The sequence below is a fragment of the Convolutriloba macropyga genome, chromosome 3 (genome assembly GCF_964194025.1).
Source record: "Convolutriloba macropyga chromosome 3, txConMacr16.3, whole genome shotgun sequence".
NCBI classification, from domain to species: domain Eukaryota; kingdom Metazoa; phylum Xenacoelomorpha; order Acoela; family Convolutidae; genus Convolutriloba; species Convolutriloba macropyga.
This window is the reverse complement of record NC_134470.1, coordinates 50,385,536-50,454,818: the sequence shown is the minus strand read 5'-3', so window position 1 is coordinate 50,454,818 and position 69,283 is coordinate 50,385,536. Positions and strand designations below refer to the sequence as shown.

At 37.6% G+C, this 69,283-nt stretch overlaps 2 protein-coding genes across 2 annotated transcripts; both read left to right on the top strand.

Annotated features, from left to right (window-relative positions):
• The first annotated feature begins 9,335 nt into the window (after positions 1-9,335).
• LOC142336652 (ribosome quality control complex subunit TCF25-like) lies at positions 9,336-44,900 on the top strand. Its single transcript, XM_075385562.1, has 5 exons — positions 9,336-9,367; positions 21,079-21,272; positions 21,598-21,766; positions 36,894-37,238; positions 43,442-44,900. Exons 1-5 carry the CDS (start codon positions 9,336-9,338, stop codon positions 44,793-44,795), a joined length of 2,094 nt encoding a protein of 697 aa, XP_075241677.1. The 3' UTR covers positions 44,796-44,900.
• A 49-nt stretch (positions 44,901-44,949) lies between these two features.
• LOC142336260 (uncharacterized) lies at positions 44,950-58,332 on the top strand. Its single transcript, XM_075384952.1, has 2 exons — positions 44,950-45,857; positions 56,934-58,332. The coding sequence occupies exons 1-2, from the start codon at positions 44,981-44,983 to the stop codon at positions 58,037-58,039; spliced, it is 1,983 nt and encodes a 660-aa protein (XP_075241067.1). The 5' UTR covers positions 44,950-44,980; the 3' UTR covers positions 58,040-58,332.
• The last annotated feature ends 10,951 nt before the right edge of the window (positions 58,333-69,283 follow it).

Genomic DNA, 69,283 nt, shown 5'->3' with positions numbered 1-69,283 from the left:
AATATAATGAATATTTGTTCACACTTCGCGTTTTCATTCACTTTTGAAGTTTGCCTTTTGTTCTTGAGTCTCAATAGTAACAGTTTCAATGAAGTTATAACGAGGCATAAATGAACCTGTATAATAATTTCTCCTAACAGTTATGGTAGTGATCACTTTGAAATTGTGGTTTGAAGAATTAGTGGTTTTGACTTTTTGCTGTTCGGTAGTTTTTTCACAGCCTGTGTAACGAAAGGTCTCATCGATATCTACTTGTAGATATGAAATTGAAGCGATTTGATTTTCTAAGCTTTTGACGAATTTGTAAGCTTCGTCTATGCTTAGTTTTTCGCTTCTGTGGTTTCTCAGAATTGGACTGATCAATTACTCTCATTACTGAAAAGTCAAAATGGTTTCCAAAGGAGGCATAAGTGAAACGTCTCAATTCGCCCATTGATATCTAATGGCTTTTGAAGTTTGTTCAGAAAATTTTGATATCTTTTTGAGACATTTCCCGCTCACTATTGTTTTTCTATCGGAAACATGTGATGTTTAGTTTTGGAAATTTTTCTTTACATTGTTATGTTTAAAACAACACTAATGTTTTAAAGTGATGACAGTAATTGCTATTTTCTGTTGGCTGGTCTCTTAGTGTCAAAAGAGTCTGATCGGCCTTCTGGTAATTTATCATTTAACTTAGATAGTGTTTCCATTTTGTGGTTAATTTTGCTGACCGAAGGGCCATTAGTTTAGGAAGTTTTGTTGATTGCCTGAGTCTTTCTTTGTTACTTTTGTTCACTGGAATTGTTACTTTTGTTCACTGGAATTGTTACTTTTGTTCACTGGAATTGTTACTTTTGTTCACTTGAATTGTTACTTTTGTCGCATAGTCTAATTATGATTCCCGTTCGCACAGAATAACACAGATTGGGATGTGGATTTAGATTTTTCGGTTTCTAGCTCATTTTTTTAAGTGAGGTCGTGTGACTTCTGTTTTTTTTTTCGCTTTGTCCCGTGACTTTCGCGTGGAGTCTAATAAAAAAGCTGCTTATGTGCTGTTGTCTGTAAATTTTGCCCATTTTTCTTTTTTTTAACATATCTTAATCTCAGTGATTACAGGTTTTTGTCGAAGTTATAACGAGGCATAAATTTAATGTTTTGTCCTAATAGTTTATGGTATTGATTACTTTGAAACCATTTATGTTTGTGTAATTTATTTGGAGGTTTGACTTCGTTGTTTTTATCACAGTCTGAGTAATGATTGATTTAGTGGCATAAATGAACCTTATTAAAGGTTCCAATTCATAGCTAAAAGGTTTCTATACTATGAATTTTTTGTTTTTGACGATTTTTTTTCGAATTTCGACCAATTTGCCAGTTTCGTCTATATTTGATTTTTTCTTACATAGTTTATTGTTTTATTTGGTTTTTTATTATGGATCTTACCATCTAGTCTGCTTGTTGTCCACATGGTTTTCAAGGAGGCGTAAGTGAAACTTTTGAGTGCTTTCATTCGACAGCTATAGGTTTTGAGGAAAAATTTTGACAGATTGTTTTCAAGTTTTGAAACGTTTTTGGAAAAGTTTCTACCCCCGTTTTTGCACTTGGTAAATTAATCTCCTTCACAGGACGTAGCTGCTTCCTTCTGAAACATCTATCTGTTTAATAGAATAGTGAATTTTTGGTGATTTGTTGTTTTTTTTTCGTCTCATGAGTCGTAATAATAACAAGTCGGAGCAGCCTTCTGGCGAAATATTATTTCAATTAGCTAGTGATTCCATTTTACTGACCGAAAGGCCATCTGTTTTTTTGAATAATTTCGCTGGTTTTCTGAATCTCGCCGTATTTTCATTTCGTTGGTTATGGTTTTTTCACTTTAACTGTTAGTATATTCTGAAATGATGTTTGCTGGTTTCTAACATTAATTGGTATAATTGATTCTATTTGGTGCTTTTTCCCATATTGATGGCATTGGTCTTTTGAAAATTCTTGATTTTTGGTCAAACGTTCTTTCAGTTCTTTTTTTTGGCCCGGTGTTCCGAAACCACTTACGTTTGGTATTTTGGATAAGGTTCTATTTTGCTTGGCTCCAAAATTTTGCATTTCTCCTTTTCCAGGATTTTTTCATCGGGTTTATATGATTTTTTAACCAGTTGTTTAGAGCAATCATTTGATTACTTCTATGGGAGTTAATTTATTCAGATCTGCACTCTAAATTAAGAATATAAATGCTATAGGCAATTCTGAGGCTACACAATTCCGGTATTGTTCAAGCTGTTACTTCTAAGACATAACTGTGAGGTATTAAGTTTGAAAACGGACATAGAGGTTGAGTTTTGGATCTTTTTGTTGTTTCTCGATCTTAATTGGGAATTGCCGTCGATTTGATTTCATGTCTGTTTTCGTTTGAAAACGGGTGTACCTTCAAATTTAGTGTGCATTCTAGTGTTCATTGTAGTGAAATAACGAAATGTGGTCTCACTTGTATTTAACCTTTGTTATATTCGCGTCTGTCTTTTTGAAGAATCTATCAAAATTTAGAGAACAAAATGTTAACTACTTTAAATTTTGAAGGTAGTCTTCTATCTTTGCTTCAGTTGGTGGACGATTAGGCCAAGAATGTTAATGAGCGGGAGGGAGGAGGAGGGAGGGAGGAGGGAGGGAGAGAGAGAGAGAGAGAGAGAGAGAGAGAGAGAGAGAGAGAGAGAGAGAGAGAGAGAGAGAGAGAGAGAGAGAGGAGAGGAGGGAGGGAGGGAGGAGAGAGAGAGAGAGAGAGAGAGAAGAGAGAGAGAGAGAAGAGAGAGAGAGGAGGGAGGGAGAGAGAGAGAGAGAGAGAGGAGAGAGAGAGAGAGAGAGTGAGTTAATTCCTCTGAGTATAAATAAACATCAAAATATAATACATGACAAAATTTCCTACTTTTAGAGTGCAAGATCAGAAAGCGTCAAGTTATCATTTCATTATACATAAAACCATTGTACACTCAGAGAGGACAGTTTACGGATCCGACTGGATCACTGAGCACTGCCCTTAATTCTTTTTTTACAATTGGATGTGACTATTCAAAAAGAAAAAAAATGAAAAAAAAATTTAACTATTGAAAAATAATTAGATGAAATTCTCAATTTATTTGATGGAGTTTTCAGTTTTTGACAAATTTTTTTACCCCGTTAGGAAACCCCGGCGACAGTAAATTGAATCATTTTGTGTTGTCTTTTTAATAACTTAAATAAAAAAAAATTTCTGCGAAAGGTGTACACAAAGTCGCAATTAGGAGAAGATTGTTTTTGTTAATTCAGAATTCGATGAAATGTAATTGTCTCTCATCTTGTGCACCAGACTGACAAACGAAAAACTAGAAAGCTCATTATAGTTTGATGGTAACACATTGTTTTCAATAAAAAGATTAAGTAATTTGGCGCCTCTGTATCTCAATGAATTCCTTTCGAACTTTCGTTTACACTTTGGTACTTTCAAAAACCATTTCAATGATCTTCTAGTGGAATTGTTTGATCGGGATTCGAAAGAAAATAACTCATTAAGATATGTATCTGTGTGCATTTTATTTACTGATTTTATTACAAATTTAAGAAGTTCGTAAATATGCAATTCGTGAGCAGTTAAGACCTTGTATTTCTCAAAAAACTGTGTTACATTTTCTGCGTATTTCTGGAACAAAATGAGTCTGAGAATTTTTTTGCAAGAGAACTAAAGGTTGAAGGGAAGTAAAGCTTACACATACATATATCAGCACACCATATTGAATGATTGGTTTGATATTTGATGAATAAAACTGGAGTAAAACACGTTTTGGTACATAATGCCTTAATTTTGACACTATTCCGCACTGCATTGCTAACTTTTTCTTAACATCCTCAATGTGCTCTTTGAATTTTTTTATCCAAACGCAATCCGAGATACTTGCAGCTTTCTGACTCAGGTATATTAACAGAATTTAATTTAAATTGACATTAGAGGCACTGTTTCCTATTTTAATATTCATTTGACAACTTTTTTCAGGATTAAGAGACAGCTTGTTGGCGTTGAGCCATTTCTCTACATTGACCAAATCCTTTTGCAGTGATTCAAAATCACTATTGACTGCTGTCAAGTTGGTATCATCTGCGAAGAGAAAAGTTCTGAAGACTTGGCACAAGTCTGGAAGGTCATTTATGTATATTAAAAAAAAGTAGTGGGCCAAGAATCGAGCCTTGTGGAACACCACAGTTTAACTTCAGTCAGCTGGAGTTGCAATTTTTGACTGAAACACATTGCTGTCTTTCCGATAAATAATCACTAACCATCTAAGGCAAACTCTTTTATACCATATAGTTCAAGCTTTTGTAATAGAATTTGGTGGTCTATCCTGTCAAAAGCCTTTCTTAAGTCAATAAAAAATGTGGTTACCTGACAATTGCGGCTCTCACGAACTGTTTCTGTTAATTTTGCAATGGCATCAATAGTGCTATGTTTTTTTCGAAAACCAAATTGATTAGGATGGAACAAACCGAAAGTTTCAAAGTAAGTATAAATTCGATTATACATAACGCGTTCAAAAACTTTACTCCACACAATGAGAAGCGAAATTGGTCGGTAGTTATTTATCTCATCTTTCGCCCCTGCCTTGTGCAGAGGTACAATTTTTTCTTGTTTTAGAATACTTGGAAATTTACCGTCTTTAAAATATTTATTTACGAGATGAACAAGATGCTTGCAAATTAAGAAACCTGTTTTCTTAATCAAAATCGTACTAATATCATCAACTCCCGAAGATGATTTTTCTTTGAGATCCTCAATTTTTTGCAAGATTTCGTTGCAGTTTGTTTCATAAAGCCACCTACTCTACAAAATATTAACCTCAGGATTAACCAAAATCTCATTTGGGATGTCTGCTTGTAGTTTTTGTCCTATACCTACCAAAAAAGTGTTGAGGTCGTTTGCAATATCTAGATTATCATCAATTCTTCTCCCATCTTTTATTATGTAAGGAACGTTAGAATTTTTAATATTAACTCCCTTAAGCTCATTTAACAATTTATAAACTTGTTTTGAGTCTCCGATGCATTTTGAGAACTTTTGCTCATAGTAAAAATTCTTTTTGGCTTTGATTGTTTTCTCCACTTTAGTTCGTAGTGCTTTAAATTTCTTTAATTTTTGGTTGTTCTGACGGTCCATTTTCCATGACTTGTGTGATTGGTTTCTTTTGCGAATCAAATTTTTCATATTTTTATCAAGCCAATTAGGTTTTTTGATTGTATTCCTGCTTGACCTCCGATATGGTGCAACCATTGCTAATACTTCTTTAAAAGTATTATCAAATCTGTTAAAAGCACTGTTTATATTTTCCGTTTCCTGGTATCTTATTGTAGCTAGTGATTTAGAAAGGTTATCAAGAAAAAAAGACGTTCTACTTAACAATTTTAAAAAACTGGTGTCACGAAAACCAATTTCTGATGAACAACTTTTGCTAATCTTCTCAAATTCCAACACAATCGGAAAGTGATCGCAATAATTGTGATCCTCCATTACAAAAGTTTTCTGAATCCTCAATTTTTTTTCGAAAAAGTGATCCAAACAAGTCGAGGTATTTCGGCTGATGCGAGTTGGCTGACGACAACATAGTTGAAAACCATTTGATTGGATAGTCGATAGATATAATGACGTCATCAGATTTTTATCTAGCACGTTGATGTTGAAGTCCCCACAAACAATTATTCTGTCATAAATTTCATTGATGTTTTCCAATGTTTTATCGAGCTCAAAAATGAAATTCTGCTTGTTAATTCTGGGGGGATTATAAACCACTAACAGAGCAATCTTTAACTCTTCGAATTTCAAATGAACCAAAAGACTTTCATTCAATTTGCAATTCAGCTCTTCTATCAAGTTCACCTCATCACTTATTTGGATCATAATACCTCCACCCCTACCACTTCTTGGATTCGACAAGCAATTATTGTAATTTGTTACCTTGAATAAATTCGGATCATCATTAACTGTTAGCCAAGATTCTGTTAAACATATGACGGAAGGCGGTGACTCAAAACAAGATATCAGTGCCTCGAATTCTTCATGATGTTTTAATGGATCTAGTATTTAAGTGTAAAATTTTGAAGTGATTTCATGCAGATCTAATTTTGGTCGCTTTATTTAATCTAAGGGGTGAACTCTTATGTTCCAGACTCTTCACAGCACTCTTCGCTCCGAAACTGCTGTTCCTCAATATCGGCGAGAATTGTCTCTTTGGCATTCGGTGAACCACTTATGAGACCCATAACATAATCAAGCATTTCGTCTTTATCAGCTCTCCTGCTTTTTAGTTCCTCCATTAGATTGGTATAGTCGCTGTTCTCAAAATTGTCACGCATACGCTTTAGGGAAGGCAGTTTGGTCGATAAAGGTGTACCAGGCGCAAAAATAGGCTGTTTTGTTAGTTTTGGAACAGGCGTGTTATAAATAATTTCATTGACTTCCATCGAACCCGCTGTTGTCGTGTATATTTGGCTTTGCTTTAGTGGTAGATTCTTTGGATAATTGAACTTCTGTTCAATTTTACTAGCAACTGGTTGCAATTCAATAATATCTTGAATAGAATTCAGAAGATATCGCTTCATCCCATCTGACTCGATCTGAAAAAGTGGTGCTGAATTCTTAGTAGTAACCTTTAACTGTTTTGCTTGAGCCTCCTCTTTCAATGACTTGTCGTACTTGCTCAATCGCTCGAGAATAAAAACCGGTTTTCCATTATTTGGAATCCTATAATTCCGTAGCAAACCCTTCCTGGTCCAGATTCTTTCCTTTTTATTCAAAATAGACGAACTTCGCGATAACTGGTGGTGGATTGAATGGCGATCCTCTGCCCAACGGATGGCACGCTTTTCAATCGCGCGGTTCAATGTTGACATTCAACACATTTTGAATAAGATCAATATCATCTGAGAGGGAGGTTCCATTTGAACTAAACGGTAGATTGCGAAAAATTAGACAATCTTTTGATTGATATCTTTCGAGTTGATTAACTTTGATCTTCATCTCTGCCACCTCAGATTACAATTCGGCAATTCGTGTATTTTTTGCAATATTTTCTTCAATTAGGGTTTTCAAAATTTCCTTGGACGGTTCATCAAGACTCTCATTCTTATGCAATTTTTTCATCAGATCTCCCATGCCTCGCTGGCTCATCTCTATTTAATAAGTTTATCACAACAATTAGGCTAATTATTTACCAATTCATAGACCACCAAATTCTATTACAAAACCTTGAACTATATGGTATAAGAGGAGTTTGCCTGAGATGGATTAGTGATTATTTATCGGAAAGACAGCAATGTCGGCACATTATTTACCAATTCATATTAGCGGGCTGCCTTGTTTTCTGTTTAAGAGTGGTAATTATATGTGATGGAACGGCTCGAACTAAATGCGTTCATAAGTAATTATCCGTGCGTTTTTCCACCAATTTTGATGTTTTGTGATATGCGTTACTTTCCGCGCTATACAAAATTGGTTCCTCGAATCTGTTTCCTCGAGTTATTTCTGGTTTTGGACTTACTCCCCTTTTTACAATTCAATGCGTTTGAATTGCATTGGGGCCCTGTTTTTTGTCCTGTTTACACATTTTCATGATTTTTGAAGTCAAATTAGAGAGGTGATTTTGGTCAGATGAAAACAGGAAGTGGTTCTGCGGCGTGAATTTTTTTTCACTCCTTTTCATAGTAGAGTTCGAAAACGGTGCTTGAACAACAATTCGATATCTCGATTGTGGCTTTTGTTCGCATGCGCAGTTCTTGGTTTTTGCTTTATTTTTTGCATTTTTAAAAACAAATTTTGTTTTTAACATCCATTTTTGTTCATTTTAGAACTAGTCTTTTGCTTAGTCAATGAATTCTGTCAGGACTTGTCCTGTTAAGTTTTCTTAATTCGCTTTACCGTTTGATCAAGTTTTTAAAATATCACTGTTTAAGCGTTTGACTCCTCAATTACCTCACCACCCACTGTTTCAACTGAGTGAAATTCGTTCACTTATTGAAATACGCAATGTATGAAATACGGTCAAATTCAAAAGAGCAAAATCAAAACCCAGCCGCTGTGTAGTGGAATAGAAATATAATGGTGGTAGTAAAACCAACCATACTTGTCACGCGTTTCGCAATTTCCTGCCAAATCCTATATATTAAACGCGTGAGCTCTAAAATGGGAAAAAATATTTGCATATTTAAGGGGACTCTCGAAGTGCATGTTTAAGAGCTGCATTGAGCTAAAATAAGAGCCGTAAGTAAGAGCCATCAATGACCTAAAAGGCTCAAAGTTGTTGGATGGGAACCGAACCTGGGACAGAAGACTGTTAGTCAGGTGCAGTTACCACGAGGCTAAGAGGGCTTGAAAGTATGCTCGCCCAGAGGAAGTATTTACTGTCCTGGGTACTACGTGTTTTTTTTAATCAAGTTTGAAGTTCTTATTGTAAACGTGTGTATTTCTGCAAAGTTTTAGCTTTACAGATTCTGCGCTAATCTAGAACAATCTTAGCTTTCAACTAAGTTTTTCTAGCTTTACTTGTTGATTTTTGTGTGATCTCAAATGCTCTCACTCTAAAATGTTTATTGATACGATAAAAGCGGTTGTAAGAAACGGTGGTATGTAGTCGTTCTAGCGCAGTTGGTAGGATGGAGGACTGCTATTCTGAGGTTCGAGGGTTCGAACCCGTGTCGGGTACCTTCCCTTTTGTAGACATAAAATTTTCTAATCAACACCATGCCGCCTGTTGTTTGAGAGCACTTCTTGCGACGCTGAGTTGTTTTATGTTCCTGTGTGTGTTTGGGGGATGAGAAATGCTTATCCTGTATATTAAAAGCGCGAGCTTGATTTTCGTGTTATCTCAAATGCTCTCAATCTGAAATAAGTTTATTGATACGATAAAAGCGGCTGTGAGAAATGGTGGTATGTAGTTGTTATAGCGCAGTTGGTAAGATGGAGGACTGCTATTCTGAGGGTCGAGGGTTCGAACCCGTGTCGGGTACCTTCCCTTTTGTAGACATAAAAATTTCTAATCAACACCATGCCGCCTGTTGTTCGAGAGCACTTCTTGCGACGCTGATTTGTTTTATGTTCCTGTGTGTGTTTGGGAATGAAAAATGCTTATCCTGTATATTAAAAGCGTGAGCTTGATTTTTGTGTTATCTCAAATGCTCTCAATCTGAAATAAGTTAATTGATACGATAAAAGCGGCTGTGAGAAATGGTGGTATGTATTCACTATAGCGCAGTTGGTAAGATGGAGGACTGCTATTCTGAGGGTTGAGGGTTCGAAAGCGTGTCGGGTACCTTCCCTTTTGTAGACATGAAAATTTCTAATTAACACCATGCCGCCTGGCGTTAGAGCAATTTTTGCGACGTGAGTTGGTTTATGTTCCCGTGTGTGTGTGTTTGGGGGATGAAAAATGGCAATTGTTTTTGTAGCAATTCTTGGGATTCGCTTGGTGTTGTCTTTGTTTTTATTTCAAATCTTTGAATGATGGTTTTTCGTAAAAACCACTGGGATTTTCCCGTTAATATTGTTGCCCCCAAACGAATTTTAGAGCAATCATTTTTCTTACTCTTTCTTTTTTTCTCTCTGTTTCTCTCTCCCTCGCTCTTTCTCTTTCTCTCTCTCTGTGTGTGTGTGTGTGTGTGTGTGTGTGTGTGTGTGTTTCGTCCTCTCCTTCTTTTCTTTCCTCCGTTCCTTTTTCTCTCTCTCTCTCTGATCTTTCCTTCCGTTTCTCTCTTTCTCGTTCCCTTTGTTTACTTCTCTATTCTTCTTTTCTCAAATTTAATGATCAAGAAAAGGAGTTGAGCAAATAGTCACCCAAAGAAACGGGAGGCCAAAACAGAATACACCAACAGCTTCAAACAGACTGAATTGGAAAAATCAAACAGCTTTCTTTGTCCTCCATAGGATAACCACAGGCTGGGTTTTATTTTATAGCTGTTGATTTGCGTTTCATTTACCATTATCGATGAAATTGCTATGAAACTAAGTTTTGAGCAGTTTTAGTCGTATTGTCTAACCTTCCTCTATTATATTAAACATCAGTCTCAATTGAGCACAATCGTTAACATTACTCCAATCGTAACATGTTGTTACCGAGTAAATTGAATTGAATAAATTATATCATTAGATAGAGAATTTTTGTGCGTATTATATCAAAACTTTCGCTTAGATTTTCCGTTCTAAATGCAACACACGTATTATTTCTGAGAAATACCAAAGCCGATTTCCCACTAAGAATAACTTCCAAAATGGCTCAAAACTGTTCGCTTAGCCTAACAAATTCGGTTTTTTGAACGGATTAGTTTGAATTGGTGACCTAGACTAAGACCTGCCAACAAAGTTAACTAGATTTGCCGAGGCATACTGATGTGCTTTTGCCGTTGAATGTTGTCTTTGTATAGTACGTTGCTTACCGTAGCTTTTAAGTAAAAGTTGCTCGATCTCTACTTGATTATTCAATTAAAAAACACATCGTTTTATTCAGCTTTATGTTGGTGCCGCTCCAGTACAGAGCCTCTAATGTCAATGAATCCGAAGATGGACAGCTTTGATAAGAAGGGACATTATTGTTGTTTCCATTCTATTGCATGCTCACGTATTTGAGTTAATACATTCGACAGCTACTTGCTTTGTTGTAATTGCAAACAGCGCATCGTAGTGTCAAATTTATTGCTTATTCAACCTCCTAAAATTGCTCTGGCATACTTCAAGTATCTCATTGAAAATTGAAGTCGATCAAAGGCCAAATCTATGTGCTAAAATTAATTCGTAATTAATTAATTAATAAATTTTGCTAACAATGCGTCCTTGGTGTCCTTGTGGTTGGATGTCAAAGAATGAAGCTGCGAGCAACTGGATCTCAATTACCCCAGTTCCCAGTTACTTGCAAGGATTGTCACGAATTGGGGCCGAAAGTTGTTGCATAGACCAAAAAAAGGATCTCAAATTCCTCAAGCCAAAATGCCGTTCAAAACTTTGAGGGAGAAAGTGATACAACAATTTGGGACAAATTATCTGGATCAACAGAGATGGTGCAACACTTCTAAAAGTTCATTACACAGTGGATGAGCGAGGTAGTCTCAACTACTAGAGGGGATTCACAGTCTAGAACAAAAAAATTGTAAGACTCATCCAAATTCTCCTCAACTTTTTTCTTCTTGATGCTATATTAATAATATAGAAACCGGCAAATCTAGTAACCCCTTATATTTTTAGTTTCATTTCCATTAATCTAATTTTTTTTGAATAACGGTCACCGATAACCCACCCCATACACTTTTTGGTTTGAAAAACATCAAGTTTGAAAAATTCGATAATTGTATTATTGCGTTATATCTTGCCGAATTTGGTTTAAGAAAGCTATCAACGTCTTAATTTACGCGAAGCAAAAAAAAAGTTTGAAAAAATTGACCAAATTTGGAAAATTGAAAAAAAATCTGATCATTCTAGCATATTTATATAGTAGTTAGATAGATTAAAACGTTGTAAAAAACAAGTTTGGTCAAGTTTTTCAAACTTCACAAAAAAAGAATATCAGGTAACTGATTTTCTTTCCTCAAATAAGCGCTTATTCTTGGAAAGTCGTGAAAATTGCGCATTAAAAATCAAGTTTCGTAGTTTGAGCAAAGCTCAAACCAATTATGTTGTAAAAGCATTACATGGTTTTCATATTAGCTGCAAGTTCACTTCATCACGCCATAAAAACTGCGCCTCAAGTAACACAAAATCGTTACAAACGTAACGTTTACGCATTACCGGGTCTAAGTTTCAACCCTAACGCTTTGAAAGTCCGAAAAACAGCGCAGTTCCAGTTGAGTCATTTCTTTCATGATAAGAAGCGCCTAGTTATATGGCATGATGTAGTGAACAATTCGCTTTCACGTCATCGAAGCAACAACAATAAGCCTTTAACACCTTCACAGCTTATTGCAGTGCTTGAAAACTATCAGGAGCGCATAGAAGCTATAGTGTATTGCCCCAGAGTGGGAACTCCTGATATTTCTGATCAGCTCAAGCGTAGTACTCTAGTTACCATACACTTAGTGAAAGACATTGTGTCTAGACGTAAACAGAAAGATCCTAGTTTACTTAAAGAGTACAGAGCATTACACCAAAGGCCTGCGCTTGAGCTGAAAACACTCACTATAGTCTTAGCTCATAAGAACAACCTCCGGTCCTTGATAACACGTTCCCGACCGAAGAAACTTTCAAAACGCCGTCGTAAAACACTTCGCACCCGTCATGCGTTTGAGGAGGCGGAACTCACACAAGCCTTTGATAACCTGAATGTCACTTAGTCTTGCGTTGTTGTGGGAGTCTACCCGCTGACTGGCGGCGTGACTTAGTTAACTCACGAGTTACGGGTTAGTTTGTGGTTGGTTCTCTCCGATAGCGCTTTACTAAACGTTTCGCTCTCCCCATTCTTTGAGTTATTCGCTACCGTCCGTTTTCGGCAAGGTTATCTGGTTTCATTTTTCCGTTTCCTGTCTTTTGTTTCCGTGTCACCTTGTTTCTTTCTATCCCCCGTTTAATTTGTTGTATGATGTAGTATGTTGAATTTTTGCTGTAGTAAAATTTCTTTCTGCTAGTATGCTGGTTTGTTGTTTAATCTCGTTCCTTGCTAGGGTGTGACTTAAGTTCATTCTAGAGTTACGGCTGGTTTGTTTCGTGACTTTCACCACACTTGTTTGCTAGCAATTTGTTGTAGCTTTATTAATTTTCGTGATATGCCTTTTTGTTGTCTGGGTAGGTTGGTCTGCTAGGGTGTGACTTAAGTTTGTTCTGGAGTTACGGCTAGTAAATTTCATGACCTTTTCGACTTTTGGTTATACTACATCGTTGCCGTAAATTGTTTCATGTTTTGATGCCGTTGATAAAGCCCCATAATGTTTTGTGCTAGTTTACCTGTCAGTAGCCCCTCTCCTTCTTTCTAGGGTGTGACTTAAGTTTATTCTGGAGTTATGGCTAGCTTGTTTTGTTGAGTTTGTTGCTGTGGTCTGCTAGCATCGATCTTCCCGCCTCCTCGCTTGTGGCTTCCGCCCCGCCCGTGCCGTTTTCCCGTTTCGTCGCGCGCCATCCGCCCGACGTTTCCGCCCCGCCCGTGCCGTTTTCCCGTTTCGTCGCGCGCCATCCGCCCGACGTTTCCGCCCCGCCCGTGCCGTTTTCCCCTTTCGTCGCGCGCCATCCGCCCGACGTTTCCGCCCCACCCGTGCCGTTTTCCCGTTTCGTCGCGCGCCATTCGCCCGACGCTCCCGTTTGTCCGTCCGGTTTCCCGTAGCGTCGTGCGTTATTCGTTCGGCGTCTCTTCCCGTCCGTCCCGTCTCCTGTCCTGTCCCGTTTCGCGCTTCCTGCGCACCGTTCTTTCTTTCTTTCGCCGGGTACTATTGTACTCGACGAACATCTTTGCTCTTTGGCGGTTTGCTAGGCAAACCGTCACACTAGGGTTCGGTATAACCCATTTGTGTTGTGCTGTTGCATGTGTGTGTACTCTATATTAGTACTAAATTAAACTTGTGGTTCCTGTTTTTCTTAAGATCATGACAACTTTGCAGGACAAATTCAACAAACTTTATAGTGCGAGGGCAAAATTAGAGGCTGAACTTAACAACATCTATGGTGAAATTAACAACGCTGTTGATAAGCAAGACAGGAAAGTTAAGATCGAACGTCTGATTGTGAAGTGCAAAGATGCTTTTACTAGAGTAGTTGATAAGAATGAAGAGCTCTTTGATCTGGCACAAAAGACTGAAGATCCAGACGCTGCCTGTAAGAATCTTGAGAAATGGTTAGAGACTATAACAAAGAAAACTGACGTGTTCATTGCTGCTGCTCGAGGGTATATCAATTCGGTCCAAGACAAAGAGACAGCAGAGATGTATACCTCTCACCACTCAAGATCAGGTTCGCATATGACTTCCTCAAAGAGATCAAGTCAGCGTCAACGAGACTTAGAATTATCAAGACTAAAAAGGGAGGAACTTGAGAAATAACATGAGGCAAAGCTTCGCATTGCTAGACAACGTCTTGAAATTGAAAATTAAACGAAATTGCGGGAATTAGAAATTGAGCAGCTTGAGGAAGATCATCGCAAGGAAGTAGCTGCTGCAGCCCTTGAGGAAATTGAGTTGATGACAAAATCATCAGCGGACGGGTCTGGTACAGGCAAAATGAGTGGGCTCTTTACGGAAAGAAGTTCAGTCAAGAGCAAGAAACTTGTTCAAGATTGGGTTAATTCGTCACCAGGCGGGAACATGGCAGATGTTGCAAACGAACCGAGTTTACACTTTTCTGGTTCCATCGCCCAATCCAACCAAGCAATTGTCCAACGACCTTCTTCAGCTCAACTTCCAAACTCACACTTCAATCTCAATACACATGGTCAATTTGAGGCCAACATCAACCTCCCTGTCCATGAACCAAGTAGTAGAACCAATGTAAACAATGATGCACATGTTGCAAACAACATCATGCAAGAGCAGCGACAGCCTCAATATACGCCTCCATCACCACCAATAAACTTTGGTATGCCAACTCAACTAAACGCCCCAAACACAGCCCGACAACTGTCTCAAGCAACAATGCACTTCGATGGTTTACAGTTAGATCATCAATTCCCTCGCAGGTCGAGCATGCCGGGACAGTTGAATTTAGTCAGCCCTTCGCGTTCACTACCTTTAAACACACTTGTTAATGCTCCGCTAACACTTAATCCGCAACAAGCACACATAAATGTACCAGCCCCTCCGTCCCCCGTTCTAAACCCCGCACCACCACATTTTCCGTTAATCCCACCAGCATTCCGCTTTCCTCCTTCCCCGCCACAAGCACTCCCACTACAAGCCACTAACTCCGTGGCGAATAATGTCAATCTGTTACCCCATTCTCCGCCTGCACCATTCATTTCCTCCGCAAACAATTTCGTACCTCAATTAAATCATCCACCACCTCCACAAAAGAGTTTTCAGCCCCAAAACTTTGTGCCCATAACTCACGCACCTCCTGTTCCTCCAGATCCAAATGTCTGGCGTTTTCCGGCAGCAGTCCCGCCTAATGCATTACCACTTGTACGTACATCTGCAAATTTATACACCGTACAACCGGCCCCGTTAATCAACCCTCATATATCTACATCGCACCGCTCCCCTCATGCACAAGCAGCAGCAGGCGCTCAAAATTACGTAACATCAGACTTCACGCAAGCAAATCCATTTAGTTCTTCCACAGGTACCGCCCCCACCTTTGTCACTCCGATCATTCCGCCAACGTATGGAGCTACCGTTCCGAACCCGTTGTGTTGGGGTGGCCCGCCGCATCCCACACCTTCGGCTCCTTCTTTGGACTCTGCGGATTTGATAAAGCAGTTGGCGGACGCAATTACTTGTAAGAAGAACGATCCACTGCCCGAGTGGAAGTTGTCACAATACAATGGTGATCCCCTGCAGTGGCACGAATGGTTCGGACAATTTAAAAGCGCCATAGACGCACAGTCCTTGACTGATGATGTCAAGTTAACATACTTAAAAACTCTTGTAACTGGAAAAGCTAAAACCGCCATCGCTGAGTTCGTATACTGTGGTGTAATGTATAAGGATGCACTTAAAACACTCGAACGTAAATTTGGCCAACCACAGGCAGTAGTCAGTGCACACTTAGAAAAACTCAGCTCTTTTCCACCACTAAAGATGCACAATAGTGATAACATCATAAACTATTCTGCAACAATTTCAAGTCTTGTTGGGGTCTTTAAATAACTTTCATATGACGCAGACCTTAAGAGCGCCTCACTTCTCAACACGGCTGTGCAAAAATTGCCGCCCAATCTGAAAGAATCCTGGTCACTCTTCACAGTGAAGAAACATTGGGTTAAGCCAACACTCCTTGACTTCAACGATTGGTTGAAGGAGAAGGCCGAGGCACATGATTTAATGAAACAAACTTCATCGAAGGCAAGAACTGAGGATAACACCAACTCAGTAGTAAAGACCAAAGTTGCCTCAAGAACTTTTGCTGCTAATACACAAACTAAGGGCACTCAGAGACCAGCCTCAACATCGGCAACGCCTGCAACCCCTCGCTGCATTGTGTGTAAAGGTATCCACCGCATCTGGGAGTGTAGGGTATTTAAAGAAAAGTCTCCCACTCAGCGAGCAAAGGTAGTGGCTGAAACAAAACTGTGTTTCTCATGTTTGAGAGAAAAGCATATGTTCAGGCAATGCCCAAACCCCAGGAAATGCAGGAAGGACGGTTGCAACAGCTCCCATAACACACTTCTTCATGGAGCTGAGAGGGTGTATCCACCAAAATCCCCTTCAAACAACAACAACATTAATTCTAATGCTGGCGCAAGTCAAAGTAAACTTCCTAGTGTCCAATCATCGAGTAAGACCACTACTTTGTCATCTGTGAGTATTGTGAAAGGCCTCCTTCAGGTGACTGAATTACAGTTGAAGAGCTCCTCCGATAAAGATACCACGGCTTTAGTTTTGTGTGATACCGCTTGCAGTAACTCTTGGGTGTCCAATGATCTTTCAAATAGACTTGGTTTGCACGGTACAGCATTGAAACTAACAGTCAAGGGTATAAATACCGAGGAGGTTGTAGACACTAAGTTAGTCGAACTAATTGTAACACCACGCGACAACCAAGCATTTGAACCATTTAAAGTCAGCCCTTACGTAAAGGAAAATTTGAATGTAGGCGCCGACGTCATTAACATTAAAGCACTTCAGGAAACTTACCCGCACCTAGCAGTTCTAGACCCAGTTACATATTGCTATGGAAACATCGAGATGATACTTGGACAGGATGTGTATCATGCCATCCGCCCGTTAGAGTACTTCGCTGCCGACGAGAAGTCCTCGCCCTTCGCTGTTCGCTTATCCATAGGTTGGGTTCTAAGCGGCCCTCTACCGTCTTCTTCAGGTTTAGTCTCGACTTGTTTCAAAGCTAATGTGGAGCAGGACTTTGAACTCGCTAGTCAGGTAAAATCTTGGTACGACATGGAGTCGTACGGCGCACTTAAGCAAGTAGACCCACGATCCGCCTCGGATGCACGTGCGCATGAAATTCTTGAAAACACCACCGTGCATAATGGAAAAAGGTACGATGTCGGAATGCTATGGGCTGAAGATAACATCGAACTGCCCAACAATTATTTCTCAGCGCTTGTTCAATTAAAGTCTTTGGAAAAGCGGCACACGAAAGATCAGACTTTAAGGGAAAAGTACTCGAATACCATCAAAGAGGACTTAGACAAAGGCTACGTAGTAAGGGTCAAAGATGCTCATAAGGTGGAAAGTCGCTCGGAACGAGAGTGGTACCTACCACACCATCCGGTTGTTAACCCGAACAAGCCGGGCAAGGTTCGTAGGGTACTAAACGGAGCAGCAAAATTCCATGGCGCATCTCTTAAGTCATTACTCACCGGACCTGACCTACTGCAAAACCTAATCTATGTACTCCTACGGTTCAGACAACATCCATCTGCCGTATCCGCCGACATCGAGGGAATGTTCCTCCAAGTTGGAGTGTTGCCATGTGATCAACCGTCATTGCGCTTTTTGTGGCGGGAGGACCCCACATCAAATGTTGTGGTACACCAGTATACGCGCCACATCTTTGGGGCAAAAGATTCGCCCACCTGCGCCAACTACGCACTTCAGCGCACGGCACGCGATAATGCTAAGGAGTACCCAGAAGCTGCGACAGCCGTCCTTGAGAATTTCTACATGGACGATTACTTGGACTCAGTGGACTCAGTGAATCATCTAGGTGGGTTCAAGCTTACTAAGTTTGTAAGCAATGTACCAGATCTGGCTGACCGAATTGATGGGTCTGCTCAATCCACTGAACCAAAGGTCATCGTTTCGTCCAAGGAGGAATCAATGCACGTGCTTGGGCTTAAGTGGGATCACAACAAAGATACGCTGGTTGTGAGTAGGGGTACTAACAGCACCATCACGAAAAGTTTAACACAGCGCTTGGTCTTAAGTCTTGTGTCAAAGGTCTACGACCCAATTGGTCTTGTCGCACCGTTCACTGTTGGTGCTCGGGTAACCTTGAAAGACATTTGGCGTGTCAATGGACAAAGTTGGGATGACGAGTTACCTAAAGACACAGTTGACAGATTCCTTGCCTGGTGTGTTGAACTGCCGCGGTTAGCTGAGATCACTATACCGAGAAGTTACTTTTCAGGACCATTCCAACACTTTGAACTCCACATGTTTGGTGATAGCTCGCAAGACGTATTCAGTGCAGTAGGTTTTCTTAGGGCTCAAGTAATTTGCAACTCCGGGGAGATTAAAACAGAGCTGGCGTTTGTCTTGGGCAAGGCCCGTGTTGCACCTATGAAGATAATGACAGTTCCTAAGTTGGAATTACAAGCCGCTCTCCTCGCTGCCCGTTTAAAAAGGGAAATCTGTCGAGCATTAACGGTTACTGTGGATAAAGTCTTTATGTGGACAGATAGTACTATCGTCTTGCAGTGGATAAACTCAACAAACAAACACCCCATCTTCATTGCAAATCGTGTTAGTGAAATCCTGGAGAACACCAGCGTTGACCAATGGAACCACGTCGCCACTTGTGATAATCCGGCAGATGCTGGCACGCGTGGCATGTCCGCTGAAGTTTTGCAATCAAGTAGCTGGGTGAGGGGTCCTGACTTCTTGAGAACTAAGCAATTCCCTTTTGTGCCAAATATTGACGTCGTTGATAACATCAAGCTCGGCGCTGTAACCAAGGAACAAGATGGTGACTCCATCTCATCTTTAGCCGCATCCGTAACCAAGCCCCCTAAGGAACAAAGCATCAATCTAATCCCGTTTGATAAGTTCAGTTCTTATCAAAAATTACTTCGTGTCACCGCATATGTGCTCCGTCTTTTACCATCTCATGAAAGTTACCGTTCCGTAGACGGCAGCATAGCCGACCCTGTTGAGCTTGACGAAGCCGAGCGTCATCTCCAGTACTTGGTTCAGGGAGAGTCCTTTAATACTGAAAGAAAGGATCTTCTTGACAACAAATCCGTTAAGAAGAGCAGCCGCATTGCTCAGTTTACTCCGTTTATTGGGCCTCATGGTCTCATCCGTTCTTCTGGTCGACTCCGACGGCTAGTGGAAATTGACTTTGACACTAAGCATCCTATCGTGCTGGATGCGCGTCATACTTTTGTTAAACTGTTTCTGCGGCATACTCATTTGAAGAACCATCATCAGGGCATTGATTACTTAAGGTCAAAGGTACAGGAACGTTACGCCATACTAAAACTACGTTCCACACTGCGTTCAATCAAATCAAACTGCGTCTTGTGTAGAAAGTTCCGTGCGGCAATCATTCAACCTATCATGGCAGACCTTCCAAAGGAGAGACTCGCATACCAGTCTCCTCCCTTTACCAACACCGGGGTTGATTACTTCGGCCCATTCTACGTCACAGTTCGTCGGACTACCGAGAAGAGGTGGGGATTTCTCTTCACTTGTCTCACTACTCGTGCTGTCCATGTTGAAGTTGTCCCGTCCATGGACACTAGTTCCTGTGTAATGGGAGTGGAGCGGTTCGTCTCCCGTCGGGGTACTCCTGCTATGATTTGGTCGGATAATGGTACGAACTTCATTGGAGCGGAGAAAGAACTCCGTGAATGTGTGGAAAAATGGAATACGCTTAACATTGCCACCGAACTTGCACATAAGGGCATTAAGTGGAGGTTCAATCCACCCAGTGCGCCACACCAAGGTGGCATCTGGGAGAGGCTAGTTCGAAGTTTTAAAAGAGTACTGTACACTATCCTCGGTACGCGTCGCCTCACAGATGAGGTGTTGAACACTACTTTTTGTCTGGTCGAATACGCACTAAACTCACGTCCCTTAACGCCCGTAAGCGCCGACCCGTCCGACCTAGGCGCAATAACACCTAACCATTTTCTACTCGGTAACCAAGCAAACAGAATTCCGTATATCGTTGGCGTCGACGAGTTCGATCATCGTAAGCGGTACGCCCGTGCACAGTCCTACGCCAATGCAATTTGGGCACGTTGGGTTAAGGAGTATGTACCTGCACTGAACCGTAGATCTAAGTGGCAGACGCCTGCCGAGCGTCACCTCAATGTTGGTGATTTAGTTTGGATCGTTGAAGAAAGCAACCCTAGGGGTTACTATCCAACTGCTCGGATTGAAGAACTCCGTTACGGTTCCGACAGCGTCGCCCGTTCAGCCGTCTTACGCACGTCGTCCGGATCGCTCGTCCGCCCACTCGTTAAGCTTGTACCAATCCTCCCAACATCTTCTTCCGGGCCGGAGGATGTTACCGAGTAAATTGAATTGAATAAATTATATCATTAGATAGAGAATTTTTGTGCGTATTATATCAAAACTTTCGCTTAGATTTTCCGTTCCAAATGCAACACACGTATTATTTCTGAGAAATACCAAAGCCGATTTCCCACTAAGAATAACTTCCAAAATGGCTCAAAACTGTTCGCTTAGCCTAACAAATTCGGTTTTTTGAACAGATTAGTTTGAATTGGTGACCTAGACTAAGACCTGCCAACAAAGTTAACTAGATTTGCCGAGGCATACTGATGTGCTTTTGCCGTTGAATGTTGTCTTTGTATAGTACGTTGCTTACCGTAGCTTTTACGTAAAAGTTACTCGATCTCTACTTGATGATTCAATTAAAAAACACATCGAAAGACTGTTTTATTCAGCTTTACATGTTTTAGGGGACCTTAATCATGCAACCTAGAACAAAATAAATGCGTTTTGAGACGTGCTTTGCCATCATATATTAAGCTCCTATATTAAGCGAGTCACAAAAGCCATTGTCCAGAAGTTTGTAGTAGAGAGAGAGAGCAAAGGACAAGTGCAATACGCATAGTTAGCGTAAGTGGTGAGACCTATGGCTGTTAATCGAGGGGTATGGGTTCGAGCCCGAGTCGGTGCGAAACTGAAACCGCAACTTCTTTTTAACCTCTTATTCGTGTACATGATTTTCTTGTTATGGTTTTGCCGGCCTGCTAGTTGAGTGATAGAACTATACATTATTGCACTGGCCGCCTTCTAATGGATCGAGTCTTTTAGGCCAGAAAACACAGCTGTCGTGAGGAAAAAGCGGAAGAAGAAAAAGAAAGGGCAAGTTCAGTCAGCAAAGCAGAATGACCGCGAGAGGATTGGTCAGAAAGTTGTGAATGGTGCGAACGTTGAACTGGACACTGACGAGGAGTTGGAGAAACTGATTAAAGAAAATGAGAAACGACAGGCTGAACTTAGTGATGGTAAGATTGAATAACATAAAAAGTGATAAAGAATTAAAATGGAATCTTTATAATTTTTGGACCACGAGTGCCGTTTAACAATCCCCAACTGCAAATATGTTTTATAGGGCGGAATATTTTGTTAAAATAACTGCTGTGCGTGCTTGTTTGAAGGCGTAAATTTTTGATGACCTCTGAGGTGATTTGAGAACGGGCAAAAAGACTCGAAGAATGGACCCTAACATTGGTGGTGGTACTGGATTATTTTCCTCTCTTTGGTTACGCTATGTTCACGTTTTTAAGGGAAAAGGTAAACTTTCAAATCTCAGAATGATATTGTGCTCAGAGCTAGCGGAGGAGATTAAGACTGGACTGAGAGCAGATGCGCGTCACTTAGCAGCCACTTCTCAAGCACAAGCTTGCCTCTCAGTAGACGCCAGGTTCCTGTTGGCTGAAAATGAAATGATCAGAATGTTCGGACAGGAAGTGCTGCGAGGCATGAACAAGCAAAAAAGGTACGCTGTAGTCTAAGCTCAGTTTTGTAATAAAAACTTGAGCATTCATAATTGCTCTCGAATGAAGTTAGTAGCGCAGCTACATTAGTCCTTTTTGATAACTTGTTAACTTTTTGTTCTCGAAAACGAAATAAACAGGTAGAGCGAGGAGGACATTAAGTCTGTGTTCTCTCACAGCATTGCGCCCGTCGTTTTAGAGCAGTTCGAATTTTAGTGGGATAGGTTTTCATTTGCAGTTGTATGATTTGACAAGTACTACGCAGCATTCACTAGCTCAATTGAATTATTTTGTCAGAAATTCAGAAGACATTCTTATTAATAGCCGCCTCAGCTTCTCAGCCGGCTGTTATAGCGCTCCTATTTTTTTACAATGCAAAGAATTTGAATTCTATTGGGGCGCTGTCTTTTTTTAAGATCTGTTCACACATTTTCATGATTTTTGAAGTCAAATTGGAGTAGTGATTTTGGTCACGCTGAAACAGGAAATGGAGCGAAAAGGCGATTGGTTTTGCGGCGTAAAATTATTTCGCTCTATATCGGTTTTTGAACAAAAATTCGCGTTCTCGCTAGTGGTTTTTTGTTCACATGCGGCAATTTCACTCTGATTTTTACTGTTTTTTCGATTTTTTGGATCGGATTTTTTTCTAAGTGGTTTTCCCAATCCATTAATAGTTCATTCTAGGCCTAGTTTTTTGTTTGAACCAAATTTCCATTTCTCGCGTATGGTTTTTTGTTCACATGCGGCATTTTTACATTGATTTTCTGTTTTTTTATCTGATTTTTTAGAAATGGTTTTTCCCAATTCACTCATAGTCCATTCTAGGTTTAATTTTTCGTTTAGTCGATGAAAATCCTTTGAATTGTACGTCAAGACCTGTCCAGCTATGTTTTTACAATGCAAAGAATTTGAATTGTATTGGGGCGCTGTCTTTTTTTTTAAGATCTGTTCACACATTTTAATGCTTTTTGAATTCAAATTGGAGTAGTGATTTTTGGTCACGTCGAAACAGGAAATGGAGCGAAAATGGGAGTGGTTTTGCGGCGTGAATTTTTTTCGCTCTATTTTTTAAGTAGAGTGAGAAAACGGTGTTCGAACAAAAGTTCGCGTTCTCGCTAGTGGGTTTTTTTGTTCACATTCGGCGATTTCACTTTGGTCTTACTGTTTTTTTTTCAATTTTTTGGATCGGATTTTTTTAAATAGTTTTCCCAATCCATTCATAGTTCCTTCTAGCCCTAGTTTTCTGTTAGAAGCAAATTTACATTGCTCGCTAGTGGTTTTCTGTTCTCGCTAGCGGCATTTTGACATTGATTTTCTGTTTTTTTTTTGGTTTTCCAATCTGATTTTTTAGAAATGGTTTTCCCAATTCACTCATAGTCCGTTAAGTCTATTTTTTTGTTTAGTCAATTAAAATTCTTTGAGTTGTACGTCAGGACTTTTCCTGTTATGTTTTTTACTTCGAATAAAAGTTTTTCGCTTTACCTTAGTTCACAGCTTGTTCAATATTTTGCGTGAAATCTTTTTGACTTCTCTAGGCTAGTTTCACTCTTCTCTCATTCTGCTAAAAGTATTTTTGGACAGCAGTTGCTCAGCAAAGCAATTCATAATGAACAGAGTCAGTGTCGAAAAACGGAGTCAGAAATAGAAACGAAACGGGATAAACCCATGAAGCTCGATTTTAGATGCCCGTTACTCGAACTTTGTTCTTAGTTAACATCTTTAATGCTTATTGGTTTTGATACTAGCCCCTGTGTGGTCTCACTACGAAACAGGAGCATGTTCAGCTCTAAAATGACATCAAAATAGTTTGTACTTTAAAATTGTTTGTACAAAAATCATTTTTTCACTAGTATTTTTTCTCTTCTTCCAATCCCAATCTCGGTTATGGGAATCAACGGCGGTTGTTTTTCGGCAATCTGCCGGGTATGTTCTGTATTGAAGTTGACTGTTTCCCTAGATACTGCAAGATGTTTGTAATGACATGAAAACGACGGGAGCGTCCAAGAAACAGTACTGCTACAGTCTTATACTGTCGCAAACACAGGCGAATGGTTAATTATCCCCCCTTTAGTGGATCTGGGATTGCTCATAGAAGCAAAGGTGCTTGATGCTGTATAAAAAGACTGTGTACTCCAGTTTGAGGGCCATTTTCAAAACTGGTATCTACAGAGATAACTTAGTATACATTGCCACGCTGTTCTAAAAAATTTTCTTCCCTCATCATGTGAAGTCCATCACTTGACGGGTCTAAGTAGTAGCAACAAATTTTGGCCCGATGACATCTATTTACCAGCCTGGACTCATTGCAAACCAGTACCGCTTGACGTTACAGGATGGTGTCGTCCGTGTTTTCATGAACCATTACAAATGCGGTGGATACACTTGGTTACGTTTTAGCGAACGCCGATTCGGGTAAACTTCTTACTCTTGATGTTGGTTGACAAGAGCAGCTGCAAACTTTCTTCTTTTCTTTTGAAGTCCTTTGTGACTGTTCTGAAACCTCATGTACGGTAATAAAGAGGATAGCTCCTCTTTTACTGTGAAAATGCAATACAGCATCGCAAGCAGTTTTTGTCTCCATTTAATGCGCGGCATTGTCAATATTGTAATTGCTAGATTCGTTTGGCCATACGAAAACTCTCTTTCAAACTGCTGCTAAAGAGTGCCAACTTTAATGTGTTTGCTGATATTCTGAGGAAATCTACTCACACAGTTGTACAGGACACAGAGAATTTTTTTGCCAACCGAAGAGGGTATTTCCTTATGCCAGATATTTTGTTCTGACAAAGTTTCAAGATTCGTTTTTGTGGGTCTCTGTAATGTGACTTTATGGCTATTTATTTTAACATTCTAAAATTGTTTAAGTAATGTTTCTCGTCGAGCTAATTGACTTCTAAATTACATATCTTTTGTTCTATTAATTATTCTTGATGATTATTCTTTCTGATAAGTGTTGATAATGAGTTTGCTTGGGGGCTAACGAATTGAATATAATTGCAGTCTGTATATTCATCAAAATGTTCCGAATTGCTACAGTTCTTAGCAACTGGGCGTACTTTGTTGTTGTATAAAATGTGCAAGGGCATTTTAATTTAGCACCAAATTATTTTTTAATTAATTTAAAACTCCATCGTCCGTTGATTTAATTACCAGTTTCTCTTTGTGTCTCTCTTTGTGTAGAAGAGGTCCTGTCACTGGAGCGCACTTTATTTTCCTCCTCAAAATCTGTAATCTGTAGCATTTACAATTGACAATCGAATTGAAAACTTGATGGCTTGTCTTGTCATAAAAAGTTAGATGAAAATAGAGGAAGTTGAGGTAACTAAAAGAGTAATGACGAAAACGCTATTCAAATTTATGGCTAATCCCCGAAAATCGAATGAATCATTAACTGATAGTCTCCATTACAATCTTTTTCAAGGTTTAACTGGAATTTCAGTGGGGTTAAATCAAGATGCATCTTTTTTATTTCGCTATCTACGAATTCAAAATCGTGTTTTTCGTCAAAGAATGTTATTGCAATTTACTTGATCCTTGTAACGTTTGGTAAATCCAACGGTAAAAATGTTAAGGTTATTCTCATCTAAAATTTGTAAAACTCCTGATCTTCATCTGATGATTATAAGTGAAAAAAGCAATTTGAATAAATTTGGTATCAAGACAATTGGTTATAAATTAAAATAAAATAGAGAAGTTCTGGCAGTAAAAACAAGTTTGTAAGCTGTCCACTCGACTGTCAGCATGTAATGTGATTTTGTAGTTATTTATTGTAGTATTCTACAATTGTTGAAGTATTGTTTCACGCCGCATTAATTGACTACTAGATTACATGTTTTTTATACTATAAATTAGTCTTCAAGGATTTGTTGAACAGGGCCTGAGTGGCTAGGGAATTTACTTCGAAGCAGGGTCTATAGCTTAGAGAAGATCCTAATTCAAAGATTTCAATTTAAAACTGAAAATTTCTGACTACTGATCTTAAGCTTAACAATTTTGGTTCTTTTGGATTAATACTATTCAGGACCCGGGTGTCATTTGAGAATTTACATTTGAGAAATCATAAAACAAATATAACAACATTGACTCAAGATTGATAATTCTTCTGGCGCCGCGCCGGCCAAATAGAGAACATAGAAAAGTGTAAAACGTGAATAAAAATACTGGTTGGCAAGTTACTGGTAATACGATCAGATAACAAATGATAACTAGGTGGATTTTATTGCAAGTATACAGAGATAGCTTAAAGGATGTCAATAAAGTAAATATACATTTTCTCATTTCAATGAGGCAATAAAGTCAAGTGTACATATGGCCCTAAAATCATGGAAGTTATAGCACTAAATAGAAATACCATAGTGTTAAAATGAAAATTTATTCATTAACTTTGTCGGCACTACCATTTCTCAGTGCTACTGCAAAGTAAGTACTTTGTGAACACATCAATTCCCCTATAAACAAATTGTAAATTGGACATTTTGTTCAACTGCGTCAATTTGCATCATTTCTCCGGGAATTGACTTCGATGAAGATACTGATTGTAATGGTGGTTTTAATCGATTGTTCGTTGTTTGTTCGAGCTGTACACATGTGATGATGTACACCGTTTTTGATTAAATCAATGAAACGTTCGTAAAACAGGAGTAATAAAATCGTTTTCGAAATTCCTGTTCGATGTATTCCCAAATTTCCTCATGTTGGCGAAATGTGCAATGTGTAGATTGCCTACTTCTAAAGATGCTCTTGCAGGTAGTTTTGCTTGAATCTATATGGTCAAACTGCATTCGCGCTATTTTAACCTTTCGAGATACATCAACTTTCTACTTAGTTCATTACGTTTCCACTCAATTGCGTGCGTAGTCTTTTTTTCTGTTGTTTCGCCAAATCTAACGTATGTTCTCTGACAGTTAAATCGTTCAAAACATCGGCCTGATTCGGGTAATGTATTGCATTACCTTCACTACGCTTAAACTTGAAGAACCTATTTATCTCCGTTTTCTCGTTTTCTTAACCTACGCTTCATAAAGTCCATGCTGCTGTAGTTGTGAACGGATATCAACTTCATTCATCTCGGGCCATGAAAATGTTCAACTAAAGAGCTGGGTTCAAAAAGTTAATGACGGCGGGATTGTTTTTGATTTGGATGTGTTGATTATCCGTTAATACAGTAACTGGCTGGCTAGATGAGCAGATGTAGTGAGAAAACTGGTCTACTGCAAAGTAGAGTACCAAAAATTTTCTGTAATGAGTGAAAATTTTAGCTGTGCCGTCGTAAAAAGTCACCCAAAAGACACTTGGACTTTCTTTTTCTTCGATTGATTACTTGTGACATAGGCTTCAACCATAAGCATAAATATGGTTCCATAGTAGCTGGCGTCAAAGAGGACGTACTGTAAGCCAAGATTGAGCAATTTGAGTGGTGTCTCTGTTGCTTCCAGTAAATCTGTTTTCACAGTTTGTAATGCTTTTTAGTGCGTTTCATTTTGTAAATGGGCTCCATTTCGTACGAGTCTGTAAAAGGGGATCGGCTTTTCACCGAAATTTAGTATTATATTCCCGAAGAACTGGGTGAAGCCATTTAGTTCATTGACATGCTTCGTCGTTTTTGGCATTGTGACAATTTCTGGTTGTTCTCTGCTTGCGACGAGATTTCAACATTTGTGGTTGTGCTGTGAAGCTATTTCGATTTTTCTTAGGACAATTTTATTCCTGACCTTCGTATACTCGAAATTTTTTCTCAGACTAGGTATTTGTTGGCTAACTTCGATTACGGCACTTCCAATGTTGTCCATTAATTGAGACGGAGATCTAGAATTCAGACAGTCTAGATAATGACGGATAAATGAACTAAAACCGGTGACTCATTTGCTAAGTCCTTGGGCTGAACGTTTGTACGCATAAGTTCTCGAAGATGAGTTGAAGGGCAGACGTTGTACAGCTGCCATCTGTACGCCTGTGAGCAGTCGAAGCTGTGTAAAAATTTTACTGCAAATTGACTTGTTGAGTCCGGCATGTTTGAGATTGGAAAGTAGGTGTTGTTTGTTATTCTTGAATGAATGATGAACTGTTCAATTGAATTTCATTTTGCGGGACTCTTTTCTGTGAACAAATAATGGGATACCATTTTTATACTGTGACAACGTCGTAATAAGTCCATAGTAATGCATCAATTTTAATTCAATGTGCAGCTCGTCGCACAAATGATAGGAGTAGGCGGTCATTGAACATATACCGGTAAATCGTGATCTGGGGATAGCTTAATTTTCAGTTTCGTTTTATATCCAACATCGAAGTGGTGCTCGAAAATGTCAGTACTCCACTTACAAGCCCTCACTTTCGTCAGTTTTATCCCGATTTAATGGTGAAGTATCCCAGTTGAGTTTATTTAAGAAGAACTTCCGATCTCCGTCGTTATTTTGTGAATCAACTTGCTCCATCTTTTAGAAATTTAGAAGTTGGTCCAAGATCTCCTGTTGAAACAGCAGCTGATTGCTCGGATCTTCTAGAGTTTCTGATGCCGTAAACCAAATTTCACTGTACTCTCGTGGTCCCTTGGGTTGGTCAGGTTTTTGTTTTTTTTTGTAAAGTCTTAGATAAGTTGATTCAGTTCCATAATATAATCATCTTTTTCTCGTTTTCGCTTATGCTATTGTTTGTGGATTTGTTATAATTGTTGGCCTGCTCGGTTGAAAGAATAGAAAGTCTGCCAACCACTGTTCAACTAGAGATTCTGCGTGGGTCCTCAATTACAATAAGGGTGCAGACGTACAATCCATTTTTTCTTACCCATGGTACTTAAGGCAATCGGTCTCTTTTTCGAGCATTTCGTTTGGAGTAATTACTCCTTTTTTGTTCTCAAATTGATCATTTTTGTCAGATAAGAAACATTCGAAAAGGATTTGCTCGTTGGGCTGAATCGTGTGCTTCTTATGTGCATAGATGGGAATCTACTTGTCGTACGGCTGGTCGTTTTTTGTTCACTGGCTTAATTTTGTTATTGTGGACTGTCAATTCCGGGATTTGGGTAAACCCTTGCTTTGGGGTAATGGAAGGAGTTGCCGAGAATGACTGAGTTGGCTGAGGAAAGGACAAGAATGTTGTCAACAAAAATTCTCTGTGAGCAAATTTAAACTTAATTTCGGCCTGTTTTTTGTTTCTAATTGTCTTCCAGCCATTTTGATGGAAGTTGCAATCTTGTTGCTTTATTTTGACTGCATTTTTATCTTCGGTTCTTGACCTTATTGAAACAATCTTTTGCTTATTACATTCTTGCAGGCTCCGTTGTCAATTAGCGCTCGAGGGCTTTTACTGTTTTCAAATTTAATAGTGACATAGGGGAGAATGGATGATCTGATGGTTGGGAATCAAGCGTTTTGAAAGGCTGATCTATGGATTTTGGAAAGTTTGCGACTTTTGGGCATTAGTAGTTACGCATTACTAGTGTTTCTTCACTAGTTTTTCCGCGATTGGAAGTGATTGAGGTTCTTGGTGGTTCTACCTCTTTGAAAACATTGACTCGATCGGTAGTTTGGATAACCACTGGTGTAAAAAAATGTCTTGATCTAGTCACAGGCGTATATGGAGTAGTCGACGTTCGATTTGGCGGCCAGGGTGTAAAGGTTCGTGGGTTAAACAGAATATGTGTTTGAGAATCGGACCTCTGGTTTCTTTTAAAGAAATTTCTTAAATTATTGCACCTGTTTTTTTTCGTGAACTTTGATAGTTTTGTCGTGTATAATTTTTTCTGGGTGCCAAGTTGTCAAGCACAATTGCTGCTGTCTATTAAATGATTGTTGGAGAAGAAAAGTTGCATCTCTCGACGGGACTTGTGTTGGTTCCATATGAACTGCTGTAATATGGTCGTCAATTGTTCGCAGTTTTTTGTACAAAGAAGCATGTCCGATTAAGCTTAGAGAGCGCGCTGATTAGTTTCTCAAAAACTGCGCTGCCTATTTCATTGAATCCATCCTTAATGTTATTAACCTTCCCGCACATCCCTGATTGTCATTCGCTGTCTAGCTGTAGAAAAGAGATCGGTTACTGGTGTGGCTGCGGTTGCTCCACTAGCTTTCGTCTAAGCCAGCCAGGCATTGCTTTAATGAAAATCAGCTTCACGTGTTCTTTTTTGTTGCCTTCTGCAGTTTGTAGTCTAGCTGCTCTTGTGGCTGTTTGTCCGTCGAAACGAGCGTGCTCTCTATCACGTGCTCAATCGTCTCCGGGAAGCGTTGTTGTGTTAACGGCTGGCACATTGGGCGTTGGGTAGGCACGCGGAGCCTTTGTTTGGAGATTTGTTTGGAAATTCTAGGGGCTGTCTGTTTTTGGGTCAAATTGTAGCTCTTCTAATTTAAGAACATGAATTTCTTGAAGATGTTGATTCGCAGAATGGTCTCCCAGTGCTGTGAGACTTAAGGATTTCTGGTTGCATCCTGTAATGTCTTAAAGTGTCATACAGCAGCGTCTCAAAGTTGAAGTTTGAAGTTGGATTGTTCTTTAGCGGGAATTGCTGCTACGGCGATGCATCCTCGAAAATGACGTTCGAATTGGGGTTAGCTTTGATTTTTGGTGCGGCTATAGGGTTCTACCGTTATTCGGGCATTAGCGGCCATCATATTATTAGATTAGAAACTGCACTACGAAAATACAGGGAACAATATGAAAGGGTCAAGAGCACTTAATTAAATCTATAGAGCTATTTTTCTGAAAAAAAAATGAGAGGAGTCCTGAAATGGTCCAAATCGATGTCATAGTCATAGATCATAAGATCTCTAATTTTATAAAATTGACGGGCGTTTTCTCGTGAGGATTTTAGAGCACATACCACTGAGACACGTTTGTCAAAAGTATTGTGTGTTAGAATTACAACTCGTTTTCATTTTTTGGAGGCAATAGCACTGATAACTGTTGATAATGAGTTTGCTTGGGGGCTAGCGATTTGAATATAATTGCAGTCTGTATATTCATCAAAATGTTCCGCATTTTTACAGTTCATAGCAACGTGCGTACTTTGGTGTTATATAAAATGTGCAAGGGCATTTTAATTTAGCACCAAATCATTTTTTAATTAAATTTAAACTCCATCGTTCGTTGATTTAATGACCAGTTTCTCTCTTCGTGTCTTGGTGTTGTCAACGAGAATGTAGTAACCAAACTCTCTGTGGGCAAATTTAAACTTGATTTAGGCCTTTTTTTCTCACTAATTGTCTTTCAGCCATTTTGATGGAAGTTGCAATCTTGTTGCTTTAATTTGACTGCATGTTTTGCTTATTACATTCTTGCAGGCTCCTTTGTCAATTAGCGCTCGAGGGCTTTTTCTGTCTTCAAATTTAATTGTGACATAGGGGAGAATGGATGATCTGATGGTTGGGAATCAAGCGTTTTGAAAGGCTGATCTATGGATTTTGGAAAGTTTGCGACTTTTAGGCATTAGTAGTTACGCATTACTAGTGTTTCTTTACTAGTTTTTCCGCGATTGGAAGTGATTGAGGTTATTGGTGGTTCTACCTCTTTGAAAACATTGACTCGGTCGGTAGTTTGGATGATCACTAATGTAAAAAAAATGTCTCTTGATCTAGTCACAGGCGTATATGGAGTAGTCGACATTCGATTTGGCGGCCAGGGTGTAAAAGTTCGAGGGTAAAACAGAATTTGTGTCTGGGAATCGGACCTCTGGTTTCTTTTAAAGAAATTTCTACCTCTAAAATTATTGCACGTTTTTTTCGTGAATTTTGTTAGTTTTGTCGTGTATTATTTTTTCTGGCTGCCACAGTGTCAAGCATAATTGCTGCTGTCTATTAAATGATTGTTGGAGAACTAAAGTTGCATCTCTCGACGGGACTTGTATTGGTTCCATATAAACTGCTGTAATATGGTCGTCAATTGTTTGCAGTTTTTGGTACAAAGAAGCATGTCCGATTAAGCTTAGAGAGCGCGCTGTTTAGATTCTCAAAAACTGCGCTGCTTATTTCATTGAATCCATCCTTAATGTTATTAACCTTCCCGCACATCCCTGATTGTCATTCGCTGTCTAGCTGTAGAAAAGAGATCGGTTACTGGTGTGGCTGCGGTTGCTCCACTAGCTTTCGTCTAAGCCAGCCAGGCATTGCTTTAATGAAAATCAGCTTCACGTGTTCGTTTTTGTTGCCTTCTGCAGTTTGTAGTCTAGCTGCTCTTGTGGCTGTTTGTCCGTCGAAACGAGCGTGCTCTCTATCACGTGCTCAATCGTCTCCGGGAAGCGTTGTTGTGTTAACGGCTGGCACATTGGGCGTTGGGTAGGCACGCGGAGCCTTTGTTTGGAGATTTGTTTGGAAATTCTAGGGGCTGTCTGTTTTTGGGTCAAATTGTAGCTCTTCTAATTTAAGAACATGAATTTCTCTAAGATGTTGATTCGCAGAATGGTCTCGCAGTGCTGTGAGACTTAGAGATCATTTCTGGTTGCATCCTGCAATGCCTGAAAGTGTACAGCAGCGTCTCAAAGTTGGAGTTTGAAGTTGGATTGTTCTTTAGCGGGAATTGCTGCTACGGCGATGCCTCCTCGAAAATGACGTTCGAATTGGGGTTAGCTTTGATTTTTGGTGCGGCTATAGGGTTCTACCGTTATTCGGGCATTAGCGGCCATCATGTTTTTAGATTAGAAACTGCACTACGAAAATACAGGGAACAATATGAAAGGGTCAAGAGCACTTAATTAAATCTATAGAGCTATTATTCTGAAATAAAAATGAGAGGAGTCCTGAAATGGTCCAAATCGATGTCATAGTCATAGATCATAAGATCTCTAATTTTATAAAATTGACGGGCGTTTTCTCGTGAGGATTTTAGAGCACATACCACTGAGACACGTTTGTCAAAAGAATTGTGTGTTAGAATTACAACTCGTTTTCATTTTTTGGAGGCAATAGCACTGATAACTGTTGATAATGAGTTTGCTTGGGGGCTAGCGATTTGAATATAATTGCAGTCTGTATATTCATCAAATTGTTCCGAATTGCTACAGTTCTTAGCAACTGGGCGTACTTTGTTGTTGTATAAAATGTGCAAGGGCATTTTAATTTAGCACCAAATCATTTTTTAATTAAATTTAAACTCCATCGTTCGTTGATTTAATGACCAGTTTCCCTCTTCGTGTCTTTGTGTTGTCAACGAGAATGTAGTAACCAAACTCTCTGTGGGCAAATTTAAACTTGATCTAGGCCTGTTTTTTGTTTCTCACTAACTGTTTTTCAGCCATTTTGATGGAAGTTGCAATCTTGTTGCTTTAATTTGACTGCATTTTTATCTTCCTCGGTTCTTGTCCTTATTGAAATAATGTTTTGCTTATTACATTCTTGCAGGCTCCTTTGTCAATTAGCGCTCGAGGGCTTTTTCTGTTTTCAAATTTAATTGTGACATAGGGGAGAATGGATGATCTGATGGTTGGGAATCAAGCGTTTTGAAAGGCTGATCTATGGATTTTGGAAAGTTTGCGACTTTTGGGCATTAGTAGTTACGCATTACTAGTGTTTCTTTACTAGTTTTTCTGCGATTGGAAGTGATTGAGGTTATTGGTGGTTCTACCTCTTTGAAAACATTGACTCGATCGGTAGTTCGGCTAACCACTAGTTTAAAAAAATGTCTCTTGATCTAGTCACAGGCGTATATGGAGTAGTCGACGTTCGATTTGGCGGCCAGGGTGTAAAAGTTCGAGGGTAAAACAGAATTTGTGTTTGGGAATCGGACCTCTGGTTTTTTTTAAAGAAATCTCTACCTCTAAAAATATTGCACGTTTTTTTCGTGATTTTTGTTAGTTTTGTCGTGTACTATTTTTTCTGGGTGCCACGGTGTCAAGCATAATTGCTGCTGTCTACTAAATGATTGTTGGAGAACAAAAAGTTGCATCTCTCGACTGGACTTGTGTTGGTTCCATATGAACTGCTGTAATATGGTCGTCAATTGTTTGCAGTTTTTTGTACAAAGAAGCATGTCCGATTAAGCTTAGAGAGCGCGCTGATTAGTTTCTCAAAAACTGGGCTGCCTATTTCATTCAATCCATCCTTAATGTTATTAACCTTCCCGCACATCCCTGATTGTCATTCGCTGTCTAGCTGTAGAAAAGAGATCGGTTACTGGTGTGGCTGCGGTTGCTCCACTAGCTTTCGTCTAAGCCAGCCAGGCATTGCGTTAATGAAAATCGGCTTCACGTGTTCTTTTTGTTGCCTTCTGCAGTTTGTAGTCTAGCTGCTCTTGTGGCTGTTTGTCCGTCGAAACGAGCGTGCTCTCTATCACGTGCTCAATCGTCTCCGGGAAGCGTTGTTGTGTTAACGGCTGGCACATTGGGCGTTGGGTAGGCACGCGGAGCCTTTGTTTGGAGATTTGTTTGGAAATTCTAGGGGCTGTCTGTTTTTGGGTCAAATTGTAGCTCTTCTAATTTAAGAACATGAATTTCTTGAAGATGTTGATCCGCAGAATGGTCTCGCAGTGCTGTGAGACTTAAAGATCATTTCTGGTTGCATCCTGCAATGCCTGAAAGTGTACATACAGCAGCGTCTCAAAGTTGGAGTTTGAAGTTGGATTGTTCTTTAGCGGGAATTGCTGCTACGGCGATGCATCCTCGAAAATGACGTTCGAATTGGGGTTAGCTTTGATTTTTGGTGCGGCTATAGGGTTCTACCGTTATTCGGGCATTAGCGGCCATCATGTTTTTAGATTAGAAACTGCACTACGAAAATACAGGGAACAATATGAAAGGGTCAAGAGCACTTAATTAAATCTATAGAGCTATTATTCTGAAATAAAAATGAGAGGAGTCCTGAAATGGTCCAAATCGATGTCATAGTCATAGATCATAAGATCTCTAATTTTATAAAATTGACGGGCGTTTTCTCGTGAGGATTTTAGAGCACATACCACTGAGACACGTTTGTCAAAAGAATTGTGTGTTAGAATTACAACTCGTTTTCATTTTTTGGAGGCAATAGCACTGATAACTGTTGATAATGAGTTTGCTTGGGGGCTAGCGATTTGAATATAATTGCAGTCTGTATATTCATCAAAATTTTCCGAATTGCTACAGTTCTTAGCAACTGGGCGTACTTTGTTGTTGTATAAAATGTGCAAGGGCATTTTAATTTAGCACCAAATCATTTTTTAATTAAATTTAAACTCCATCGTCGGTTGATTTAATGACCAGTTTCTCTCTTCGTGTCTTTGTTGTCAACGAGAATGTAGTAACCAAACTCTCTGTGGGCAAATTTTAACTTGATTTGGGCCTGTTTTTTGTTTCTCACTAATTGTTTTTCAGCCATTTTGATGGAAGTTGCAATCTTGTTGCTTTAATTTGACTGCATTTTTATCTTCCTCGGTTCTTGACCTTATTGAAATAATCTTTTGCTTATTACATTCTTGCAGGCTCCTTTATGCATTAGTAGTTACGCATTACTAGTGTTTCTTAACTAGTTTTTCGGCGATTGGAAGTGATTGAGGTTATTGGTGGTTCTACCTCTTTGAAAACTTTGACTCGATCGGTAGTTTGGATAACCACAAGTGTAAAACAATGTCTCTTGATCTAGTCGCAGGCGTATATGGAGTAGTCGACATTCGATTTGGCGGCCAGGGTTTAAAGGTTGGAGGGTAAAACAGAATATGTGTTTGAGAATCGGACCTCTGGTTTCTTTTAAAGAAATTTCTTCCTCTTAATTTATTGCACCTGTTTTTTTCGTGAACTTTGATAGTTTTTTGTCGTGTATAATTTTTTCTGGGTGCCAAGGTGTCTAGCATAATTGCTGCTGTCTATTAATTGATTGTTGGAGAACAGAAGTTGCATCTCTCGACAGGGCTTGTGTTGGTTCAATATGAACTGCTGTAATATGGTCGTCAATTGTTTGCAGTTTTTGTACAGAGAAGCATGTCTGATTAAGAATTACAACTCGTTTTCATTTTTTGGAGCACTGATAAAGCACTGATAACTGTTGATAATGAGTTTGCTTGGGGGCTAGTGAATTGAATATAATTGCAGTCTGTATATTAATCAAAATGTTCCGAAGTTCTACAGTTCTTAACAAATGGCCGTTCTTTGTTGTATAAAATATGCAAGGGCCTTTTAATTTAGCACCAAATTTTTTTTTTAATTAATTTAAAACTCCATCGTCCGTTGATTTAATTACCAGTTTCTCTTGGTGTCTCTCTTTGTGTAGAAGCGGTCCTGTCACTGGAGCGCACTTTATTTTCCTCCTCAAAATCTGTAATCTGTAGCATTTACAATTGACAATCGAATTGAAAACTTGATGGCTTGTCTTGTCATAAAAAGTTAGATGAAAATAGAGGAAGTTGAGGTAACTAAAAGAGTAATGACGAAAACGCTATTCAAATTTATGGCTAATCCCCGAAAATCGAATGAATCTTTAACTGATAGTCTCAATTACAATCTTCTTTTTCAAGGTTTAACTGGAATTTCATTGGGGTTAAATCAAGATGCATCTTTTTATTTTGCTATCGAATTCAAAATCGTGTTTTTCGTCAAAGAATATTATTGCAATTTACTTGATCCTTGTAACGTTTGGTAAATCCAACAGTAAAAATTGTTAGATCTTCATCTGATGAATATAAGTGTGAAAAAAGCAATTTTAATAAATTTGGTATCAAGACAATTGGTTATAAATTAAAATAAAATAGAGAATTTCTGGCAGTAAAGACAGTTTATAAGCTGTCCACTCGACTGTCAGCATGTAATGTGATTTTGTGGTTATTTATTATAGTATTCTAAAATTGTTGAGTTATTGTATCACGCCGAATTAATTGACTACTAAATTACCTATTTTTTATACTATAATTTAATTTTTTCAAGGATTAATTGAAAAGCGCCTGAGCGGTTGGGTAATTTTCTTCGTTATTTCCACCCACCAGACGCCCGTAAAATTTTTTTACATGATGATTTATTACCTAATGACACGTGCTCTGTCACTGGGAGGTGCATAACGTACTGCATGCACAAATGGGAATGGTCCAAATTTTATTAGTGGTTTCATTTGAAGCCAGTCCCCCCTAGGGAATTTAGTCACACCCCCCCCCCCCCCCCCGACTAAAGCAGGCTGCAGTAGATTTGAGCTCCCACTATTCGTTCGAGAGCAAATATTCTGACGTAAGTCTGTTATGTTTTAGATCTCATAAACAGAACCAACCGCGTGGTCAGTACAAGTTAGCAAAAGTTCCTGGAAACATGCCTCAACAAATACCCAAAGTCGGGCTATCGATGTCAATGATTAAAAATGAGTCATCAGATAAGTACATATTCAAGTATGAACACTCGAAAGAATACCAGAAAGCGCAACTGGCGTTTTGGAGTGCAACACATGGAATGCGACATGAAGGGTTGATGCAGCTGTTGAATCAAAACTGGTTCCACCTCGACACTCTCATCCAAGCCAGCAATTTGTTCAGAATGAATGATGATAGCCAAAATGCGGGAACGTTAATTGAAAGGGCGCTGTGCATAGCCGAGTCCGCGTAAGTAGCTAAACTCTATATCAATATTTGGAAAATATGCACGTACTCGTACTTTACTCAAGAGAAAACCTTGTTTGTGGTAATCGCGTTTGGTAATGTTTGGTAATAGAGTAAAGGGCTCTGCTTCATGGCAAAGCGTGCCAACCGATAGATTGCATGCAGCTCAACAAGCGCTCACAATATTTTGAAAATTGTAAAATTCAAACTGTTATGTTTCAGTTCAAATTCTACTCTGTTCAAAAACCATTTCATGTCTTTTATCGTGCTTGACCGTTTTTGCTACAACCGACCAGCTTAAGCAGGATACAATTCACCCATGCGCTTTTGTTTAAGAGCATTTCGTCACTTCAGTCTGTTGTTTAAATTTTATTATGAAAACTCATATCAATCCACCTTGTTAGCATTTTAATACTTCCTTAAGTTATATCAGTTTCTATATCTAAGTGAAAATATCGGAGTTTTATTGAGGCTTTTTATTTTGATATCACAAGTCTCCAATACCTATTGCTATTTTTGGTAATTGTTTTTCAACAATTAAAACTTAGACTCGAAGCTGCTCTCAATTTTCACACGCGCAAAGTCTTTGCATATGCAGTGTTGGTCTTATTTTCTGATTGTTTTCCTTTACGTAAGTTGCTCTAATTACTTTTTTTCGTAGTAATTAATAGCCGCCGTCAGCCTCTCAGTGGCTGGTACTTAGGCGCTCTCCTTTTTATAGCTGCGAAGCCTTAAGTTGAGCGGAGCTATACTGCGGTGCTCTTGGTTACGACCCGAAGATGAGTATTCGCTAAGGTTTTTTTAAAACCGGAAGTACTATTTGTTCAAACGGCGTTTTGACCTAAAAACGAAATTGAGGAAAATTTTCGTTTGAACTTTTTTTCTGAGCGAGAGAAGTTATTTGACCATGCACTAAGTTGAGTGAATGCCATTTGGCCCAATTTTTATTAATAGCCGCACAGTGATAGCTGGGGCTATTATTAGCCTTCTCTTGGTTTTTTTTTATTTCGTCGTCATGATTTTTGTTACAACCATATGACGTCACAGCCACTTTTTGTTCATTCGTTCATGCAATTTCAACTGAATTGCATGTATGACGTCAATTTTCGCTCTTAGTGGAGCGAGTTTTTTTGTTCATTTGCGTGATTAAATTTTTGGTCACACTTGACTTACCTCACTCTCAAAAATGACCTCCTCACTCTGAAATTGACTTTTATTTACTTTAATTGAAAGAGATAAGGTCAAATGGGTGTGTGTCACTTTAAATGAAGTTTATTTGAGATCAGCTAATAGAGGCAGCAATAACTTATACAGATTTTTAGTCAAAATATAACAGATCAGCCTTCAATGAAAAGACAAATTTTTTTGGTCTGTCTTTTTTACTGTTTTTTTAAGACTGCCGACCTACGAATCTATTGCGGCTATTTTCTGGCAATCTGCCAGCTATGTTCATTAATTGCTCTCCAACAAATTTTGTATTAATTATAATCCTTTTGGTCTTTTTTCATGCGATTTTTCTCTTGACCGATTTTTCGTCTGACCCATTTGACTTTTCGTCCTTAAAAACGGGATAAACAGCCGTGTTTAGTATTCCTTCAAGTGCTTAGTGTGATGAAACTGTAATTTAAGGTTAAAAAAGGCCGTAGTTTAAGGTTAAAAAGTCATTTTTAGGAGTTTTTGAGCTCAAAATGTTGCATTTTTTGTTTTTTTGTCATTTTTACGAATTTTTTTTTATCAGTCTAATATTAGGGTTGGTTAAAGTTGATAAAGGTCTTTTGCAAAACATAACTACTTTTTCTGACCATTTTAAGAGCTGTGTTTTGGTAATCCAAACAGAAACACGCAAATTTATACTAATTTTCAAGCTTTTTGAAAATTTTTTGTCATTTTTCGAGTTGTATCAACCCTAGGTGTCATTGAATCTCTTCTAGGGTTTCATAATAGACTACTGCATAGTTTTTAGTTGTAATGGAATTATCTTCAACATAATTTTAGCATTTTTTTTACAAAACTTGCAGGTTTTCTCATTTGTATTTGAAATTTTATTTGAAGTTTATTGTCATTATTCAAGTTTATAGACACAGGGGCCGGAAAACTTCCTTAAAGGTTTTATAATAAGTTACTTGAAAGTTTTCCTTGGCCATGGAATAGTTTTCAACTTTTTATTATCACCAATTTTAGCAATTTTTTCAAGTTTTTGAAAATTGCTTATATAGGTTTCCAGTCCATCTAGATGTAATGGAATGTTTTTCAAGATTATTACATCACAAATTTAGGCTATTTTTTTAATAAAAAGTTCAATGTTCTCAAGTTTTTTGAATGTTTTTTTTCCTGCACCAGGGGCACAAGGACCTCCTCTGAGGTCTGATAATAAGCTGCTGCATGTTTTCTAGAGTTAATGGAATTGTTATCACTGTTTTAATGAATCGAGTTAAAGCATTTTTTTGATAAAATTTAAAGTTTTTCCAATTTTCAAATATTATTTTGATCCAAGTTTATGGATCTTTGAGCCAATGAAACTATTTAAGGCTTAAAATAGGGATACTGGAGTCTCTTGAGACAATGAAGTGCTTCTGAAGATAGTAATATCACGAATTTTAGCAAGATTTTTGTTAAATTTTGCTATTTTCTTTAATATTTTTGATATTTTTTCCCTGAGTTTATCGATCATTACTGGCCAACACAACTTTTGAAGACTTGCAGATGGTTTATTTGACAGAAAATTTTTTTGAACATTTTTTTTCACTGCGAAATGTTGAAACTTTCTTTTGGATTTTGCAATTTCAGTTTTTTTCTATATGATTTAATTACTACCACGGATAGAAAACTAGAAGTTGCAGTGTCGAATCTCATCGTGGAAAATATTCCTAGCTCTATCTGTTGGCTGGGGTTTTTGTCCTTCTCTTTCTCATTCACGTTTAATCTCTCGCCCACTATCTCCTCTCTCTCTCTCTCTCTTTCTCTCTCTCTCTCTATCTCTCTCTCTCTCTTTCCGTAACTCTTTTGTTGATGCTGCACTTCAGCTGCTATTATGTGGCGTGATATCATCTATAACCCCCAGCTCACGTTCCTTGAATGCCTCTTTTTGACGTGAGATTTTCTTCTTTTGTCGAAGTTTTTTGTGTGTGTTTTGTAGTTATTTACTCTAAAACGCTTTAAAAAGTTCATGTCAACGGTCAGGGATTTTAGTTCTGTTTTATTAATAGACGCAGTGATAGCTGGGGCTATTATTGGCCTTCTCTTGTTTTTTATGTTCATCAAAATTTTAGTTACGAGCATAGGACGTCAGAACCACTTTAAGTCTGCTTTATGTTCATTCGTTTATGCAGTTTCAGCTGAAGTGCGTGCATGCCGTTTTTTCTTACTCTTAGTGGAACGAGTTTTTGTTTGTTCATTCGCGTGATTAAGTTTTGGTAACACGTGACTTACCTTACTCTCAAAAATGACTTCCTCAATATGAAATTGACTTTTCTTTACTTTAATTCAAAGAGATAAGGTCAAGGGATTGTGTGTCTTAATCAAAATGTAACATCTTATCCTTTAATTAGGAGTAATTTGTTGTTGTCTTTTTCTTACTTTTTCTTTCTGGTGTCTTTTTCTTACTGTTTGAGACTGCAGATCTACAAAGCTATTGCGCCTATTTTCAGGCAATATGGCAGCTATGTTTATTAATTGAAGTGTTTTTCTGGTAATCAGCCTTTGAAATTGAGTGAAAAATTTCATCATTTATTAAACATTTTTTTTTTCAATTCGTTTTAGTATTTCGAAATTGAATTGTTTTAACTTCCTGCTGAGACACGAACATAGATATGCAAATTTTTGTGACCCGATTGCCTAATAATTCAAAATCTAAGTTGTTTTGCTGAAATTGTTTTCAATTTGATTTCTAATTAGAAATTCTGTGTTGATTGTTGGTTTCCAAAATTTACGAATTAGTTTTCTTATCTTCACGATGTCGGTGTTCGTCACACTGCAGCATGTATCTTCACAACAATTTCCAAAGCTTTTCAGTTTGATTGTCCCTGCTGTTAATTTTAAAATTGTTGATTGGAACTAATAATTTACGCCCAGGTTTTTTATCTTTTTTTGTTTTTTATTACAATATAGCAGTGAGTTTTTGCTAGCTTCTCTGTTTAAAATTGTGATTGACATTTCTTCTGGGGTTTTTCATTGGGCTGGTTTGTGATAATATACGATTTTGCCTTTTGAATGTCGATCTTGCTCCTAAGTCTATCAAGATTGATTTCTGACTTAATAAGTTTATTGGCCGTTGTTTAGTTCTATCGTGTTAATTGGGAATTGAAACGACAGCTACTGCGCCAATTTTTTTTAGTTATTATGTGATTACTTTTTTGGTATAAAATAGTGTTTATAATACAGTTTATAAATTTTTAACAATTTTTTCTTAAATATTTCAAAAATAAAAATTGTTTACAACCTAACTTAGCTTGCTCTTTCCTGCTTTAGCAGTTTGATGTTTCCAATTGAGTGAAACAATTTTGTAGTAATTTTTGCCTGTTTTTCTTACAGGAGTAATGAATTGCTCTCAAACGAAGTTTGAAGCAATTATATTAGTCCTGTGGTCTTTATATGCGATTTTCCGCTTGACCAATTTTTTGTCTGACCCATTTGACTTTTCGAGACCCCTCAAAAACAGGATAAACAGTTTGCCCAGAGGGATTTAAGGGCTCTCAGAGCCTCTGTTCTAACTATGCTCTAGGTATGCAGTTCAACTGAACTGTGTTGTACACGCATGGTGTGAAGGCAGGTTTTGACCCCCCTTCACCCTCCCCACGCTTCATCCCCCCAGCAATTAGGCTAAAGCTGAAAAGATAGCCTCCCAAAACTGTACCTGCCGCCAGTCGTTTGAGAGCAATTCGCCCGACGTTAGTCGGTTTTATTTGACTTTTTCTAATTGTTATTTTGTTCAGTTGGTTTTATGGGCTATATTTCAAATTTGGACCTATTTTTTGGTTTAAGTAGTCACTTTAGTAACTGCAAGTTGATTTTTTAAAAGGTATCTCTTTAGAAAGACGACTCTTTGAGTCGTTATCGGAATTTTAGGCTGTTTTTGGTCGTCTGACACCCTTTTTTCGTTTTACAATTGTTCACACAGCAAATCTGGAAAAGTCACATTTTCTGAATGACTTTTTTCTCACTAACGGCTTTTGCGCAAGTGACGTTTTTTCTCACTCTCTCTAGCAATAGTTTCTGTGGGATTAGATTTTGATCATACGTGACTTACGTCATTCAGTAAATTGAGTTTTGCACTTTAAAAGTTAAGCTTTTTGAATTAGTTTAAGGTCAAATGAACTCATTTGTGTAATAATAGTCCCCATGAAAAGGCTTCTGCGGAATGAATTTTAACAAGATTTATTAATTAATTGCCCAATGTTTTTTACATAGCTTTTTGAGCGGCGTCGATTTCTTCAATTTAGATCTGTATTTTTCTATCTCTTTTATACGGCACGCATGTCTCTTTCGCAGTTATTCCGGCTATGTTTGATCACGTTTGATCACAATTTTCCTTTTGATCACGTTTTTCTTTTTACGTTAGTCAAGATTTTCACATTTGACTTCTGACTTACCTCACTCACTGTTTCAACTAAATGGATTTTAGATTCTTTCACTCATTGAATTACGTAATGTAGTGAATACGGTCAAAGTCAAAAGAGCAAAATCAAAAGAAATGGGATAAACATATAAGCCCGGTCATTAAGTCATAGTGCATTAGGTTATCAAGGTTCCTTAGAGCAATTGCTGGCGGGCATTAGTGTTATGCTTAATTTTAGATTCTAACTGAATATGAGGATTTTGCAGACCAGATAAGAACACTTTGACACTTAGAAAAATTATGCCAATTTCTATCTCAATGTGCGTCAAGCGGATCATTGGCGGCTATTTTCCGGCAATTTGCCGGCTATGCTTTATTAGTTGAAATTATTTGTCGGTGAAGTCAATTGAACCTAACTGTTTTTCATCTTGAATAAAAGGAAGGCGCGTTACCCCAATTTTGTCGTTTAATGCAGTTAACTTCGATGTGATGTTTTTATGAAACGCGGCGGTATTTTTTAATTCACACGACACTGCGGCCGTAGAGATCAACTGCCTTTGATTTTTAAAGACGCTTTTAACTTTTATTCAATAAAATCTCATCATTTATACAGCTTTTATACCGTCTGAAATTAGAATGAATTTCTGTTCAGATTCCATCCGATGTTCTCAGTCACATCTGGCAAGTGTCGTCTTCCTTACAAGTATACAGAGAATAGATGTCTTTACATTGCAATGTTTCACCATATACACTTCCTCACCAAGAAAGGTTGTCACAGAACATCTCTGGAATTTTGTAAACTCATTTTAAGTTTATCGCCTGATGAAGATCCTTTGTCGATTCTTTTGCTAATCGATGTATGTGCCGTCATGTCGAAACAATATAAATGGCTCATCAATTTTTACACAGCTTGGAATCCATTGAAAAATTTGTATCAATTGCCGAATTTCGCGTATTCGATTCCTTTGGCTGAGTTTTTGCTTCATGAAAGTGGAAGTTCCTCAGATGTTGCTAGTAAGAGAAAAATTGATAGAAAATTAGAAGACGCACTGATATCTTTTCCCTCAGTTTTGCCGGAGCTTCTTAATCTGTGCAACATTGACGCGGATTCAAAAACAGAGAGAAACCGGTACTTCGGAATGTCTGCAGATGTCAATCAGTTACCAATCGTTACTCAAATGTGTAAATTGTATGCGCATCGCATATATCATATATGGAAACAACCAGAGGTCATGAAATGGTTAGAAAGATGTACAAAGTTAGCCATTGAAAGAGTCAACTCCAAAGATCTGATGGCCGAGAAGTCGAAGAACGACAGAAAGACGCTATACAAAGGTACTCCGCGAAATGTGTATCGTCATTTTATACTTTCTGACGTTAAAGAAGTTCCTGCAAATCTTCCGAACGAATTGCAATCGTTGCCTCTATACTCGTACGATCCATTACCGCCTCTTGACACTGAGTTAGGTTACGAAAGACCTCCGTCACCGCATGGGCGATCTCGCTACCCAGCGGGCAGGAATCTTCTGTCAACTTTCCTGGAAGCCCTGATGCCGCTTTACGGCGTTGAACAAGAAGCTTTGAACCAAGCTGGGGTTCGAGGTTTCGAAATGCAGAATCCGATAGAGGTTGTTGGTGAACAGAGAATTCCTGCTGTGGGCGAGGATGGCCATCCAGTTGACCATGTTGCAGCTCCTGTCGATGCTGGCGGGAATCCTCAAAATGAAGCACAAGGAGGTGAACCTGTTGGAATTAGACTTCCTGAAGGTCCCAATCGGGAAAATCTTTTAGCTATGTTAAGAGAATGGATGCGGCAGGGGGGTCCTGTTGAGATGAATGAACAAGAGCAAAATGGTCAGAATAACGAGAATGTAGATGTTCTAGATGAAGAGGCAGAACGATTGGCCCAATTGCAACTGGATGAGAATTTGGCTTTAGCTTTGGCCGCTCAAAGTGAAGGTGAAAATTACTCTCAAGGTGGCTTTGAAACCGGATCCGATAGCTAGCGACATTTTAGTTGCTAATTATGTATGTTTGGTGCTGAGAAAATTCAAAAATTAGATCAATTTGAAGTCATTATCCTACAATCAATTTAACTATTATATGCTCTATTTCATTTCTGTCTAACTTAGCAATTGAAGCATGTATTAAATTATAGTTTTAGATTGTGGTATCATTTTAGAACCCTGTTATGTGCCTTCCGTTGGTTCACTTGAGGAACCGACAACATGCTTTGACTGACAAATGTAATTTTTCATCGAACACTGAAACTACTTTTACTGTTGAACAAATTGTCCCGACAAATAATGAACCTCAACATGAACACGATGACGCGACGGAACTACCAGTAAATGAAAGCGGAGAATTCGGGGCTGAAAGTTTTGAAACTATGATTGTAAATAAGGATGAAATTTGTGAAACTGAGTCATGCTGTGTTACAACCGATGAAACCTTTTCGATTAATTTGTTGAGCAAACTTCTCAAACTGAATGATGAAACAAGTGAGACTAAACAGTGTTGTACCTTTGCCAATTGTGATCAATTAAGTCTGCCTAGAACACATTTCTGTCTCTTTCATATTGCTGCGTGTGATAAAGATCAGTTACTCTTCAATGCATGCAAAGCGAGGCATAGTGATTTCTCACAATGTAATGAAGCTATCAGTCCTATCAAATTTATCTACAACTCTCCTCTAAATGATGATTGTTTCAACTCTAACTTATGCGAGGAACATTCACAAAAAGCTGCTCAGGCCGAAAAACTTCGATTGCAAAGAACTACAAACAAAATGACGTATATGGATCGATGTAGAGCGAAACGACTTCGCAAATTGGCTCGCGACGAAACAACGCGGGCTAAACTGGAGACCAAACGATTGAAACGAGAAAATGAGGCCAATGCAAATCGCAAAAATGTGCGTGTCTGTGCAACGGTGAGAATTTGGAAGCGCCGGAAAAGAAGAAAGCAGCCGAGGATGATCCAAACAGCGGGGAAAAGTTTGACCAACTACAACATTCTAAGCAGACCATATCCAGATTACGAGTGGGCACTCAGCAACTCACAATCAAGTAAAAATTCATTTTTAAATGGCACATATGTGTTGCTGTTATTGCATTACTTTAGGATCTGTTGGATGGTTTTTTGACATTTTTTTCATAAATGATTTATTAATAGCCGCACAGTGATAGCTGGGGCTATTATTGGCCTTCTCTTGGTTTTTTATTTCGTCGTCATGATTTTTGTTACGACCATATGACGTCACAGCCACTTTTTGTTCATTCGTTCATGCAACTTCAACTGAATTGCATGTGTGACGTCATTTTTCGCTCTTAGTGGAGCGAGTTTTTTGTTCATGCGCGTGATTAACTTTTGGTCACACTTGACTTACCTCACTCTCAAAAATGACTTCCTCAATTTGAAATTGACTTTTATTTACTTTAATTCAAAGAGATAAGGTCAAATGGGTGTGTGTCACTCTAAATGAAGGTTATTTGAGATCAGCTAATAGAAGCAGCAATAACTTATACAGATTTTTAATCAAAATATAACAGATTAGCCTTCAATGAAAAGACGAATTTTTTTTGTCTTTTTTACTGTTTTTTTAGACTGCCAATCTACGAATCTATTGCGGCTATTTTCTGGCAATCTGTCAGCTATGTTATATTTTGTTGCTAACATTATTGATTGAGCCGGAATGCAGATGCAGTTATATTAGTCCTGTTGGTCTTTTTTATTCAATCTTTTTGATTGCTCTCAAACGAAGTTTGTAGCAATTATATTAGTCCTGTCGGTCTTTTTATGCGATTTTTCGCTTGACCGTTTTTTGGGCTGACGTTTTTGACTTTTCGTCCTCAAAAACACCATAATCAGGTAGCGCCCAGCGGGCATTAAGTGCTCTTAGAGCATTTCAGCTCTGTTTCAGTTCAAACTGCTTTGGAGACTTATACTTATGGTGTGAAGGGCGGTTCTTAGAGGTTGAAGACAACCCACTGTTGACCCCCCCCCACAATTGCCCCACCCCCGTACCGCGCTGTTGCCCCCACCCCACTGCTGACCACCCCCTTTCTCTCCCCATTAGCAACCCCCGTAGCTACTGACGAACAACCGATCCCTAAAAACACGCCATTTTATACTAATTATCACAATTTTTTTTCAAGCTTTTTGAAAATTTTTGTCTTTGAGTTCTTTCAGCCCTATGCGTCAAGGAACCTCCTCTAGGACTTTATAATAGGTTATTGCATGGTTTCTAGTGGTAGTGGAATGGTTTCAGCATTTTAACATCACGAATTTTTGCGTTTTTTGACAAAACGTGCAAATTTCTTTTCTTTTTGAGATTTATTTTTCATTATTCACGTCTTTCCAGACGCAGGGGCCACAAAATGTCCTTAAGGTTTTGTTAGTGAGTTAATGAAACCATTTTTTTTGCCATGGAATAGCGTTCAAGTTTTAATATGACAAATTTTAGCAATTTTTTTGGTAAAACTTAAATTTTTGGTAAAACTTAAATTTTTTTCGAGTTTTTTGAAAAATTTTATCGGTTTTTAGATTTCTGCAAGCTCAAAAGCTAAGGAACCTCCTCTAGGGTTTGATTATAGGTTACTGCATAGCTTCTAGATATAACGGAATGTTTTTTAAGATTTTAATATCAGCAATTTTTAAAAAATTTTTGCAATTTTTTCAAATTTTTTGAATCTTTTCGAATTTTTTATTTTTCAAATTTTTGGAAAATTTTTAAGTTTCAAGTTTACGGATCTTTATGAGCCAGTGAAACTTTTTAAAGCTTGAAATAGGGAGACTGGATAGTCTCTTCAGACAATGAAATAGTTTTGAAGATTTTAATATCTTGAATGTTAGCAAAATTTTCTTAAAATTTGCTATTGTTTTAAAAATGTTTGAATGTTTTGTCCTTTTCTGAGTTTAACGATCCTTACTGGCCAACGAAGCTTTTCAAGTCTTGCAGATGACTTGACTTAACTCCACGGACAAAAAATATTTTTGAACATTCTGACTGCGAAATCTGGAAGCTTTTCTTTACAATTTTGCAATGTTTTGCAAATTTTTAAAATGTCAGTTTTTTATTTGATTTATTTACTAACAACGCTAGAAGTCTAGCCTTGTTGGGCTTAAAGTAGCAGCTACAACACGCAAAACCAGCCCCGCGCCAGTGTTAGAGCAATTGGTCTGTCGTCGGTCCGTTCTTTATCAATCGCCTTCGTAAGCTACCCAAACGGCTTATACTTTGGTGCTATCCTTTTTACGACTCGAAGAGGATATTTGAAGACTTTCAATTTTTCTTCGGTGAAGTGTCATGAAGCGAGCTGTAAAAGTCAATACAGGGCATCAAAACAATATATCTGTAAGCGAGGGAAATTTTATCATATTCGACTTCAGACAGGTTTTTTTTGGTTTATACTATTTCCTCCAGTTAAGAGGTTCGAATAGCCTATATTGACAATTTTAAATTCATTTTGATAGTCTTATCTAGTTGTTTTGGCCATTAATCTGATTTTTATGCTAATTGGAGGTTTTCAGACAGTTTGCAGTTTTTTTTACCTTACTTAAGGATTTTTCGCCCATTTTTCGTTTATTGCATTATTTCGGGATCGAATAGACGACTTTGTTCAACATATTTATGCGGTAGCAATTCAATGCAAGTTTGACAAAAAATGAAGTTTGATTTTTTTTGTCCATTTCTCAGTTTTTCAAGAAATAGAAATATTTGTGCGCTTATTATGGCTTTCCTTTTTAGTGACTTGAATTTTAGTAAAGAAAGGTTTTCGTTTATATATGTTTTTTATGGGGAAATTTGAATTTTTCTATTTTTTTACAACTCACAGAATTGAATTGTGGGGCGCTGTCTTTTTTAACATCTGTTAACACATTTTATGGTTTTTGAAGTCAAATTGAAGTGATGATTTTTGCTCACATGCGGCCCTTTGACATTGATTTGTTTCATTTTTCTTTATTTTTGAATGGGTTTTCTCATCCAGTATTAATCCATCCGGCTCTAGTGGTTTTTTGGTTTTTGTTTTTTTTGTATGAAATTTCTTTGAATTGTAGTTCAAGACATGTCCTGATGGTTTTGTTCATTTTGTTTTTGAGTCTAAATAGTTCAATAATTGACTATAAATTACCTTTTTAGGATTTGGCAATTTGCTAAGGTATTTAAGAATTCTTATATTTATGTTTTTTTATTACGACTTGAAGAGGATTATCGGTGGAGCAATTTTTTTCATCGGTAATTTTGTTGGAGTGTATTTGAAATACGTGGATGTGAAATGCGTTAAAACAGTGTAACATGTCAATTTGCTGTATAAAACTGAAAAGCAGAGGGAATATAGTGGTTTTTGCGTGTTCTTTTCTCAGAGCGAGCGAGAAAAGTAGGTCTTACAAAACTTCTAAGCGAGCTAAATTTGTCACGTGCGGTTTTTTCAGAGGAGTTTTGAGATTACTTAGTTTTATAGTCAAAGGAGTTTCCCAATTATCTAAACGGATCAAAATGCTCTGAGAAGTTTTTTGACCATATGATACAAAAATTACACTTATGTTCAATTTTCAACTATTTTGACCTTGGGTTGGATTGATATTGGTGCTGAGTTATTTTCATCCAAGAAAATCGGACTAATTTTGAGCAAATTTTTCTCGATGTTTGTCTTTTTTTGGAAATTTTTTCCATTTGTTCTGATTTTATGCTCCTCCTCGTAATTTCTTAAATCCATTTTCAGATAAAGAGCGATTTTGTAGGTGTTGCTACTATAAAATGATGCTTGGATGCTAGACAGGGCACCTCTCACTGGAATAAATTATACAATTTACTAATTATCAGATTTTCTTGTTCCTTCGCTTTTTCTAATTTCTCTACTGTGGCATGCATTGGGCGGGTGCCATGCAAATTTTCTCCGAATACTTATTAGAAAGTTGTATTGTAGCATTTTGTAGAGAGCTTTGTCAAAGATTTTATGCTCATAATCTTATTTTTGATATTGCCCTTCGTCACCTCTTTTCTTTTTCCTCGGATTTCTCCTGAGGAAGCGGGTTATTCCTTTTCTTCGGGTTTGTTTTTAGGTTTTTTTCCAAGATCTCCTCTCGGTTTGAAGATTTTTGAAGTTAAATTGATGTTGTGATTTTGGGCAAGCGGAAACACAATCTGGAGCGACAAAGCGATTGGTTTCGTGGCGTGAATTGTTTTTCAATCTACTTCTCAAGGCGAGGAAGATAACGCTGTTTGAACAAAAATATTCGCTTTCTTGAGAGGTTTTTTTTATTCACATGCGGCAGTTGGACTTTGATTTCTACTGGGTTTTTAAAATTTTTTGATCGAATTTTTCTAAATGGTTTTCCGAACCCATTGCTAGTAATTTTTAGGTCTAGGTTTTTTGTTGGGCAATGAAAATTTTTCATTCTTTGCCAGGACCCTTCCTGCTATGTTTTTCCACTTCATCGTACAAAAATTTTCGCTTTTCCTTAGTTGGCAGCTTGTTCAGCAGTTTGCGTGTAAGCTTTTTGACATCTCTAGCATAATGTCACTCTTCTCTCATTTTGCTCAAAGTTTTAGAGCAAAGAATTGTTAAGCAAAAATTTCTCAGCAAAAATTGAGATTCAACATAGTCAGTCTCAGAACCATTGAAAATAGAAACTTAATAAATCCTTATAGCCCAATTTTTTATGCCTGCGACTTGAACTGTGTTTTTGTAAGCCTTAATTGCCATGTCAAATGCTGATTGGTGTTGATGTTATACCCTGTATCCTCTCATTAAGAAACATGTCCATGTCCAACTTCGAAATGATACCAATACAATTTACACTTGAAAAACAATTTTTCCGGCAGTCTATCGGTTATGTTAGAAGGAAATGGAAGGAGAAAGCGAGAGAAGCAGGTGTGATAAACCTTTGCAACGCGAAATAATTTTCTGCAATAATTTCGAAACTGTTTTCTTTGCTCTGAAAACAATTTATAGCACTCTATGCAAATTTTTCTTAGCAGAGATTTTTCCTCTTATCGCCTGACTACGTTTTCCTCTTATCGCCATTCCTAGAAGGAAATGGAAGAAGTAAGCGAGAGAAGCAGGTGTGATAAACCTTTGAACGCGAAATAATTTTCTGCAATAATTTCGAAACTTTTTTCTTTGCTCTGAAAACAATTTATAGCACTCTATGCAAATTTTTCTTAGCAGAGATTTTTCCTCTTATCGCCTGACTACGTGAAGTTTTAGTCAAAAAAATTTAATAAGCGTAATTTTGTCAGGAAAAGGGCAGGGCTTCAATTTTCTTGGAGCTTTTTATGGTATTTAACAATTTGCAGCAGTTAAAAATGTCAAAATTACGACAAATGTATACAACATTTCAATTTCCAGCATGTCAGAAAAATTAATGCATCCGTTTAAAAAACATTTTCAAGTTGTCGAATTTATTCTGTTGTTAGGAAATATTCTAGGAAGCGGTCTTGTTCAATAAAAACGAAGGAAACAATTTTTTCATTACAATCGTTTTGGAAGCTGTTATCTTCAGTTAAGAGCAGAGAACAAATTAGACGCTTCTTTGTATTCCAATTTTTGATGCGTAAGTTTGAAGCGTTACTGTCTGGTCCATGTCATGCAGTTCATGACGTGACCTTCATTCGTTTTAACTTTTGATTACGTTTTCTTTGTACGTTGTCTCGACTTCTACGTTTGACTGCTGAATAACCTCACTCTAGGTTTCAACTGAATGCATTTAATTTCTTTCGTTCATTGAATTATGAAATGTAGTGAATACGGTCATGGTTAAAAGAGTAGACTAAAAAAACGTGATAAACATATTAAGCCCGTTATTAAGTAAAAGTGCATTAGTTTATCAAAGTTGATCGGAGCGGTTGATAGTTGGCATTAGAATGAAGCGTAAGAGTCTTCAGTTTGGAATATGAATTAAGTGTATTTTTAGAATCAAACTGTACGCCAAATTAGAACTCGTTTTTTGACTGGTAAAAAAATCTGTACATTTTTATCTTCCTTCTGTTTCAATCCCGTTGGGCTTTTGATCTTCACCATTGGAAAAGTAGGTCAGCAAAAGAAAAGAAAATTACGTCCATATCTCAGTTGTCCTGCGATTGCAAACAAGATACTGCGGTATTGCTCGTAGATGTTCCTAAAAGCAAATCCATTTGATGTTTTTGAAGCAGTCGAAGAAAATTTTTATTTCTTTGTTTCCTCTTGTCTAATAAATGAGGCATTTTATTGTTCAAATATGTGGCCTTCACTCTCTGTGCAATTTTTTCGTTATATCTTTTGTTCCGATCCCACTTAGTGGGAGTAGGAACTATATGCTCACCTGGGTTTCGTTTTTGTTCAATTATGGCCAATCGATATATTTTTCGAGTTGAGTGGTACCAGTAGGAAAAGCTTAAAATGTCCAATTAAAAGGCTAATCCGGCCTTTTTAGGGGTTATCGGGTTTTGAACTTTTCGGTGAATATTTAGTGCTTTTCACTGTTTGGTTTTGCAAAAATATTTTAAATTGTTCTCAATGACAACAAATTTGATCGATTTTTTAAACATAAGACGGGGTCCTTGATTCTCTTGGTTTGATTTTTTTTGCAAAATTTTGGCCGATTTTTCTTCATAATTTACCCCCTTTTTTTCACAAAACAAGCACCAAAAATTGCTAATATTTCTCTGGAGCACTGCCCTAAAACCGCTTCAAGCAATCTTCTTAAACTGGCGTGAGGGCTACTTGAACCTGTGTCATCTAGCAAAGCTAATTGGAACAGCAGCTTTAAAAGTTTTTCGCTAAAATTTGGTCCGATGTAAAGCGATTTTTTGGTCATTTTCCGTGTTTTGGATTATTCTTCAGTTTTGAACCATTGTTTAATTTTAATAGCGGTAAAGCGTTATGGAGGGTTTTATTGCTCTTACTGGCTGTCTACAATCCTTCAAAAATAGAGTATTATGAGTGCTGTCTTTTTGAAGATTGGAGATGTCGATCAGAGTTTAATGTTGTTAATATTAACCACGCTGGTACGTAACTGGGGCGACATAAGTAGTTCCAAAGCGTAAATTTTCAAACTATCTGAAGCTGAGCAAGAAATTAGTGTTGAAAACGTTTCTTGTTTTTAAAAGTTTTTTCACGTGCGATTTTGAGCCCCTTTTTTCAGTAACAAGCACCACAAACAGGCACAATTTGCTAATAATTCCCAGGAGCATATAAGTATATGTGCTCTAATTATGTTTATTGTGTTGTTAGAATAGATCAAGAGACAGCTATTGATTTTCATGACTTTGACACGGTGTTTTCTTTGAAATTTTAACGAAGGTACTTTTGTCTATAACGCTTTTTATGTTTTCAGTTAATGGCTTATTGTTTTTAAAGGCTACGACACAGAGTCTTCAGAAAAGTTATGAGTTTTGGATTTAAATGTTTTTCTCTTTGTAGTGTTATCTTTTAGTCTCATTGCCGAATGACCTCACGGATCTTCTAAATAGGCATAATTTAACACGTACGAAAACTTCAGTTGACAGTTTAAAGTTTACATGACTTCAATATTAATTAATTTTGAGTTTGAGTGATTTTTGAGTTTCACATCTGTCGATCTATTATTAATTTTTCTCAAACATAGTTTGTAGCAATTATATTCATCCTGTGGTTTTGCTCATCGTATTTTTCGCTTGACCAATTTATCGTCTGTTGACTTTAAATTGTGGTACTGTAGAGCGGTATAAACAGGTAAAGTCGGGAGGGCGCTAAGTGGCTGTGATACTCTCTTGATGCCTTAAGCTTTACAATTTTGTAAGTGTCCGATTCACCGAAACTGTTGCAGACAATTTCATTGTGTGAAGAGCGGTTCCTAATTAAAAAGTTTGGCCCACAATCGCCATGCTAGCATCTCTAGGCCACTGCTGGTTACTACCGAAGCTAAGAGCTCGCCAGCCGTTTGAGAACATTTCGCCTGAAGTTACTCGGTTACATTTGTCGACTGTAATTTATTGCCTCATTACTGCCAAGTCACACCTTATAGAGCAAAGTAATATTGAATAGCATTAGTTGTTTCCGTTTTCAGACGGCTTTTTCATTCTGTTTGTCAAAAAGTGGTCAATTTGGTTTTTGTAGTAACTGACTGATTATCTGTTGTCTAACAAAAGGGTTTAAATCCCGGTTCATCTGCCATATGATGTTCAATTCGGAAAACAATTAGTGCCTTGCTGTTATTTTTTTCTACCGTCTTAAGTGATTTTTTAACCTGGCCTATGACTCTTGCCCTTTAGAAACTCAGGAGCTAATTAGAAAACAGTGTTGACTGCGCTCTAACTGTAAATGTTATGAAATATTGAACGTTTTTGACATATCGTTACGTGTTCTGTACAAATTAACGCCCATAGAATTTAAAACATGTTCTATAAAATGTGACGCCAATATAATTCAGAAATACGAAGTACTTTTTTAAAATTGTTTTTGTTGCTTTCTTCTTTTCTCAATATTTTTCAACAAAACTGTTGTGAGATTTTCTTTCCGAACCGTTTTAAAAAAAAAACTTTCAAGTGTTTAATCTAGCTTTTTTCGCGTATAAGTTAATAAGCTTTGCTGGGAGTCAATAGTGGTTGTTTCCATAAGTTTTTGTCGTTATCCATGAATTATTTTATCCTACATTCTGTTTTATAATTGAGGACCTGTAAAACTCATTTTTCTGATAACGTTGTGTACCTTTATTTACGTAACAAGCATCCGATCACGCGGCAAGAAATTAAAGAGCAACAATCTGTCTGAGATATCTGCCACTCAGGAGCTAAATTTCTGTGCGTGAAGTCTGTTTTCGGTGTATTCTTTTTAAGGATTTTTGATGGGTTGTGCGATAATTTGCATGCATGAATTATATCACTCCACTCCGTAAAAATGACGTGTGTACCTACTTTTTAAATATATTGAGGACTTAGCTTGTTCTCAACTTCAAATTTAGTGTCATCAATTACGTGGTGTTATTTTTCTGCTCTGTTTTGACTTAAACAAATCTTCTTAAAAATAAGTGAGTTTTTCAGAGTGCATAGAAAATAGTTTTTGTAGTTGTACTTTTTTGTTCTCTTGAAACGTATTTCATTATAATGAATAAGAAGTCTTGTGAAAACTCTAATGTGTCATGGTAAATTGGCTTAATGTTCTCAGTTTATAGCTAATTTTTTCGCTGACAAATAATTTTGAACAGTTTGTTTTGTTAATCTTGCCTCTTTTGTTGTTTCTCATATATATTCATGTTCGCATTATGAAATTGAAAATTTATGTTAGCTCATTTTAGCAACAAATCTTTTTAGGTTGTCCAGGATTTTGATATATGTTTATGTGTTCTTTTTACTTTAGAAATCATTAATTTTCAAAAGCTTTTTGAGTCATGCAGTTTTCCTTCTTTCCGATTGGAAAGAAAATCTGCTTATGTATATTTATGTACGGTCATTAGCTTTGTTAACAATCAAAAGAAGCCCTAAGCATAAAAGAATAGGTAATCAACTCATTGGTTATTTCAATTTGGGGGTTGATTGGGACGGAATTTGAAATCAGAATCTCATGTTTGTTTCTATTAGTTTACTTGATAAAATTGCTTTTTTCTGTTTGATGAACGTGTTTCCTTGATTTGTTTTCTCTACCAATTTTTCCCAGATCAGGTTTTGTCCATGCTGGTTAATTAAAAAATACCCGTACTGGTGTACACGTCCGTCCGTATTTGATGATCCCTCAAGTATCTTTGAGAATCCATTACTCTGATTTATAAAAAGTTTCCTATCTGTACTTCATTTGCTAAAAATTAAGCTAAGCATGTTGATGATCATGGTCGAAACCGTATCTGAGAACACAGATGAACAACTCCTTGTTGTTTATCCGATGGTAATTGGTTCTTAATATTTTTCATCGAATATTAAGGATCATACATTGTCATTGCACTCGAAACCAGAAATTTTATAGAAAAATTTGAGAAAGATCGTTTTTTTTCTCCAGCAAAATATTGTGACCAAATTATTTATTAATTGCTCTTGAACGCAGTTCATAGCAATTATTGTAAACGTGTGTGTCTTTTTTATGTAAATTTTCCGCTTGACAATTTTGCGCTTTTCTTCAAGAACATTCTTTGACTTCTCAAGTGAATTTTTCACGCTTTCGTTGATCACTTTTGTGTGGTCTCTAGTGCTCCGAAGTAAAGCTTGTTGCTAATATAAAATCAGTTGCAGCACAGCAGCACAGGAAAATTAAGTGAGGCGTAGCGCTGTGGTAAGTGCGGTTGGGCATGGATTGGGAGGTCAGTGGTTCGAATCCCGGTGGGGTCGAGGTTTTTCGCACCCATAAAGAAACATTGATCTATACTAAAGACCATGAATTAAATTGCCTCGCCTGTCGTTCAAGAGCAATTCTTCCGACATTTGTCGGTTTATGTTTTTTTTTCTCAATCATTGGGCGAAGTTTTAGTTTCCAGGTCCTTAATATTGAGGAAGCTATAAAATGCTGATCCATTTTGATGATAGCATCGATTGGTATTTTAGAGCAATTTGTACGCTTAGGTTGAAATTATTCCTCGCGGTAAAAAACTTCCGAAAAAAAATGTTTTCGAGTGGAACAACCAGATATGAGCCGTAATATTAGGTGTAAAATTATTAACCAGTTAATACCAGAAAAACAACAAGGAGGCTCTGTAATGCGTGTTTGCACTAAATCTTCAACCCCTCTTATCAACATTTTCTAGCTTAATTGTCAATAAATGAACTAGAGGTAGGAAACGTTTATAGAAAGCAGTTATGAATTCTCCTGGATGCTACTTGAGGGATTCTCAAGTTCGGACCGACGTTTATACCAGACACGCAAGTCCTTCGGGATCCGTTGCTCAGTTTTATATAAAAAACTTTTATCTCTATTTCATTTGCCAACAATTAATCTGAGATATTTCATAAGCGGGATCGGAAAATTGTTTGCTCGTAAATTTGAGAATTGCAATGACCTTTCGCAGCATCTACGAGGCCAGAGTTTATTCAATGTTTGTCATTTCTTGGGCTGGAACATTAGGCTCGAACGTACATTCTGCGTGTTATCTGTAAACAACAATATCTGATTAAGCGTTGTGCTTTTAAATTTTTGAAGACCTAAAACATGGCATTCTGAAGAGACATTTTGAATGTATCGACTTATAGTTTTTCTTAGGTTCTTCCGATGTTGATTCGCTGGACGATTTCTCCGAGTCTGACAGCAATACAATTCGAACATTCTCAACTGCGACAAACCAAATCGCCAACCAGCAATCACATATGAATTCAACTTCTTCCAGTCCTAATCGGGACGACGAAGACCTTCAAAAGTCTCCGGTGTCAAAACTGTTTGAAGATGCCAGAACTGAAATGTCTACTATTGGAACTAGACCCCAACCCGTGAGACCACCGGAACCCTTGACACCAGAGTTGTCCGACGACTCTTTGCAGGGATTACAACTACCTGGGTGCCTCGATTCGCCTAGCTTTTTTGCCAATTTTGATCAGAAAGACCTCGAGATGAACTTGTTAGACGACTGCTTTACAGATTCTCTTGACAAGTTCATGAGCGGCGTGTTTGATGAAGTTTTATCCCCGAACCACGAGACGCAGTGTTTGACAATATTGAGTGAAAAGGAAACCGAGAAATCTGCCGATGTTTCACTGCAATCTGGCCGTATGCAAAATGAAAGTGAAACGACTAATAATGCTGAGTCGAAAAAGGAAAAGTCAGAAACCAATACTAATAAAACTGGTGAGGATTCTTGTGTTCTCGTTAGTAACTGTAATCGGGAATCGGAAAAAATCTCGGATAGCTCCGATCACGAAGCTCGGAAGACCGTTTTAAATTACGCCGACCACGATTACTCTGTCGTTCACAATTTCACTGTTGACGATTCTTCTGCACGTTTTAAAGATGTTGATGCGAACTCTAGCAAATGCGACGAAGAGAATGCCGAACAAATGGCTGTACCTCAGAAGATTTCGACTGTTTCGCAACAGACTCTCGTAGATTCAGTGAGCATTAAAACCGCCACGACCTCTTTAAAAGGGCGAACTATTGACCCGAAAGACCTCAAAAAAGACAGAATTTTGTTCCAACCCAAAGCGGATGCTCAAAATATCGTTCGAGTAAAATTCAGACCCGCCATAGTTGAACGAGGTCTAGACCCTCATTTTGGGTCACGTGATGGAATGGAAACTTCCGGGAGGAAATCGGGTAAACGGAAATCGAAGTACAAAATGGTGTTTGCGTATGGTTCTGTCCACAACAATGCTTAACAGCGGCTGGTATGCGTGGTGCACAATTTCATGTTCTTTCTATTCCATTCATCACTCCACTATTTAATTCAATTGACTTCCTTAACTTGTTAAAATGTCTAAATGTGTTTTACGCCTAAAAGTTATTAATTGTCTTTTCTTAATCATGTATAAATTTGCATTATTGAAATTGTTAAAAGTGATTGTGTTTACTAATCAGCCCCAATTCGAGAAAAATATATTCGCTAAATGTTTGAACGTTTGATTTGGTTCAAGAATGAGCAGATAAATTTGGTCTGTGACTGTTTCATTTGTCAGTGTTCACTCTTATTTGTTCTCTAGTTGATTTGACAAATGAATTCGTAGCCATGATTTTCGGGAAATATTCATGCAAGATTCTTCTGAATAATAGCTGATATTTTTTGCCTTCTCCTGGTATTTTAACAATTCAAAGAATTTGAATTGTATTGGGAAGCTGTCTATTTTCGATCGGTAATTTTTGGGAGTTTATTTGAAACAAGAAGTGAAATGCGTTAAAACAAGGTGTTTACGACAAATAGTCGAATAGACCCGGAGCGCGGAAAGAAAAGAGATAGAGAGGTTTTCAGGTTCTGAGAATGAGAGAGAGAGAGATCGAGCCCAGTGAGCAGAATTTTTATCACACGCGGCTAGAAGTAGTTTTTTAGGTTTATTTTTAGCTTCTCGCTCAAAATCTCGCAATATAACCATTTACGCAAAATAACTGCTAACGGAACCTCTCGACTTTAATACCGGCAATTCATGCCAAATAATCGTATATTAAGTAGCTCACAGCTGAAATTTTATGCCTTGTTCTGGTAGTGTAGTCCGGATATATATTCTGAGAGGTACAAGCGAAATTTTGCTCAAAACCACCGTCATTATGACTAGTATTTCAGCCCCCTTAAAGCTCATGGGTTGGTTTAGTTTATTATCAAATTCGGGGCTGTATCCAGAATATATCCGAACAGTACACAATTCTCGAAAATGATAAAGTAAATCAATCGCAGTGTTATCGCTCTTGATTTACCGATTAGTGCGTATAAGTCTCAATTTAATTACTAATGGTGATTAAATAGTTAATTATAAAATCCAAACTATATCACAGTTAAAAACCCGTTAACCGATTTAGTGGTTATCTAACTTATAAAACACAAAATAGAAACTAATGAAAAGCTCTTTGTTCTTAAGTCAGCGGAGCTAGCTGAAACTGGTGAGCTGAACAAATTTATATTTACTAGTTAGAATTTCAGGACGAGCGAATTTTGTTGAAAAAAATTAGAGTATTAATATTTGCAAAGTATGTAGTTGAATTTATCACTAAGTTGTTAGCTGAGTTAGTGTGTCTGAAGAAATCTGAAACTTTTCGATTTTTCTGAACCAACTGAACAGTAAGGTTTTTGGTTTTTCTGTTTTTTTAACTCAGAGTTTTCTCTTTCTCCACTTCGTTTCGAGAGAGAACCATCTGTGCCACGCCAGAAGGGTTGGGGTGACTCATTTTTTAGTTACAGAATTGTGTTTATAACAATGGTGACATAGGTGACGATATCTGACGTTGCAGGATGAAAATATTCATCATTAAAAATGCACAAGGAAAGGTGCTTCAGTATTTGTTAACCACGTTTATTTTCAGTGACAGTTGGTTTCAAGTAGTTACTTTTTTGTGCCTGTGGTTAAAAGTACCATATGGTGCAAGAACCACGGAGCCAAAGTTTTCATGTGTGACTCAACTCTAACTCAACTTTTAGTGACCTTGAGAAAGTTTAAAGTGTTTAAACTAAGGTGTTTTAACGGTTACAGCTCACCCCGATTTTAGGAACGAAGAAAAATTTTACTGCATTGGTTGTACACTTTAGAAAATATAATAATAGCGTAACGTTTATACAAAATAGCCATCACCATGCAAACATAATTTTATTCAGGTTTACTTTCAGCCATTTTACTCTTAAGTTTCTTTGATTTGTTTTTAGCCTTCTCTAGTTTTGCCTCAAGCTGACGATTTTTCTTTTCCAAAACAGCAACTTGCTGTTCCGCTTTTCTCGCTTTTGCTGACAGTTCTATATTTGTTGCAGCGTATGACTTTGCCAATTTAGCTGTATTGGTTTCACTTTGACTCTTAAGGCGTTTTGTGATTAATTTCTGGCGTCGCTAATAATCGTTGTTTGATGCTCCTGTTGTCTTATCTAATTTAAGCTGTTCGACTTGTAGTTGGAGATCTTGTAGCTCTAAATCCTGTTGCAACAATTTTCTAAACGAAAAATTTCCGGCCACTAGAATCTCATAATCGGCATTTCCTTCGTCAAGAAAGGCGGTAATAGCCTCGTATGGTGCTTTAATATACGTGCGTAATGCTTTATTGTATAAGATGTAGCTGTTATTCTTACAGTCACGGTCCTTTATTCTCCAAACGTTTTTTGAACTTGGATATGAAAAGTTGCTAATTATGGGGACTTGAAACAGGAACTTCATGTTCTGTTTGCGGGGTTTTGTTATGAATGATGGTCTTGCCTTTCGCGTTTAAGTTGTTGTACTCTGGCTTCAGGCTGTATTTTAAACTATTGACAAATCTGGGGTTTTCCTTGTTGATTTGTTCTCTGACTCTGTGTTTCTAGACAAAATTTAAAATTTTGGCGATCTTGCTCGCACAGAAGGTCATCTATATTAGATAGGCGTGTTGCGTTGCCACTATGGTTAGGCAGTGTTGTCGTTGTTTGCTTTTGGATACTCCAATTCGATATTGTATCATACGGTTGGTTGTTGGGTGCTAGGAGATAACATGTTTCCTCTGGGTGCATACTGTATGTTGGCTGATAAAATGGCTGGGTTGGTTGTTGTTGTATTAGGCTTGAATGATTCAAGACAGACTGCATTGTTGAAAAGTATGTTGTTGGCTAAATGCTTCCTTGTTTTATTAACTGGTGGTTTCTTTTATTTGCGAAGTGTAATCCCACCACGGTCAAAAGAAAATGTTTGTTATCTTAGCCTTACCCTACCTATATTTAGAGCCCCGCCCTGCCAAGGAGGGGCGCTGCATCGACCCGTGCAGCTGGGACCTTGCTAAGCTCTAAAAATGAATAACATCGTTAAATATATAAAACATAAATATTGCTAAACTGATGGTAGGGATGTAAGCGACTATGAGGTGATTGGTTTAAGGATAACTGGGTTTTTATGTTAAAGCATTTATCACATTGGTAATAGAAAACAATTGGAAAGGGGTACATTTGTGTATTACACAGTGGGCAGTGTGTATTTTGCTTATTAGCGATTAAATTTTTTTAAGAACCTAGGCATATAAAGTGATTTAAGTTATTTTTTGTGGGGTGAAGTTTTTCGAACCGTTTGCAAATTTTCAAACAGATTGGACATACTATCCCTGTTGGCGTGATGTTTGTTTTGGCATGTTTATTTGTTGAGGTACCCATTTTTAATGGTGTTCTAAGAGTTTCCTTACCTAGATTTGTTTTTAGCTCCAGGGATCGTCGGTAGTTATAGGGTGGCTGCATAAGGGGCAAGATGTCTCGGGTTTAATACATTCATTGCAATAAAATTTTTGTGAGTATACAAGTGAAGTAGACGGATTTGATGTAACTCTTTTTTGATTTGTCCGCATAAATCACATTGGAAGTAATAACTAATACTGACTGTATAGATTGGTTGATTACAGACTGGACAATTCGGGTGTTCCCAATAATGGAATAATTGTTCTCGACATGAGATGCAAGCGAAATGGGCTGGCTGATTTTTGGAACTCGCGTGCATCTTTTTAAATTTTTTACAATGGGTGTAACATAAGGGGCATTCAAAGAGGTCAATCTTAATTGGACTTTCAGAGGGCTTTGAGGTGAGCCAACTGAAGAAAATTCTGAGGATTATACACAAGTTTTCTTTGGGAGTTTGAGAAAAGAGTTTGGATAGAAATAGGAAATGCGTCCTTTAAATCCACAAGAGAAAGGAAGAATTTCCATTGTGTGTTTTCGGGACATACTTTGAGTGTACTCCTTTTCTTTGTTTCCCAGTCTTCATAATGCACAATTATGCATGTTTCGACTTCTTGGAAACAAGTCGACACCACATCAAAGGACTTCTGAATCTAGGTAATACGGACCAGAATATAGATAATGTCCCCTCTGTAAAAAAACGTTGTAAATTTAAGAATTGTCAAATTTGGTCAAGATTAAGTGTCGTTGAAACTGAAGTAGATAGTGTCAGGAAAAAGTACCAATAGGGAGAATTTTGAAGAACAGTAACGTATCCGTCTTCCCAGGAATCTAATTATTCAAAGTGAATTATCAGAGTGGGTATAAGGGTAATGTCTAGTTTTGCGAATGATCTTTAGAACTAATGAATCTGTACTAATTTATTTTGGTAGGGCAGTATCATATTTGTGTGAAGCTTTAGTTAAAAATTAGTGAATCCGAGTCTATCGATTTTGGTACACAAGGGGAATTTTCCATTAGGAAGAAAAAGTAGTTCCAATGTGGTGAAGTTGGATAGACGCATATTTGCCAGGACCCATGGGAATCAACTTCTTGGACGTCATTTAAAATGAAAGGAGTTAGGAGTGGATATGATTCAAAAGCGCGTTGAAAACGTAAAATTTCAACTAGTTTCCCGTTTAAAAAGAACATATTTTAGTTATTTTTTCTAACTGAAGTACTATTAAAAAAACATTTTAGTTTTTTCTCTAAATGAAGTAGTATAGACTATCGAGATTAACAGGCCAAAAGCTTGGATTGAGGTTAGCAAGGAAAACAAAGAAGTGCCGGTGAATAGAGTCTGGGGTTAAGATAATAGATCCACTTTCGCAACTATCCCAAAAATTGAATTCGACTATCAGTTGGGGGGTCAGTATATTATTCTCAGATGAAAATGTTCTTGAAAAACCGCATAGAGACAGACACTATACGACCTTTATAAAGAAAATGCATTAATGTTATTGATGGGTTTAATGAAAATTATCTGATAAAACACAATTTTGTAGAGTGCGGGAGTGACTACCGTTATTCGGAAGCAGTCCAGAAGACTGTGATAGGGTTCAGGTAGGTAGTTTGTTTTAATTATTTATGTTATGGTTAGTAGAATAATAAAAAGTAAATCCAAGAATGTAGCATAGAGACAAATAACATAGAACATGAATCCTATTAGGAGTATTAACGTGATTATGATCATATTCAAGATGACGTAGACTCGGAAGAGTCCAATATTTTCGATTAGGGGCATTTTAGTGATGGATCATTTGTCTACATAGGACACCAATCCAGAAAGGCATCAGGGAAATGAAAAAAGGACAAGACAATTAAATTCTCTGAAATAAGGAATTTGTTCAGGTGGATAACTGTTGGATGATGATAGAGCTTGGTATATCTGAATTGCAATATAATACATGCAGAGGGTTCAGAAACCGACTATAGCAGTTGAGAGGAGAGAAAATGCGAAACCTATATAAAAAATTATTCTATATCTGTCCATAAATTGGAGTTATAGTTTTTCATAGTAATCGAAATTGACACCAATATCTACAAAAGTTTTATTAAAATCTATTAGTGCACGTAATAATTTGTAATAGTTAGGGTTACTAGGATAGACAATTATGTCTAAAAGATCTTGCAAATCCCGAAAATGGAATGAAGAAACTCTGATATGAATTATAGGATGTAATATACGCAAATGTGAAAAAAGTATTTGTCATGTATATCCTTCAAAGCGAATGAATAATTGATTGGGTTGTCGTACAAGGAATGAAATCCTTTGCGCAGGGGAGCCATCACCTAAACATTTTGATTTGCTTATCAGTGTTTATGGGGGAGCAATTACGTTCCCAGTTATTGCAGGTACTGGAGGGTATAGTTTAGGATTTTCGTCTTCCTCTGGTTCAATCAAAGCGTAGTTTTGTTGGGTTGAACTTCATGGTTATTGTCAGTATCAATATTGTAGTTGGAACTGTTTCTTCTGTTTGGAGCAGAAGGGGGTGGTTTTTCGCTAGAAAAGATCGACGTGAACACAGAGAATAAACAAATTGTAGGTTTCTCCTAGTAAAATTTTCCAAAATCCTAAGGTCCTATTAGACATTTTGTGTATTTCAAAAGCTCTTAGCATGGTTGTGATAACGTCAATAATGAATTTTAGGCATAGGAAAACAGCGAAGTAAATTCAAGTTTTTCATGATAGTATGTTATTATTCCAAATGTTCCGATGAATTGCGAAAAATAATTTGGTGACAAAAGTGAATCTAGATAGATTTGTCTGTTCATTCCCATTGCAGTGGAGTAAATATCTTTTTCAGTGTAATCAATTTCTCTTGACCCTAAAACTTCCTGTGAGATTTTCTGAGGAACTGTTTTTGACGCAGAATTGTGCAATATGTTATCCCAAAACGATTTAAGTTGGTTCGGAGTATAGATTCCTGCACGTTGAGATCATTATTCGTTGTATAGATCTATACGTTGTATAGATCCAGAGTTTATTATTTGACCATAGAAAGCGGCGAGAACAAAAAGGGAGTTTTGAAAGGGACAGGTGCATGCATTAAGTGGTACCACGATTTTTCACGATCTAAGTCAAGTCGGTAGGCTTTTTTGTATCCTCGACGCAGTCAACTTTATTGGCAAAAGGAACAGTTTGTCTGGTAATTGGATCGACGAACATTGTCCGATCTTTATAATGAACGGGTATGCGGTCGTAGCAGCGATCAAGGGCTTTTAGCGGGGAATTTTTCTTTGGGCATTGGTATAACCAACCAATGCTGCTGTCTGTGTCAAAAAACATTTGAGCGATTGCCTCTTAGCATATAACCAGCTAGTCGATTATTTTGAAGGGCTAACATAAGTATCGTTTGTTTTTGAGTTCGGTCAAGTTCACATTGGTTCATAACTACGGTATGCCATGATTGTTTGATCTTCAAATAATTATGATAAATAATGTAGTCCAACTTTGCTGCCAGATGTACTTCATAATCTAACTCATCCTCACCTACGTGGGCCCAAGGCCTATTTGAGGGATAATTAGAAGTGGTATCAGGCTTTCGAGTGTACCCATTCCAGCTAAGTTTCGTTCCAGTTGCTACGCTTACTTTATGTTAATTTTCCGCATAAACTCATTTATTAGGTTTGCCAGTTTTCATGTTCAAGCCACCTGTATAGGAAACAAAAAGAGACTCCAAATTAGTTTTTTACAAAGGTTCAGGTTTTCCGCATAATTTTTCAGGTTGACTGATTAGTCTTAACTTAATGTCCATGTCCGCAGGTCTATGTGATCCGGGACCTGTATATGGGAATTCTGCTTTTTCATAACTCGCTATGAAGTACTTAGGATCATCTGGTTCATTATCGTGCTCGATCATTTTTGCGTCTTTCGTAAATTTTTCCAAATACAAGGCAATTTTCTGGGCTGTTCTATGAATATGCGAAAGGATCTAAGGAGGTTGCATCGCAACCACCCTCATGTTGCGGACTGGGTAATTTTTGACCTTGAGTATTATAGATAGATTTTTCTTGTAGGTTGACTTCTTGTGAAACTTCCTGCATTATGGTTTCAAAGGAATAATGTTTGATTTGTCCTCTATCGTCACAACATGTGCAAAAGTCACTTTCTAGATCAATTCCAGAATTTTTGCGAGATTGTTTCTTCACATTTGGTTCAATATCTACCTCAAAATTGTCCGCAAAATCATTTACCGCGATTTTATGAGTTTTATTGGCTTGTTTGCATTGTTCAGGAGATACAACTAAATTGTAAGTAATGGTTGGAGTGTTGTGAACTATTGAAGAAAGGGAAAACATACCACAGTTAAATCTCAAAACATTAACTCGAACTTTGCACATGATAGCTTTCACGATGGTGCGATAAGATTGTTGGTAAAGTGTCACTCGTACATCGCGCATGTCAATGTTGTCAGGACTAATTTTACAAGGAGCTACTTGATTTAATGAATACATTTTGTTTTCCTGCATTTGGGAGCAATCGTAGTGCATTACTCGAAGTTTATGAAACGTCATTCAGATCATCAGCCGGCTTGTGGTTTTTAATAAAACAATTTGGAATTTTTCTAAAATAAGAGTATAAAAATCCCGAGAGGGGAATTGTATTCGGTGTGCATTATTTTTGTTTATTTTATTTTAATAGATTTTAAAATTCAGTGGTCTTTATCTACTGATTTTATTCAATTGGTGTTAGAGAAAATAAAATGAATAAGGCAATAAGAGTTGATAAGTGACTTAATACCACAAGGTTGGTTTAACTCTGATGTCACCTGAAACACAAAGAATTAGGTGAAACCACCAGCTTTATATCGGTTTATCTGTCGTTTTGCCCAACTAGAAACTCTACGTAATCTTGCAGTATTAGGATTAGGGCTTATTAGATTCTGTTAGTTAATTTGGCGTAGGGGACTTATCTGTGGGTTCATTTGGTCTATGTTTTGTCTGAGTGGACGAGGTGTTGAACTTCTAGTTCTGTCAGGAGGTATTTGTGTTGTAAGATTAGCCGGGCGATTATTTGTAGCAGCACTAGAGTTTCCTTCAATGAAACCCGCATCAGGGTTAGTTGGTGTTTTATAAAAAATAAATAGGTGTTTGATAAAAGTGTGATAGGTGAGAATTCAGTTTGCGTAGGTGTTTTAAAAGAAAATTTATTGACTGGTGTGTTAAGTCTTTTCAGTTGGGAACTCCTAATGTTCTCATAGAAAGTATCTAGAGAATCACTATTGATACCATAATCAACTGTGAGTTCATCGAGTGTCTCCTCAGCTGGGTAATATTCAACAAGATGATTCCGGTGTGCGACTTTTCCAACCTTTTTGTCGTTATTGAGTTCAACTTCACAATTCACGTTTGTAATTTTCGTTACGCCAGTATATGGACCTGATCTAATTTCGTGGAGTTTCTTTGACTTACCTAAAGCTAAGCTATGGTTTTCCATTAGAACCTTTTGTCCAACTTCTAACTGTTTACCTAATTTGGGTTTATTTCTGTATTTGTGTGCTTTTGCGTTGTAAGCTTGACTGTGTTTGTTTGCGTTGTTGTAAATTTGCTTGAATAGATTTTCACGAGTCAGTAGGGAAGAATCTATTTTTGGCTTGTGCAATTTGTCAATTTCTTTGTTTTCAGATTTTTGCAAGGTGTGTCGGTGTAATGGTAGAGCTTTACAAAATTACATGTGAGGTTTGAATTTCTTAGCAATCCTAACTTTAATGAAAGAGGTATTTGTAATTTTTGTCCAAAAACGATTTCATAAGGAGAAATTCCAGTGCTTGAGCTTGGTAGTGTTATGTGCAAAAGTAAATTTTGGGGGAAGTTCATCCCATTTTCCTCTGGCTTGTTCCAAGAACATTCTAAAATGCGATCCTAAATGTTTTTGTATTTCAACTTTTCCGTTAGTCCGTGGTGAAAACGCTGTTCTTGGAGCTGGGGTTATTCTCGATTCGTGAATCCAGCTAGTGAAATCTTGATTCATAAACGCGGTGCCTTTACCATAGACAAGTTTTTTTGGGAATTCCAAAAAACAGAATGAATTTTTCAAAAGCTTTTATAGTATCTGATGCATCTGTTGAACGTACTCGATAAACTTGGATGAATCTTGAAAAGGAATCTACAATCACCAAGCAATGATTTTTGCCATTTGATGGTAGATTTAGGGGTCCCTTGTAATCAATGTGAACAGTGTGGAAGGGAATTGGTATGGTATCAGTCCATTTTTCTAACGGTGCTTCATGTATGTCTTTTCGTTTGTGTTTTTTGTGACAATCGAGACAACTTGCTATTAAGTGTTTCACCATTTGTAATATTCCAGGCCAATGAAAAAATCGTTTGATGTTTGCAATTGTTTTATTTAAACCTATGTGTCCTGATAAAGGATCGTCGTGTGCCAAGTTAATTACATCAATTAACAGAGAAATTGGTACACAAACTTTTATTATTTCAGTGTTAGGGTCGTCAGTCGGTTCCTTAATGCAAAGTAAATTTCCAGTTATGCATAAATTTCAAAGTTGTTGAGGTAGTTTTATTGCTTTCGACTGACGATTTTCAATTGTCTTAAAATTTTTCTTTTGACCTAGGAAGAGTTTACGTACTTGTTGCAGAACTGGGTCTTTTAATTGTTCTTCACATAAGGTTTCAGTGTTGCGAATGAGGTTAGTTTTATGATTAGTCCTTTTTCGTCCAATTTTTCGTTGCCTTCCTGATGAAATGGTGATTGTTTTGTCAAAGGGGCGTTATTGTTTTGCTTTTTTGAATCCTGTATTGTCAAAATTTCCGCATAAGTGAAAGTTTCTTGGTCTGACTCATCAGTTTCGTGACAAGGATTTTCTTCAGGTGTTTCAACTGCCGCATGTGAAAATGAATTCTCTTCGCTGTCAGCCTCACCCTTATTTAAAAAGAAAGTTTTTTGTTGGTCTGATGTATTAGAAGAGCCTTGTGAGAATTATTCGAAAAGATTTGTTACTCCACAAATTGTTTCCTTGCTTGGTTTATAACGCTCTTGTGTCAATTGGTCATTTGTAAATGTATACTTAGCTAAACCCGCCTTGCTTTCCTTTAGTTTGTGATAAAAATCGGCTGCATTTCCTTTTTCATTGTCATGAAGAACGAAGTATTCTTCTTCGTTTCCATTCTGATCGTAGAAAGAAATATCCTTCGGAAATTTTTTATGTTTTAGTTGATATTTGTCTAGATTTTTGAGTTTTACATTTCGACGAAGGATGCCTTTTGTCTAGATCTTTGAGTTTTACATTTCGACGAAGGATGCCTGGGAAAGCCAAATTTTTTTTTTTCGGTCCAAATGATTTTCAGATTTTTGAAACTGTGAAATGACTAGTTGATAACAGAAAAAACGATGGGAGAGTTTTCCTCTTCATCCCCATAAGTACATTACTGGTTTGTGTAAACCAGTACTGGTTCGGTGTAAACATAAACAGGGAAAGGTGAACCAATTATGCCTTCAATTAAGCTAAAGCTAGCCTCATTAAACCGTGCCTAGCTACTGACGAAGCCAACCGCTCGCCGGTCGTTTAAGAGCAATTCGCCCGACGTTAGTCGGTTATGTTTCAGTTTCAAATATTGATACCTATAAATAATGATAGGACAAATTAAACATTAGCTAATCATAAGCAGTACTGTTGTATTGTGTTATATCTGGTGGTTCTGAGGGTGATCATTTTTCATCTTGAACATCTTCAAAATGTGATCACCGAGTACGAGTTAATGTACCCTTTAATTTTCGTATCCATTGAAGCCCAATTGAAGCACTTGA

Excerpts from the sequence above, each read along its gene's own strand:
- LOC142336652 (XM_075385562.1), top strand. The coding sequence starts at position 9,336 with ATGCCGCCTGGCGTTAGAGCAATTTTTGCGAC. Across the intron at positions 9,368-21,078 it reads GTTAGAGCAATTTTTGCGAC|GCCAGAAAACACAGCTGTCG; the intron begins GTGAGTTGGTTT and ends CGAGTCTTTTAG. Across the intron at positions 37,239-43,441 it reads CTGTGCATAGCCGAGTCCGC|ATTCCATCCGATGTTCTCAG; the intron begins GTAAGTAGCTAA and ends ATTTCTGTTCAG.
- LOC142336260 (XM_075384952.1), top strand. The coding sequence starts at position 44,981 with ATGTGCCTTCCGTTGGTTCACTTGAGGAACCGACAACATGCTTTGACT. Across the intron at positions 45,858-56,933 it reads ACTCAGCAACTCACAATCAA|GTTCTTCCGATGTTGATTCG; the intron begins GTAAAAATTCAT and ends AGTTTTTCTTAG.